This window comes from Emys orbicularis, chromosome 2, assembly GCF_028017835.1.
Source record: "Emys orbicularis isolate rEmyOrb1 chromosome 2, rEmyOrb1.hap1, whole genome shotgun sequence".
Lineage (NCBI taxonomy): Eukaryota > Metazoa > Chordata > Testudines > Emydidae > Emys > Emys orbicularis.
Genome location: NC_088684.1, coordinates 167,519,943 through 167,592,031, shown reverse-complemented (window position 1 = coordinate 167,592,031; position 72,089 = coordinate 167,519,943).

Sequence of the window (72,089 nt, the reverse complement as noted above, 5' to 3'; positions counted from 1 at the left end):
TGGCAAAGTTTGCAGATGATACTAAACTACTCAAGATAGTTAAGACCAAAGCAGATTGTGAAGAACTTCAAAAAGATCTCACAAAACTAAGTGATTGGGCAACAAAATGGCAAATGAAATTTAATGTGGATAAATGTAAAGTAATGCACATTGGAAAAAATAAACCCAACAATACATACAATATGATGGGGGCTAATTTAGCTACAACAAGTCAGGAAAAAGATCTTGGAGTCATCGTGGATAGTTCTCTGAAGATGTCCATGCAGTGTGCAGAGGCGGTCAAAAAAGCAAACAGGATGTTAGGAATCATTAAAAAGGGGATAGAGAATAAGACTGAGAATATATGATTGCCCTTATATAAATCAATGGTACGCCCACATCTTGAATACTGAGTACAGATGTGGTCTTCTCATCTCAAAAAAGATCTACTGGCACTAGAAAAGGTTCAGAAAAGGGCAACTAAAATGATTAGGGGTTTGGAATGGGTCCCATATGAGGAGAGATTAAAGAGGCTAGGACTCTTCAGCTTGGAAAAGAGGAGACTAAGGGTGGATATGATAGAGGTATATAAAATCATGAGTGATGTGGAGAAAGTAGATAAGGAAAAGTTATTTACTTATTCCCATAATACAAGAACTGGGATCACCAAATGAAATTAATAGGCAGCAGGTTTAAAACAAATACAAGGAAGTTCTTCTTCATGCAGTGCACAGTCAACTTGTGGAACTCCTTACCTGAGGAGGTTGTGAAGCCTAGGACTATAACAGCGTTTAAAAGAGAACTGGATAAATTCATGGTGGTTAAGTCCATTAATGGCTATTAGCCAGGATGGGTAAGGAATGGTGTCCCTAGCCTCTGTTTGTCAGAGGATGGAGATGGATGGCAGGAGAGAGATCACTTGATCATTGCCGGTTAGGTCCACTCCCTCTGGGGCACCTGGCATTGGCCACTGTTGGTAGACAGGATACTGGGCTAGATGAAACTTTGGTCTGACCCAATACGGCCGTTCTTATGTTCTTAACTTCATATGCATTAATTATATACATATATGGATAGAGAAATGACTTTCAGCAGATCATAGCCTTTCTCCTGATACCTTACAAAGCATGCTTTATATGTAAGATCACGATTATATGAAAATGAGGAATATGGGGGTTGCAGCACACTCCCCCAAGGTTTAGAATGTCACAGTTACCCAGGCTGTTTGTAGGAAGGTTGGCTCTTAGACATTTATATTTAATTGTGACCTTTTCATGGAGTACATTTCAGAAAAAAGAGAGTAACTTCATTCAGTCTTTAGATTTTTAATTATCTATGTTTTGGTTTCTCTCACTCTCTTCTTCTGAATTTAATATATAGTACACTTTACATCTTTAATAGGATAGCCATTTTGAGGTCCCAAAGTTTTTTCTCCCTGGAAGAGGAAATCACTATTTGTATTGAAGAATTAACCCATTAACTTTTATTTTGATTTTCTTTCAAATCACCTTAATACTGCAATGTTAATTACTGAATTGGACAAATTCTGGCAGGGTGCTTAGCATAGTTGTTCACCACAAAATCCACTGTCATCAGAGAAGTGTAAGAGCCATTACGCAGTTTTTCAATCCTTGGTCCAGAATGGTGATTAAAGATTTTTTATCAGAACCAGAAGAAAAGGATTGGAGCTATTTTGTTATGTTACCTTAAATTCCAAGTAGGCAAACCCATGCTAACTACCTGAATATCCTCCCCAGTTCAGTTGGACATGTTTCTTCACTTGTTGTCCTGAGTGTTGAGCAATTTTGCTGTATGCTATTTAACGGCTGCTATCTTCCATGCTCTAGAAGCTACATGCATTTTAGTGATGTATAATATAATCCATAAATTGTATTAGGCTCCCTTCCTGCACACAGATTCCCCAGAGTTCTATTGAAGCTAATGGGACTCTGTTGCAGGTGAAGGAATACATAATAGTACATCTGTTTGCAGGATAAGGGCCCTTGTTTGTAATCATTATTTAAAATGTTTATTATTAAAGGCTCTGATAAATTCCTTACTCATTGTTCAAGGCACTGTAACAGAGTGACTAAGGAAGAGTCCTATAATTATTTTACTGAGCAAAAGAAACCATATCACCTTCATTTGGCTCATAAGCATCCATCTTTGGGAAAATGGAAGGTTAGAATGTCAGATCATTTTGCTACTTATTACCTTTTTATGCACAATATAATCTAAAATGTTCAGTTCAGACACAATACTGAAATGACTCAAGGTGTCAAATGTGCTTATATGTAATCCATCTGGGTAATTATTTTTCAACTACATAAACCTGATTCTAGTTTCAATGTCTTTTCCCCTGGAATATGATATGGATGATAAGAGAAAGAGAATGAAAAATGCTCATATAATGGCTTAATTTCCCTTTATTGCTGTACTTCTGTCTTTGTTGCCTAGCAAATATCACTTGCTGTGGATTTTGTAGATTAAAATTCCACTATTTTTGCTGTTATTACACACATTTTTTAATATTGCCATTAAAGTCAGTAGTAAATATTTCAAGGTTAAAGTGTGACATAACTGAATTAAATAAATTGATTCTCACAAGCAGCAATCCTTTTCTTCAGTCAGTTCCTTCATCCAGTTAAAATTAAAGATCATAAACCATTTTAATAGAATCACAAAAGTTAGATAGAAAAGCTCAAGAAGATTATTTAGTTCATTCTCCCTTCCAGTACAGACTTATTCAGTTTCGTGTATTTTCTAATGCTTTGTCCAATATTTTTTGAATGTATTAAGAACTAAATTCCACAGGCTAAATTTGCAAAGAAACCTCACCACACCTAACTTTTAGGAGCCTAGAAAATCACAGGGGTTTACAAAGCCTGGGTTCAGTGGCTAAGCTGAATGAATAGGGAAAGATAGATGCCTCAGAATGGTATTCACAGAAGCCAGCACACTAGCTGCTCCTCACGTAAGATAGACAATAGGACATGTCAAGTGGAGGAGTGTGTGATAAGCCCCATTCCTTTCTGAGATATACTCATAAATCCAGGCTTCAGGGAGGCACCTCCCTCCGCTTGGGACTCTCAACCACCAGCCTTCTCTTGGGGTTAGGTGCCTGTGCCATTTTAACAAGAAGCCAGGGGAGGTTCTTCCATGTAGCTTTTCGCCCTGTGGTTAGGACACACACCTGGGATGTGGGAATTCAAGTCCCCCACTCCACTCAAGAGGAAAAATGGATTTGAAGCAGCATTGATGCCTTTGAGGTGAGTGCCCTAGCTACTAGGCTACAGGCTATATTTTGATGTGGGGTTCTTTCAGGGAATGTCTACACTAAAAGTGCTACATTGGCGCAGCTGCTTCAGCGCATCTGGTGAAGATGCTCTATGCCAATGGGAGAGCGCTCTCCTGTCAGCATAATTACTCCACCTCCATGAGAGGAGAAAGCTATGTCGACGGGAAAGTGTCTTGTGCTGGTCTGTCTTTTTTGCACCCCTGCATGACGTAAGTTAGATCAACTTAACCAGTAGTAGCCCTGAGTCTCTCCTGTTCCACTGTGGATTAAATAATGACAGAATCATTGGGCCAGAGAGAAAGCAAGTATGGAATTATTTTGAGGAAGTTCTATGGCCTGTGTTCTACAGGAGGTCAGACTAGGTTATCAAAATGGTCCCTTCTTGCCTTGGAATCTATGGATCTATGAATAAACCTGTTCTCTGTAGTTAACTCCTACTTAATCAGATGCCTCCTTTAGTCTGCTTCCCAGGTCACTTCTGCATTATGTGGGTTCCCTCACATTTCCCCCTTTTCTGTTGATTACTGACTGTAATCCTTATATACGTAAAGATTGAAGGGGAGGCAGGGGTGGGGGGGGGGAGGAAATGAAAAGATTATTACTGTAATTAAGGTAGGCTATAATGAGGGTCTGAACAGGGGATTTGGCCACGGGGATGGAGAATTAACAGATCTTGGAGATTTAGAGGAATAAGAAGAAGGATTTAAAATGGTCTGAACATGTGGGAAAATGGGGAGGCAGGACCAAAAATAACCCCCAGTTTGCAGGTCTGAATGACAGGAAGGATGTATAGTGTTGACAGTTCTAGAAAAGAAAGGAAGAGGTGAAAGTTTGGGGAAGATAAGGAGTTTAGTTTTAGCCATGTTCAGTTTAAGATTTATGACAATATATCCAAGATGATATGTCAAAGAGACAGGTTGAAATGTGGGACTGAATAGAAGAAGACAGCTTAGTGGTAGAGAGTTTTTAGAGTTATCAGCATAGAGCTGATAGCTGAAGCTGCTTGAGCTAATCATCTAGTAACAGTGTGAGAGCCAAGCCATGGATGGCCTGTGTACACTGGTCAGTTACCAAGTTGCAGACAGCAGGCAAGTAGTGGAGTCAGTGTCAAACTAGGTCAGGATACAAGAAGTCAGGTACTAGGTTGCAGACAGCAGGCAAATAGAAAATTCAAGGATGAACCAGGGTCAGAAGTCAGAGTGTAGGGTCCATAGCAAGGTGAGGTCTGGAGCAGAGGCAAGCAGGCAGTCTGCATAGTTGCTCAGATAGATCCCCATGATGGCTTTCTGGTTGCCCACACCATGGGCCAATCAGTGTGTTGCCAGAGGCTACTACTGAGGCCCTGCTTCATGGTACTTCCTACAGTGTTGAGCTCTTCCAGCAGTAACCCACTCTGATTGATTGGCAATCCCTTGATTCGAGGATGATCTCTACCACGAATTTACATATGGGTCCTGAGATGACTCAGGAGTCTGATCCGGGAACCACAAATCTGCCCACAGTAGGTACAGACATTTTGTGGCAGGCCAGAGGCCTGATGGGAGAAAGTTATTTTTTCCCCCTTCTCTCTCTCTTTTCAGCTTCGAGGGCAAGGCACTTCTCCTTGAAGCAGGTCACTGCCTGATGGAGGATATGGCACCATTGGGGTTGGTTGGTGGCTTGCTCTTCCCAGCTTGTGATGTCCACATCAGTTTTCTTAAGATACACTTTCAGTGTGTCTTTGTAGCATTTCCTCTGAGCACCATGGGATCTCTGACCAGGGGTGAGCTGAGAGTAGAGGACTTGTTTTGGAAGGTGCTAGTCTGGCATCCGCACACAATGTCCAGCACAGCAAAGTTGGCACACTCCTGCTCTAGGACCCACGTCTCTCCAAGGACCGTGGCATCCTCTTCACTAACACAGCCCTCTGGCCATGCCACACACTGTGCTCCCCCCTTCCAGGGGACCTGCAGTCCACTGTTCAGCCACTTCCCTTAGTGGCTACTGCAGCGAAATGTCTGGCCACTTCCTCGTGGCCCCTGCATCCTCTATGCCCTTGCCTCAGCGCCTCAGCCTGCAAACCCCTGCAGCCAGCCAGGAGCTGTCTCTCGCTCCTCTGGTCCCTGCTAGCAGCACTGCTCTGTCCAGGATGCTGGCAGTTCTCTTAGCCCTCCAGAGAGACAGTCCTTCCTCCCTGCAGTCCCAGCAGAGAACTGCTCTCCTCTGCCCAGCAGCTACCTTTTTATATGGGCCTGCTTGGCCCTGCTTGGCTGCTCCCTTCAGTCCTTCTCTGATTGGATGCCTCCTGTGCAGCCTCCCTAGGGCTCTATTAACACCTTAGATCCCAGTGTAGTGCAGGCCCAATCACATGATGGCATGTATTTCATACTCCTCATGACCCCAGGATTTTGACTGGTGTATGCGTGGTGTGGTTCGGTCAAGGAAGGGGTTATCAGTATAGGGCTTTAGAAGAGAAACATGAAAAACTGTGTGTATTTTGAGAGACTGGGGAAGCTGTAATTTTAAAGTAACCAGGTTGATCTGCTGGCATAGCAGGAAGGGTCCAAGGAACATGTGGTCCAATTTCTGGGAGGGCTGACTGGTTTGGAAATGCTTGGCAGCGAGCCACATCTTCTGGCCTACTGTGAATGCTGGAGCTTCTTGTTGACAACGGTCTGCATGTCTCTTGTGGGCCTTCTTCACGTCTTCTCGGCAGTTCCTAAGCTCCTCCTGAATGATATGGATCTGTTGGACCCAATCAATGGTGACTGGGTTGGGGGAGGCTGCTGATAGTGCCAGGTGAAAATGGGGGTGGAACTCATAATTAGTGAAGAAGGGGCTCTGACCTGTAGAGGCATTGTCAGTCTTGTTATATGAAAACTCTGCATCTGGCAGGAGCAGGAGCTAATTATATTGGTAATAATTTACAAAACATCTCAAGTACTGTTCCAGTACTTGTGTCACCCTTTCAATTTGTCTATATGTTTGCTGGTGGTATGTGTAGAGGTGGATATGCAGGTATCCAGCAACCTGAATGCTTTGCACCTGAAGCAAGAGGGAAACTGTGGGTCCCAGTTTGAAACTATGTAATCTGGGAGTCTGTGGAGACAAGCCACATTTTGCACCAGGAGCTGGTTGGCAGAGGACAGGTGGTTGCATGGCATGAAGTTGGCCATTTTAGTCAGACAGTTCATGACCATTAAGACTATTGTGTGACCACTGGATCCTGGGAATTCTACAATGGAGTCTAGGCTGATGGCGGACCAAGACCTAGTTGGAGTCTCCAGGGGTAATAAGGTGCTGAGGGGTCTGGTCTGTGGTGTCTTCTTACATGCACAGCACTCACAGGAGTCAACATAAGCTTTGACTTCGGTCCACAGAAAATGAGCAACCATGAGGTAGTTCTTAAAGTACACAATGTGATCTGAGCATCATGATACAGCCATAGCATCTCCAGTTAGGGATGCCCAAGGGGGACATATATGCACTCGAAGGATGTTATCTCAGCCTGCACAGAAGTGTGCATATTAGCCCCAGTAGTATAGACTGTGTTTCTTTTTAGGTCTTCTTTTGAGGCAGACCATACAAGGGAGAGCAGGTCTTGCTGAACTGTGGGAAAATTAATAGGCTTCAGGAGGCACATTCCTTGTTTTCCCAGTAGTATTCCCTCTTTTGTGGTAGAGTGTTAGCTTTTCAGTTTCACAAGTGGTAGGTAATCCTAAACTCTAACTGAGATTATAACAAGACCCATTTTAACTGCCTCTGGTTCAATGCTTGTGCCTTGTGAAGGTACTCAATGCTCTTATGGTCAGTACAAATCTGTACTGGGTGCCAAACTGACTCAGTGTAGTGATACCATTCTTCAAATGCAGTTTTGATTGTGAGCAGCTTTTTGTCCAATATTTCATAATTCATCTCTGTGAAGGTGAGTTTGAGTAGAATGCACAAGGGCATGAGAGAGCTGAAAGGGGGAGGCTGAGGATGACAGAGAATTCATGGATGATGATAGAGTGGAGATTGTGGAAAGCCCTCGTGGAGTGGTGGGGGTGAGTTAGTTATGTTGAATGATACTAGCTGGTGGCCAGAGAAAGGGAACACAGATCATAGTGGGCACATTTTTCAGTAAAAAACAAGGTCAAGCAAATGGCTGTTTTGTTAAGTGAAAGAATCCATCCAAGGAGGCAGGGGGTAGTGGGTTGGATGGGGCATTAATTTGAAAATTGAAGTTATCAGGTATGGGGGCCGGGGGACTGAGAACAAAGGAAAAGGTGAAGCCAGGTATCAAAATCAGAGATGGAAGGTATATTGGGAGGAGTTAGACTTTAAGTATTTATCAGTATGCAGTGGTTTCACCCTCTAGTGATCTAAGGGCTTAAAGTATATAAACTCTATTCTTAATGAAACAACTAAAGGAGATTCTCTTTTAGCTCACACTGCAGAAGCCTAGGTTTTTTAAACCAAAATTAATGTACTACATATTGGATGTTGCATGTACTGTATGTAGTGAACTGATGTGGTGTCTGCATCTATATGCAGCAATAGACTGTTACAAGCTACAGAACATTTTTCTGAAAGAATTAGGCCAAAATTACTGCAGTGTTCCAGTGGCCTTGAAAGGTGTACATTTACTAATGCAGCTCTCAGTTTAGCCACCGGTTCAGGTCAGTGTTACTCACTGGAATTTGCTATTGGCTAACTCTACCTTAGAATAATAATTTCTAAATAAAGTAACAAATTCCTGCTTCAAGAAGAAAGCATAGTAAAAACCAGCTTTTTAATGTGTCAAGTGCTGCTTTTACAGCTATTGCTTGAACAATGTTCAAGTGAGTTCTAGTCAAGGATTGACTGAGAAATCACCATTTATCACATCCTCTGCCATCTGGTACAGCACTTCAACGGTATAGTCATCCTCATTATTATCATTTTATGAAACAGCCTGGAAAGTTGTTCAAGTGCCTTTTAAGGAAAGAACTGTGCAGCATGCAAGGCAAATATTATTGTGAGATAATGTCTTCATAGCCTTTATATTAAGGGCAAAATTTTCAGTCATGCCGTCTAAATTTATGCCCAGAATAATATATATGTATCTGCAGTTGTATGCAAATACCACATCTGCACATGCAAGTCAGGTGGTTAGAGCCATAAATACCCAATATGTATACACATATCTATTTAAGCAAGTATTAGGTTTGCCCATCCAAATAGGTGTGCAAGTAGAATATAGAATATCATAGAATATCAGGGTTGGAAGGGACCTCAGGAGGTCATCTAGTCCAACCCCCTGCTCAAAGCAAGACCAATTCCCAACTAAATCATCCCAGCCAGGGCTTTGTCAAGCCTGACCTTAAAAACCTCTAAGGAAGGAGATTCCACCACCTCCCTAGGTAACCCATTCCAGTGCTTCACCACCCTCCTAGTGAAAAAGTTTTTCCTAATATCCAACCTAAACCTCCCCCACTGCAACTTGAGACCATTACTCCTTGTTCTGTCATTTGGTACCACTGAGAACAGTCTAGATCCATCCTCTTTGGAACCCCCTTTCAGGTAGTTGAAAGCAGCTATCAAATCCCCCCTCATTCTTCTCTTCTGCAGACTAAACAATCCCAGTTCCCTCAGCCTCTCCTCATAAGTCATGTGTTCCAGCCCCCTAATCATTTTTGTTGCCCTCCGCTGGACTCTTTCCAATTTTTCCACATCCTTCTTGTAGTGTGGGGCCCAAAACTGGACACAGTACTCCAGATGAGGCCTCACCAATGTCGAATAGAGGGGAATGATCACGTCCCTCGATCTGCTGGCAATGCCCCTACTTATACAGCCCAAAATGCCGTTAGCCTTCTTGGCAACAAGGGCACACTGTTGACTCATATCCAGCTTCTCATCCACTGTAACCCCTAGAGTAAAACTGGCATGTTCAAATACAGAAGGCTATATGAGTGTGACTGAAAATTTGGCCCTGAATATAAAGTGTACCAAAACAGCTAAAGAGCCATACTGGCTTATTTTAGACACTGAAAGTATGCAATATTTTTATAGTTCTGTTCAGTTCCTATCTAATAAAAACCTCTTGATCTTTTTTGTGGGTTTTGATAAGGATTTCTTGGTAAAATCATACAAGCAAGAATTTGGCTGGCTTGTTGTGTTAATGTTAGAATTGTAAATTCATTGAGGAACCAGTGTCTCAGATAAGAAAAAAGTCACAGCAGGAAAGTGTTAAAATATACATAAATACAGTGTATATGAAGTACAATGTATATGATCTTGCCTTACATTTTTCATGAGCAGCCTGCAGCAGCAAAAGGCAGAAAAAACAAGTTATTTTCCTGTTCTGTTTACTTAATAAAAAAAACAAAAACAAAAAACCATGCAAGAACACCACAGCTGCAAGCATGTATAATATACAGACTTTTTTAATAATGAAAGGTCATAAGTATGAGTGGTATAAGTCCTCACTCTCACTTTCTAACCAGCTAACAGAAAGACGATTGCCAGAAGCTGGAGAGGTTTGTCATTTTTTGCCTTTTCTTTGTTTTATACAATATCTGGCCCTCCATGCACTTTACACACTTCTACTGAAACTCAGAAAGTGTGTTTTGAGTGGCTGGCATGAGCTGATCCCCTTGTCTAGAAATGGCAAGCTTCTTTTCTGGCATGCTCCCATTTTCTGATAGTCCCAAGAAGAATGCATTATAAAATCTTGTTAACCTCAATTTCCTATGTGACACCATTTGTTGATGCTGTATAATTTAAATTTTTACATAAAATAAGTCAATTTCAGTTGCTGAAGGTACTGTATATTGAATGATGATTGTTTCTGGGGTGGGTTTGTGCAGAGCAGGGATGGAAAAGCACTGCTGATTAGTGGCAGGGGAAGGTATAACACTATTTTACACAGACCATATCAACAGTTCATTTGGGCCAATGTTTTCCAAACCGGGTGCCTTCAGTTAGGCTCCTAAATACATATTTAAACACCTAAATAAATGACCTTAATTAAATGACTAAAATGGAGGTTGCTGGGTGCTCATGTCATCTGAAGATTAGGACACAGGCTCCTGTGTATTTAAGCATATAACTAACTTTAGGTTCTTGGTTTGGAAAAATCTTGGCTCTGGTGTCTGGCTTTCCTAATTATTTGATTGTCATATAAAGTCACATTGTTAACGCACTTTTTATACTGAAGAGGAATCAGATGAAGTAGTCATTAAGGAAATTAAAAAAATGCTTCTCTTGCCTCTAGAAAGGGAAATCCTTCTAATATACGTCTTGTGAATAGAAGCAAATTGCTCTGCAGAGTTGCTTGTACACGGACAAATTCACCTTGCTTTCTCCTATGTTCAATGTTAAGTTTGCTTACCCTTGAGATGAGTAATGACCTTCGGGGAAAAGATGACTTGGGAAATGTTAGAAAGAAAATATCTGTTCTGACTTGACTTTATATTGAAAAATAACCAAAATTCTCAGTGTAAGAATCAAGGCTACACAAAGTTCTGAGAATGGGGCCCCTGAGTAGAATTAGACCTGCAGCATGCACTGCAGACTTTTATCAAACAGACAGACGCAGGAATAGAGAAGGAGCATGTGATTTTCCTTACTGATATGATTTATTGGAAGACAGGCTGCCTTTCGCTCTTAATTCTTGTTCCACAAATTCTTTTCATTCCAGCCTCCTATTTGTATATTTCCTAAAAACACAGATACCCTTTATAAGCTTATAGTTTGGGATTCAATGTACCTGAAATGCCCTGGATCCATATATACTCAGCCCATGACTATCCATCTTTACATGCAGATAATTTCAGATGCCCATATGCTGATTTTAGTGAATGGCCCATTTGTTTAAACATTATGGAGAAATTATTCTGGCAAAGCAGGTGGGGGAGAGGATATAGTGGATCTTTTGCTGATTCGGTCCACTCATCCTCTCATTTCAGAAGTGATTTCTTTACAATGTAATGAAGGTCAGACATACATGCATCATAAGACTTAACTAACCAACGCTGAATGGCCTTTTTCAACTTTGAACATTGTATTGCATAATCTTCTGAGAGGTTGGGTTTTTCAAACCAGCTTGGTATAGGAGATCAAAAATACTAGTAGTTTGATGCAGCTGTCCCAAAAATGTGCAAGATGCAGGATTTAGGGGTTATGTCTTGTTGTCATGCAGAATATCCTAAATGGTGACAGGATCTCTTTAAGGGAATCAATGTGAAATGAGATTGTTATTGGGAGTTGAACCCAGATCATCAACCCTTAAAGGGAAACTGTAAAGGAAAAGCAAAAAGAAGTTGGGCATTCTTAACAACATCATCCCACTGCCCATCAGGAGAAGTTAAGACACTAGGCTGGTCCTCAGGAGATCAGTGTAATTTCCAGCAGTGCTACAGATTTCTTGTGTGACCATGAGTGACTTAAGCTAAATCTTTCAGAAGTGGCCATGAATTTCATGTGCCTCAGTTTTTGCGTGTCCAACATTTTTGACATTAGACACCCAAAATGTAAGCAGGCAAAATCAGTGACAACTTTTGAAAGTATGGGTCATAAACTCTCTTTGCTCCAGTTCTCCATCTGTTAAATGAGTGTTTTGCCTAAAGTTAAGAACCTAAATAGGAACTGTGGGTGATAACCAACTCTGAAAGTAAGGCCACATTTAAGTTTGCTAACTTTAGGCACCTAACTTTTAAAATGTTGTCTTTTGCCTTAAAAATAAAGAACAGAAAATAAACAGTCAACTTAGATGCAAGAAACAGTATCATCTACAAGTAAAAGTGTATTTTTTTTATAATCATCCACTTTAGCTTTTACCTCTGTCAGTTTTATATTCACCCTTGCATTCAGATAGCAAAACAATAAAATGATCTGTGGTTTCTAGTTTATTATAGATATCCTGACTTAATGAGTAAAAATATATTAAGATTGCTTCTTGATGCCAATGTTCATAATGATTTGAACTGTTCTACAAGCAACTATGTTGGAATTAGAGCTCGGTAAAATTTAAAGGAAAACTTTTTTTTCACCAGAAATTGGAGATTTGGGTTGACCGAAATAGTTCATGAATTCATGTAGAATTAGTCCAGTTCTTTCAGAAAAACGCATAACATTTCATTTCAACCTTTTCAAATGGAATGTTCCGAATTTTTGTTTCAAAGTATAATTGTTTTTTTTAAAGTTTTTAAAAGCTCAAAACCAAAATGAAACATTTTGTTTCAAGTCAAACCAAACATTTAGTTCAACCAAAAGCAAACAATTCCCCCCCCCCCCCCCAACTTTTCAGTTCAGTGAAAAGTTTGAAAATTTTTCTTTTCTGGTCAATCTGAAATGAATTTTTTTTTTTTTTTTTTTGGTATAGCCAGTGAACTAAAACAAAATCACTAATTTTCAAAGTTCGAGTTGGAATATGTGTTGGAATGTGTTTTTCCGCACAAATGTTAGCATGGTTGTAGCATTGTTTTCCTTGTGCCCTAGGGCAGAGGTTCTCAAACTGTGGTCCGTGGACCACCAGTGGTCCACAAGCTCCATTCAGGTGGTCCACGGGCCTGGGTGGCCGCACACAAGAGAATGAAGGGCCACCCACCTAATTAGTGGAGCCATGCAGGTGTGGCTCCATTAATTAGGTGCCTGGACCCTGGAGAAGATGCACATGTAAGGTGAGGTGGTGGCCTTGGGGGGGTATAGGGGGTAGGTGGGAGGGGGAAGTGGGGTGAGAAGAGGGGGTGGGGAGAATTTGGGACGTGCAGGGCTGTGGCGGCCAGAGAAAGAGGTGACTTTCTCCAGCTCCAGGGCTGCGGCGGCCAGGAAGAGACGGACCTCCTTCCCAGCCTCAGCTCTATGGCGGGGGAGAGACCCTCCTCCTTCCCAGCCCCAGCTCAGGGACTGCTGCAGTAGGGGAGAGAGGGAGAGACACCCCCCCCCCTTCCCAGCCCCAGCTTGGGGGCTGCCGGGGCAGGGGAGAGAGGGCACATCCATTGCATTAGAAAGGTAAGACTACTGATATTAAAATATGAGTTGTGTGCTTTTATTTGTAGAACAAAAACAGTTTACTGTTAAGGGTTTTTTTTAATATAGCACTTTTATCCAAAGCGTCTTACAATACTTAGCTAACAGTACAAACAACATTTGGAAAGATCATTAAGTGGTCTGCCGAGATCCTCAGTAATTTTCAAGTGGTCTGCAAAAAAATATATTTGAGAACCACTGCCCTCGGGCCCATGGGACAATCATGCTATCTGAAACTGTGCTATGGACTACCCCTTCAAAGTAGTCTATTGCACAGCTTCTGAATATAGTTTATAACTGTTAAGGAGTGGATGCAAACCATGTCAGACCTAAAAGAGGTTGATTAGGTTAGAGTTATTAGGTTAATTGATTAAATTATTTTGCGTGGAGAGAGCCAAAAAATACATCTAAAAGGCCAAAAAGTAAACTCCCAAAGTTATGCCCTCTCTCTGTCTCTCTCTCTCTCTCATACCATTGTCCAGGAAAGGGGGGAAAGTGTGTGTGTGTGAGAGAGAAAGAAACAAATCACAAATATAAACTATGGAAGCTTTCAGGGATCTCTTTTAATTTTCATCATAATGATGGGGGCAGAGGATGAGAATGTGTTCATTTCCAACTGAGGGGTGAGTTTATAAGAGGTTGAATATTGGATGAAAATTTTATTTTAACTCTACTTAAAATAAGCCCATAGCTTCAAATAAAATATGTCTTTAAGGGGGAAGTTTTAAAGTATTTCTAATAAATTATGTTCTTAACAAAAGGACTGAGAGCATGTAACCAGAAATCAGAAAGAGCATACATGTTTTAATTAACTGTGAGACAATGTGGATGAAGTAATATCTTTTATTGGACCAACCAATTTCTGTTGGTGAAAACTTTCAAGACACAGAGATCTCTCCTTCAGGTATTTAACTATGGGCATTTTCATTCCTCTAAGATGACATAGATATGTGACTATCTCTAGACTGCTTAGTTTCACCATGTGGAATAGTTGAAAATAAAACGTTTTTAACAAGGTTTTAATTTAGTCCCTCCTTATGTAACTTAACTTGTTTAGCTGGCACTGAAAGATAATTTATTACGTTCTCCTCATCCTTCCATCCAACATTATTTCCTTAAGGCCTGGTCTACCCTAGAAAATTAGGTTGGTTTAACTATGTTGGTCAAGGGTGTAAAAAATCCACACCCCACAGTGGCATTGTTAAGCTGACCTAAAGTCTCCATATAGATAGCTCTCTTCCATTGACCTAGCTACTGCCTCTCAGGGAAATGGATTACCTACACTGATGGGAGAATCCCTTCCGTCAGTTTTGGCAGCATCTACTCTGAAGTGCTACCGTTGTGCAGCTGCAGTAGCGCAGCTGTGCCGCTTTCAAATGTAGACGAGCCCTTATTACATCTTCTCCTATATTCTTTTCCAGTCAGCAGCAGTGAAGTGTGGGTGTGACATAAATTTGTGTTTCAGAAGTTTGTGGGTATCAGAAGAGGAGCAATTAAGAGCCCAAATGCTATGTGGCTATACCTATGGAATATTGTTGATGATCCTTTTGTTTTGTTGTGTTTTTTGAGGGTACTCAACAAATGATACTCCAGTTAAGGAAATACGCCGTTAAACCTTAATAACTCCAGCTGGACTTACATCCATCATTAAGGGCAAGTCTACACTTAAAAGGCTGCATCGGCACTGCTGCAACTGCATTGCTGTAGCGCTTTAATGAAGATGCTCTAAGCCAACAGGAGAGAGCTCTCCCATCGGCATTGTTAATCCATCTTTCTGGGAGGCAGTAGCTATATCTGTGGGAGAAGCTCTCCCACTGACATAGGGCTGTCTACATGGAAGGAAGGGGGGGGGGGGGGCTGGGGTCAGTATAACTACGTTGTGGATTTTTCACACTCTGGGGCAATGTAGTTATATTGATATAGGTCTGTACTGTAGACAAGACCTGAGACAGACCAGCAGCAGCAGAGTTTCAGGCTTTGTCTATGTTCAGAGTTGTACCAGTTTAGTTAAACTGTGACTTTAAATGTATATAGTTAAATGGGTGCAGAACCCTGTTTGGATATTCTTATTTCAGTTGAATTAAATTAAACTAAAATCAATATAAATTTGTGTAAATCAAATTAAGAGTGTCCAAAGCACAATTTTGTACCTGCTTAACTACATTTTTTAAAGTTTAAATCAGTGTAATTTTTAATATAAATAGAATCTCAGTCATAATCTCTTCCTGACCCTTGAATGAAACAACTCACAGCATGAGGAGAGTGAAGGAGAGAGTAATTAGAGTGCTTAGATTTCACCCTCCATCCAAAATTGGTCAGATAGCATCATATTGCCTCAGTGCACTCCTACTCCCATAGCTCCAGAGGCTGAAAAGTGATTTGTTTTATACACATCTGTGATATGTGACCAAAAATAAATAAATAAAAATGACTTATAGACAGGCTGCTTGTAGCTACTGTGGAATGGACAGATAAGACATTGATAAGCGTCACTGATTTTGTGTCTGTGTGAGTGAGAGTGAGGAATAAACCTAAAGAAAGCACCAGGCTTTTCTTTAAAGACATTTTCAATAGAGTGTGTGTGATAGTTATGACTTTATTTTCTATAACAGATGAGCTGTAGCCAATTTGTTCAATAGAAATAAAAAATGTCAACAATTAATGATATCTGACCTTTTTCTGTCTGTTATGAGGTTGTTGGGGTTTTCCTTAGACATGATAGTAATAGCTCTCCACATGGAAGAAACTTCTCAAGAATGACCAGATTTTCATGACTTTTATAATTTGAAGTTACACTGTTAACTGTTGAAACCACAGGATGTTTGAACATGATATATAAAACCTATGGCATTTTGCAGATGGATTCGCAGCCAATACCACAAATACATGTCTTTTTTTCACCCCTGCTAGTGCAGGAAGGGGAAATTGCTAGCAAGCTGGTATGGACTGTTACACCCTAAGACCACTCTCTCCAAGGAGAGGACATTGTGATGTTTGTACCTTTACCATTCCCTGGGGATTCTGCAGGAGTCGAGCAGTTTTTACATTGAAGTTAAAAGGAGAGGCTGCATGAAAGATGTAGTGAAAGCTGGAAGGGTGAACCAGGTTGGATAAAACAAGAGTCTCTTTCACCATAAGCCTTACAACAAACCTTCAGCCCAACCTAAACTGAACTCAGGAGACAACAATCTAGTTTATAGAGCTCCAGAGTGGGAACCACACAATGTCAGTGACTCATTTTGTTGCACTGGGCAAATAATGTCAGCACTTTGTTTCTCATTTCCTGCTTAACTCCCTATAAACTGGAGATACCACCTGTAGACAGGACTGGCTCTGGCTTTTTGGCCGCCCCAAGCAAAACAAAAAAACCCCAAAAAAACAAAAAACAGGGCGACCAGAACGGCAAAGCAAAAAAAAAAAAAAAACCTGCGGCGCGGCTGGAGCACGGGTGCAAGGGGACCGGCTGGGAGGGGGAGGGAGTGGGTGGGAGAGAGAATGAAGGGGACAGCCAGGGCTACAGCAGGGGCGCTGCCACGCGGCCCCTCCTGCTGCGCCGCCTCCTGCGGCCTGCCGCGAGGGCTCCGCTCCGGTTGGCGGGGAGGGAAGGAAGAGGACTGCCCTGCAGGGCGCTCTGGTTCTCCGCGCCGCCGCCCCCTACAGGGCGGCCGGAGCAGAACAAAACAAAACAAAAAAGCGGCTGTGCCGCCCTAGGATTGGGCAGAATGCCGCCTCGAACAATCTGCCGCCCCAAGCACCAGCTTGCTCAGCTGGTGCCTGGAGCCAGCCCTGCCTGTAGATCTGTGCTAGGGTGGCCAACTTTCCAATCTCCCCTGCTCCTCCTCTTACCTCGAGGCCCCACCTCCACTCACTCCTCTCTCCCCATCTCTCCCTGCTCTCCTCCCATGTGGGCAGCCCCAAGGGACTTGCAAACCCCAGCTCCAGCAGGCCACCTGGGAGTGCAGGTCAGAAAAGTGCTGCGGCCACATGGGAGCATCCAGGCTGCCCCGCTGGTGAGCTATGACATGACCCTCCTGCATGGCAGCCCCCCACCTCTCTCTGCACAGCCTGTCCAGCAGCCCCCTTCTCCACCTACTCAAGTCCTCCTTGTGCCAGAGCTGCCTGAAAGTTCAGCTTGCATTCCTTCCCTCCTGGGGACCATTCCATGCCTGCTGGGAGTCCCTTATCCCATTCATCATGGGGCCCCTGCACTCTGTCCTCCACTGCAGCCCTGCAAACCATGCCCCCAAGCCAGTGCATGCATGCTGCCGTGGGAGTGGCCACTTCAGGACCGGGCAACAAGCTGCCACTTTCCCCCGCACCCATGGTAACCAGACTTTTAGTGTCCAGTCAGTACCTCTGACAACCCACAACTGGCAACTCTAACCTGTGCTAGGGGGGAGTTATGAGGATCCATTAATGAATGACTGTATAGCATTTTGATAATTGAAACTGCAAAATGTTACTTTCTGAGATTTGAAAAAGTTTGGTCAACTTATTTTCCATTCTCTTTCTTCCCTCCCCCCCCCAACTTCTACTTTTCCAGCTGTTAGCTGCAATGTTGAGGGCCTGTCTACACAGGGGTTTTAAATTGGATTAAGTAAAATTAATCTGGTTTGAAAAGTCTTGCATACATACAGCACAATTCATTATAGTGCACTAACTGCATTTATTGCAAACTCTAGGGTCCTCTTGCAAAATGAACTGCTTTGAATTGTATTAGTTTGGTCTATTGTTTGTGTGCACACAATACCGCTGTGCACTATTTTGTCAGCACTCCAATGGCTATGCCACACTGCTTTGTGGGTGACTGTTCTTGATGCATGTGTTCCCTTCCCTGCTCTATGGTGAAATTGACTGGATGGCCCCTCCCCCATTTAAAAGCTGGCACAGGGCCAGAATTTGCCACATTTGAATAGATCAGCATTGCTGCAATAATATTCCAACATGCCTGGAGCAGCTGCTCAGAGCTGTGCTAAGATCCTGGATCTCATGGCCAGGGGGAGAAGTGTCAGTGCAGCAAGCTTTTGGGCCAGAATAAAATCCTTTTGTGGACATAGCTAAACAGATGACTCCAGGGGGCCATGACAGGGATGGGAGCCTGTGAAGATAAAGAACAAACTCCTCAGAATGTATATTAAAAACAGGAATACCAGGAAAAGGTCTGGCAGTAGAGTGACCTGTCCATTTTTCAGTAACTGGAGAGGCTTTTTGAACAATTACACAACCTCTCAACCCAGGATGGTTCTGGAACCTGCTGCCTGCATTTCCCCCTCCTGATTCCCCTGGTGACAGATATCAAGATTTACTGGAGGATGAGTAGGAGGAGGCCTGTGAAGGGTCCTGAGGGCCAGACTCTCTTTGGGATTCAGGATCCTGGTGCCAGCAAGGCAGAGGGAGAACCCAGTTCCTAATGTGCAGCAACAACTGAGCCTGATTCCTACCCTACAACAACCAAGCCCAATTCCTAGCCAACAATCAAGGCTGGGTCTGAGGAGGCAGATCCTTTGGAGGGAACCAAAGGATTCTTGTTTATTTTGTGGTTATTGTGCTATACTGTTGTGCTAGCTTCTGTTCTGGATGTCCCATGGCTGCATCGATTGTAGGCGAAGGTGAGCTAGGAGCCTTTCTGAGTCTTTAATCCCTGTCTTCTCTTCATCCCTCTGTTCCTCGCTTCCTGGACCCATGCTGTATGCTTGCCCCCCCCCCAAATACACTTCTACCCCGATATAATGCGACCCGATATAACACAAATTCGGATATAATGCGGTAAAACAGTGCTCCGGGGGGGCGGGGTTGCGCACTCTGGTGGAGCAAAGCAAGTTCAATATAACGCGGTTTCACCTATAACGCGGTAAGATTTTTTGGCTCCCGAAGACAGCGTTATATTGAGGTAGAGGTGTATATGTTTTCAAAATGGTATCTGCTCTGGCTGAGCAATCTGCCCCCATCTCATGCTAAAGCTGTGACCATTGGCTCTTTTCAGGCCCCATGCCATGGACGGCACAAGCCCATCTACCTATTTTCCTTTCCCCTCCTCACATCTGTCCTGCCCAGTGAAAGGCCCCAACCCTGTTTGCCTGCTCAAAATTGCAGCCAACATCATGGTATAGCCACAACCTCTACCCAACCCCAGATTCTGCTAACTGGACAAAGTGTTCCAAGTAAGTCTCTACACAGTGCCCCGGTTCTAGGGATTTAATCTTCAATATAGAAAATAGAGAAGAGGAAGATCACTGACACTGGAACCTAGACTCACCTGTGTCTCCTCTGTGTGCCAGAAGCTGTAATGGATAAGGATAACAAATGCTCTAGCTATTCCAGTTATAGAGATCCTTGAGTCATATATATCAATTTAGTATTGCCACCCTGTGACGTTATTGATATAATCTGGGACCATATAGAACATGGTTGCAACCAAAGTCCTGTAGTGGCACCAAATCTTGTAAAAAGGGGGTCAAATGAGGTGTCTAAGAAGAGGTTATGGTTTACTGGTTATGATTATGCTGTCTATATGTGTGTATCAATTTTGTAGTTGAAGTTATAAATATTGGCTCTAAACTGTCTGTATTTCAAACTTATGCTATGCTTCTGGGAGACATCCCAGACAAGTTGGTGTTAGCTCTGCCTAGCCTGCTTGATGGCCCATTAAGGACCATCAGCTATACAATTGACCCATGGAGAGAAGGCAGATATGCCTTGTAACTCAGCAAAGTATGCAGGAACTTGCCCATGTGACTCCAGACTCCATTTTGCTGTAATTTTCCACAGTAAGAACAAAGAGGTGTTCTTACACCTGGAAAAGACTATAAAAGGCTGATGCCTCATCTCCATTTTGTCTTCAATCCTGCTTCTTACCTCTGGAGGGACTTTGCTACAAACTAAAGCTCTGAACAAAGGACTGAGGACCCATCCCAGCTGGGGATGTAATCCAGAGACTTGATTTGAACCTGCAGTTTATTTCATCACTGCTACAAGCCTAAACCAAGAACTTTGCCATTACTGTATGTAATTGATTCCATTTAACCAATTCTAGCTCTCATCTCTATCTTTTTCCTTTTATGAATAAACCTTTAGATTTTAGATTCTAAAGGATTGGCAACAGCGTGATTTGTGGGTAAGATCTAATTTGTATATTGACCTGGGCCTGAGGCTTGGTCCTGTGGGATCAGGAGAACCTTTTTTCTTTTACTGGGGTATTGGTTTTCATAACCATTTGTCCCCATGATGAGTGGCACTGGTGGAGATACTGGGAAGCTGGAGTGTCTAAGGAAATTGCTTGTGTGACTTGTGGTTAGCCAGTGGGGTGAGACCAAAGTCCTCTTTGTCTGGCTGGTTTGGTTTGCCTTAGTGGTGGAAAAACCCCAGCCTTGGGCTGTAACTGCCCTGTTTGAGCAATTTGTCCAAAATTGGCACTCTCAGGGCTTGTCTATACTTACCGCGCTGGTTCGGCGGCAGGCAATCGAACTTCTGGGTTCAATTTATCGCGTCTTGTCTGGACGCGATAAATCGAACCCAGAAGTGCTCGCCGTCGACTCCGGTAATCCTGCTCGGCGCGAGGAGTATGCGGAGTCGATGGGGGAGCCTGCCTGCCGCGTCTGGACCGCGGTAAGTTCGAACTAAGGTACGTCGACTTCAGCTACGTTATTCACGTAGCTGAAGTTGCGTACCTTAGTTCGAATTGGGGGGTTAGTATAGACCAGGCCTCAGTTGGGTCCCGCCAGAACCGCATCGTTACACACCCAAGACTAAACCACAAATAATGTATGATCGATTAAAGGCATGCCTCTTGCAAAAGCTTAGTTGCAGATGGCAGCTCTGAATTGGTATCTTGTACTTGAGTCAAACCTTCGTAACAAGAAAGGCCGGACGTAGGCTGGAATACAGTATTTATTCTCAACATATCAGACATTAGCCTTGTTTAAATCTGAAATCATGTCATGCCTTCATGTTTTATGGTTATCTGTCATGATTCACATTACTGTTTATATATTGCAAGCTACATGGTAAAAGTGGGGCACCTTTAGAATTTCTTGCTTGAGGCATAAAGTACTTACACTTGCTAGATTAAAGCTAGTTTGGGTATGTCTACACAAACTGCAATTATACCTCTGAATTGGAGTGTAGACAGACCCTTACAGTCTTTTTTTCTGAAATGTCTTTGTCTTCAAGAGAGCAAAAATTATTCTTTTTTATTTCTTCACTGCTCATAATATATTGCTTCACAGTCATGACTCCCCTTCCAAGACTGCAAAATGGCTTGTATTGTAAGCCCTATTTTTGCATACACACAGTTATCTTTCTAAGTTAAGACAAAACTCATTTTGGCCTGAAATTTCTCCTACCAGAAAAGACCTCTTTTGAGACGTCTGAGGAAAATAGAACAAGCCACATGAGTTACATTCACTTTCTGAACTGTGTATTTGACTTTCTTTTTTTAAATAGTTTGGGGGATGTAGGAAAAACCTTTACTCAGAAATGGTTACTTTTTAACTACAAACTTCTCATGCACCTAGTCTTCCAAGAAAACTAAATTTGGTTAGCTAATAATAAAGTTATAAAGTCTGATGGTCTTTTAAAATATATCCCATGCACAAGAGCTCAGGAAGGAGTAAATCTAGCCAAATACAATTTTTAAAAGCAAGCCAGTTTTGAGTTGTGACAGCAAAGAAATTGTTATAACACTTATGAAATTAAATGTTAGATCTGTTATATTTTGAATAACTCAAAATCACTTTCAATTTACAACAAATTCTCAACTACAATAATCTCTTCTGGCCTGAGAATAAGCAAGGAGGTTGTTTCATTTGAAATTGTTAAAGGGGTCCAAAATATGATTCTTCACTCAGATCCATAATATTGTAGGTCTGGAAGGGACCTTGAGAGGTCATCTAGTCCCCTGCGTTGAAGCACAGCCAAGTATAACCTGTTCTTAAAAACCTCCAAATGATAGGCTTCCAAGGGAGGCTGTGGAATCCCCATTCCAGAGATTAAACTATCCTTATGGTTAGAAAGGATTTCCTAATATCAAACCTAATCTACCTTGCTGCAGATGAGCTGATTACTTCTTGCCTACCTTCAGTGGACATGGAGAACAATTGACCACCAACTTCTTTATAACAACCATTAATATATTTGAAGACTGTTATCTGGTCCCTCCTTGTCTTTATTCAAGTCTTAACATGCCCCCCCCCCCTTTTTTTTTAAACTTTTGCTCCTGCTCAGGTTTTTTAGACTTTTTAATCACTTTTGTTGCTCTCCTGGACTCTCCAGTTTGCCCACATCTTTCTTGAAGTGTGGTGCCCAAAGCTGGACATACTACTCAAGCTGAGGCCTCATCACTGCTGCATAGAGTGGAATAATTACCTCCCATGTCTTACATACAAATTTCCTGTTAGTATACCTCATAATAATTATCACCTTCTTTTGGTAGCTGCATTACATTGTTAGCTCATATTCAATTTGTGATTCACTATAACCCTCAAATCCTTTCCTGCAGTACAACTGCATGGTCAGTTACTACCCATTTTGTATTCATGCATTTGATATTTCATTCCTAAATAAAGTACTTTGCACTTGTCTTTATTGAATTTCATCTTGTTGATTTCAGATAAATCCTCCAGTTTGTCAAGGTCGTTTTGAATTGTAATTCTGTCCTCTAAAGTACTTGCAACCCCTATCAGTTTGGAGTCATCTGCAAACTTTGTAAGCATACTCTTCATTCCATTATCCAAGTCATTAATGAAAATATTGAATAGCAACAGATCCACTACTGACCACTGAGGAATCCCCCATTAGCTACTCCTCCCAGTTTGACAGTGAACCATTGATGACTACTTTCTGACTATGGTCTTTCAAGCAGTTGTACACTCACTTTATAGTAGTTTCATCTAGAACACATTTCCCTAGTTTGCTTATGAAAATGTCATGTAGAACTGTATCAAAAGCCTCTATCTTGATCTACTAGGCCAGTAACCTTGTCAAAGAAGAAAACCAGGTTGTCCTGGAATGATTGATTCTTGACAAATCCATGTTCACTGTTACTCACTACCCTATGATCCTCTAGGTACTTACAAACTGATGTTTAATAATCTGTTCCAGTATCTTCTCAAGTAGCAAAGTTAGGCTGACTGGTCTATAATACCCTGGGTCCTGTTTGTTCCCCTTTTTAAAAGACTGATACTTTGTTTGCCCTTCTCCAGTCCTCAAAGACCTCACCCATCTTCCATGAGTTCTCAAAGATAATTACTAAGAGTTCTGACATTGCTTGAGCTAGTTCCTTAAGTACCTCCAGGATGAATTTCATTAAGACCTGTCAACTTCACTACATCTAACTTATCTAAATATTCTTAAACATGTGCTTACCCTATTCTGGCTTCCCCTTGTTATTATTAACTGTGTTAAGTATCTAATATTCTTATCAGACTGACTTCTCTGGGATTTGGATCAGCCCCTGTGTCACTTGAATTGAAAATAGTTAGAACTTTATTCAATTAGAGAGCTCTGAGACCTTCTAACACTCTCAGTATTATATTTCTCTGCCTGCTCTTGTTCTCCATATTGTCTCATTTATTTTTGAAATTTCTTATTCATAGATTCATAGATTCATAGATTCTAGGACTGGACGGGACCTCGAGAGGTCATCAAGTCCAGTCCCCTGCCCGCATGGCAGGACCAAATACTGTCTAGACCATCCCTGATAGACATTTATCGAACCTACTCTTAAATATCTCCAGAGATGGAGATTCCACAACCTCCCTAGGCAATTTATTCCAGTGTTTAACCACCCTGACAGTTAGGAACTTTTTCCTAATGTCCAACCTAGACCTCCCTTGCTGCAGTTTAAGCCCATTGCTTCTTGTTCTATCCTTAGAGGCTAAGGTGAACAAGTTTTCTCCCTCCTCCTTATGACACCCTTTTAGATACCTGAAAACTGCTATCATGTCCCCTCTCAGTCTTCTCTTTTCCAAACTAAACAAACCCAATTCTTTCAGTCTTCCTTCATAGGTCATGTTCTCAAGACCTTTAATCATTCTTGTTGCTCTTCTCTGGACCCTTTCCAATTTCTCCACATCTTTCTTGAAATGCGGTGCCCAAAACTGGACACAATACTCCAGCTGAGGCCTAACCAGAGCAGAGTAGAGCGGAAGAATGACTTCTCGTGTCTTGCTCACAACACACCTGTTAATACATCCCAGAATCATGTTTGCTTTTTTTGCAACAGCATCACACTGTTGACTCATATTTAGCTTGTGGTCCACTATAACCCCTAGATCCCTTTCTGCCGTACTCCTTCCTAGACAGTCTCTTCCCATTCTGTATGTGTGAAACTGATTTTTTCTTCCTAAGTGGAGCACTTTGCATTTGTCTTTGTTAAACTTCATCCTGTTTAACTCAAACCATTTCTCCAATTTGTCCAGATCATTTTGAATTATGACCCTGTCCTCCAAAGCAGTTGCAATCCCTTCCAGTTTGGTATCATCCGCAAACTTAATAAGCATACTTTCTATGCCAATATCTAAGTCGTTAATGAAGATATTGAACAGAGCCGGTCCCAAAACAGACCCTTGCGGAACCCCACTCGTTATGCCTTTCCAGCAGGATTGGGAACCATTAATAACAACTCTCTGAGTACGGTTATCCAGCCAGTTATGCACCCACCTTATAGTAGCCCCATCTAAATTGTATTTGCCTAGTTTATCGATAAGAATATCATGCGAGACCGTATCAAATGCCTTACTAAAGTCTAGGTATACCACATCCACAGCTTCTCCCTTATCCACAAAACTCGTTATCCTATCAAAGAAAGCTATCAGATTGGTTTGACATGATTTGTTCTTTACAAATCCATGCTGGCTGTTCCCTATCACCTTACCACCTTCCAAGTGTTTGCAGATGATTTCCTTAATTACTTGCTCCATTATCTTCCCTGGCACAGAAGTTAAACTAACTGGTCTGTAGTTTCCTGGGTTGTTTTTATTTCCCTTTTTATAGATGGGCACTATATTTGCCCTTTTCCAGTCTTCTGGAATCTCTCCCGTCTCCCATGATTTTCCAAAGATAATAGCTAGAGGCTCAGATACCTCCTCTATTAGCTCCTTGAGTATTCTAGGATGCATTTCATCAGGCCCTGGTGACTTGCAGGCATCTAACTTTTCTAAGTGATTTTTAACTTGTTCTTTTTTTATTTTATCTGCTAAACCTACCCCCTTCCCATTAGCATTCACTATGTTAGGCATTCCTTCAGACTTCTCGGTGAAGACCGAAACAAAGAAGTCATTAAGCATCTCTGCCATTTCCAAGTTTCCTGTTACTGTTTCTCCCTCTTCACTAAGCAGTGGGCCTACCCTGTCTTTGGTCTTCCTCTTGCTTCTAATGTATTGATAAAAAGTCTTCTTGTTTCCCTTTATTCCCGTAGCTAGTTTGGGCTCATTTTGTGCCTTTGCCTTTCTAATCTTGCCCCTGCATTCCTGTGTTGTTTGCCTAAATTCATCCTTTGTAATCTGTCCTAGTTTCCATTTTTTATATGACTCCTTTTTATTTTTTAGATCATGCAAGAGCAACTTCCTCATCAGCTCTTTACAACTATATATTGTGGCTTTGATAAAAAACATTTTATCTTTCAGATTGAGAACTGGGTTCCCATTTTTTCTGAATTATCATATTTTTAAAAGGAAATTTCCACAACACCAATGTTTACTAATAATTAAAGTTAAACACAAAAGAGTTATGAAGGGCCTGTTTTTTCAATGCCATGTATCTTGTATAGTCACTTACATCTGTGTAAAGTGGGTTTAAATGCTACAAATCAAAATTCTCCACTTCCATCAGTGGCAGTATGTTACAGCAATTTTAAACTCTCAGCACAGGTATAAAGTGCAAGAAGCAGAGAGTCAGGCCTAAAAATCTGATGTAAGATTTTATGCTATTTCTGTTTAAAGTCCATTGCATTTTTTTCACTGCCAGTCATTATTTACTTCTTTCCTGCTCTGCAATGTAACTATTGATTCTGTCAATAATAGACAAAATGCTCATTCTTTAAGGGATTTATTTAGGGCCTGATTAAATGAGTCTTCCTGTTGACTTCAATGGGTGTTGGATCATATACTTACTGTAGAACTGTGCCACAGCAGCAAATTGGAGGCAGTAACTACTATAACAAATATTTTTAATCCATTACTAGCCATTTTTCTGTCTTGAAGCTAGCCATCTGAAAAAAATTAGCATGGTCATAAAGCTCTGAGTTCTGACACAAAGGGACTTAGGTGGGCCCAACTCTTAATCCTCCTGCTGCCCAGTGGAATTCAAAGCCTTGAGTTAGGCACTTAAGTCTCCCTGTACACTGCATGGGGAACCTAAGAATGGGATTCACAGAAGCCAGGACACTGAATAGGGAGCTGCCTAAGCTAGCCAATAGAAAATGCTGAGGAGAAGGGTGGTGACTAAATCCTGCCCCTCAAAGGCAGTAAGGCACCTGACTCTGGAGGCTTCTCCCTCCATTTGGGATTCACAACTATGAAACCCCTTCTGGATGTAGATGCCTAAGCCAGATCAGCCCTTGAGACAGAGAAAGATACACCCACCCATGCCCATTATAGCCAATAGCCAGGACACAGGTGGGAGACCTGTTTTCAAATCCCCATTCTACCTAATTTGGAACAGGAACTTGAATGCAGGTCTTCTTTATCCCAGGTGAGTGCCCTAGTCACCAGGCTCAATTAATATTTAATTATTTATTGAAAGTGAAAGAGCTCCAGCAGGAGAGCTTGAGACCCACCTTCTAAGCGAGTGCCCTGCTATTGATTATAATCACAGTCTCTCTCTCTCCTCACCCCTGGCTCTTTTGGGTGAGGTGTGATCTGGGAAGCATGCTCTGGCCACACTTATGAAATTGGAGGTGGGGGAAGGTATCCCTAGCTAGTGAATTCTGCTGGGGCTTTGGCATAAATAAACTAGGACACTGAGCAACATGGCAGCTTCAGGATTTAGGCTGTCTTGTGCCTACCCACTGGTGGAAAGGTAGGCGCCTAAGGAATTTAGACTCCTACAAGATTAGGCAGTGGATGAGTGGGGTTTTGAGGATCTCAGTAGTGCCTATATGTTGGATTTAGGTGCCTAAAGTGGCAGTTAAGTGCCCAAGTTCTTTGGCATAACTAGTTTAAAGCCCCTAAAATTGCTACATATCATCAGTTTCTTAGCATCCTCTGTCTCGGGTAACCAAATCTGGAGAGTGGATAGAATAAACAAAGTTTTTTTTTAAAAATCTAATAGTGGAAATTTCTGCTTAGCACATAGAGTGCATCTGAATTTATACACCTGCATATCTTCACAATATATTTCAAGAACTGTTGGCCTTGTCTCATGGTGAAATTTTTCAAAGGAACTTCAGCCCTGAACTTGTAAGGTTAAGTGAGGGTGGTAATTGTTTGCACAGGTGCATAATTCCATTGAATTCAATGGGATTACTTGTGTTTAAAGATAAATCCATACATAAATGTTTGCAAGATAATGGCCTAATCTTGCACCTGCAATCACTTGTGAGCAATATCTGTCAATCTGGTATGGGGGCCAATTGTAGAATTTATACATCCAACTAACTTGATTACATATAAATCTATCACTTATTTCCGTAAAATCCCACATGTAAAATTAAAGGCTGGATTGAAGCACCTTTGAAAATGCCTCAAAGCCTATGTGTTGCCTCTGTTACACGCTGTTAAATGAAAGTTAAGTTGACCTTAAGTGTAAGCAGGGTCTGAAAGAGCTCTCCCCTGACAGCTAGCTGGGGAGGGGAAAAGACTTCAGGAGCAGACTGTATTTACATGAACACACCTATTCTGCCTAGATATCCAGCAGACAGAGCTGTGTTGCCCAAAATGATCAACTTTGGCTGGTGTTGGGTTACAAATCACTTTAGTACTGAATGCAGAAATAGTGAAATGTTATCTTTATTGTATGAGTATAGGGGAGCAGAACTGTGCTTAGCCTGTCTTGATTGAGAGGGTCCCCTTCAGCTGAAATGAACTTGCTAAGCCAGGGGCTTGGATGCAGACCACTGTGAAAGTAAGAAGGGGTGGGGACAGCTGGCAGGGCGACCAGTGGAACAGCATCTGGAGAAGGGGGCCGGCAAAGTGAAATGGCAGCTGTCAAGGGCCGCTGGCAGAGCAGCGAGTGGCCGGCAGGGTGACCAGCCAGAGCAAGTGCTCAAATGGTGGAGCAAGCAAGGTGCCTTCTTCCCCCTCCCCTCCTGGTGGGAGGTGACCTCACACAGATGCACCTCTGAACCCTGGGTCCTCCCTGACTAAGGATAACCCCTGTGAGTTGGGTGTGATAAAGGAACTTTTGGTTGTAGAACTCAAGAACATGAGGCAGAAGACTCTGCCCCACTCGCTCTGGGGTGGGTGTCCTGCTCACAATTTTATGTTTATGAATCCTGCTTATGGCATTTCCCTAATTAACGTGGAGTGACTTCCCTTCTTTCATTAAAAGTTTCTTTCCTACACTCAGATGCTGTGCTAGTGAGAGCGGAAGTATTGCCTCTCAGAGGCGCCCATGGGTTTGTGTGTAATTTCCCCAGGTTATTGGGTGGAGGCTCAAGCCAGTTCTGCATTGTATTGTTGAAAAGGAACCCCCAGATATTGAACCCAGCCCTGGTTGCTGCCAACTCCACCTGGCAGAAGGTTTACATAAGTATCAAAATCAAAGGAGTTCAAAATATAGTTGAAACAAACTGGAAGTAATAGAGTATTGAAAATACCAGATATAGATAGAAACACTTCAAACATGTACATTTAGTTAAATGACTTGAATCTGAGATGCATGATAAACTCATGATCATAATAAATCAACCAACCAATCTTCCCAACCATCTGGTTGGTCCTATCATCCATCCTTGTGAGAATACTTCCTACTATCATTTAATTGTGAGCCCTTTATATAGACATTGGTGTTTATTCATCCAACTGTAGTTTAAATTTCTAAAGAATGTGTTTCTTGGGGCAGCTATTAAATATTTACATCTAATCAATGTTTTACAAGGAACATTCGTAACCCTGAATTCATGAATAATTGATATGTTCATTTAGTATTTGCAGCTGTTCAGTAGAATGATGAAGAGCATCAGCGTGAGTTTCCACTGACCTGCATTACTGGAGTTCAGTGCCCTGTGTACTCTGCTACACACTGGACAAATTCTGCAGGACTAGACCCATGTTTCTGGGGCACTCAGGTGATGAATTCCATGGCAAACTGCAAATTGTATGGCAGTTTCAAGTAAAAATAGAAGGTTTTCATTGAATTGAATATGAAAATGAAGAATACAACCAGTATAGTTGGTAACATTTGTCAAAAGTGCTTAAGTGACTTAGTGCTGAAATTTTATTGAAAGTCAATGGGCTTAGGTGCCAAAGTCATTTAAGCACTTTTGAAAATGTTATCTTGGGAAATATTATCTATTTTAGATACTTATGTCCTCCAAAAAAAACAACAAGGAGTCCTGTGGCACCTTAAAGACTAACAGATTTATTTGGGCATAAGTTTTCGTGGGTAAAAAACCTCACTTCTTTATGAGTGAAAACTTATGTCCTCCATCACGATTGTGTGAAGGCCCCACAATCTTTAATGGAACTATCCTCAACCATCCTTGTGAGGGGGAAGTACTATCATCCTCCTTTTTACAGATGGGAACTTTGTCACTGAGGGACAGATTTTTAAAGGCATTTAGGTGTCTCAAGCTGCATTAAATCCCATTAATTTAAGGCACTTCTGAAAATCCCACTAGGTATCTCTCTGCAGTTTTAGGTGCCTAAATTCCTTTAAAAATCTGACCTTCTGTGCATAAGTTCCCATCTGTAAAAGTGGGACAATAATACTTCCCCTATTTTGCTATGAGGATAGATCCACTTAAGATTTAAAATTGGCCCCGAGACTCTTCCAGCATCCTACAGGAACCTTCATCTCAGGCTAGCACTCCACCCACTGAGCCATCCTTCTTCTTTACCCCACTGTGGAGTTCTGTTTCTAAAAAACAGAAATTACCATTTTTATAAACAAGCATCCCCCTGCCCCTCCTACTTACTTCTGAAACTTCACTTATTGGATGGTATTATCTTGTGAGCACCTTAACACCTATGCTACAGCACCTCTGTTCTGCAGGGACAAGCTCTAGGGTGAGAGTAATTAATCTTTAAAAAAAACCACTTTACAAACACTAATGAGTTAGACAAGACTCATTATCCCCATTTTATGGATGTAGTAATGGAAGTTGACGAGTTTAGGGTAACACGAGAAATGTATGGCAAAAACTGTAATAGAATCAACAATTCTTGTCTCCTAGTATATTGCTTTATACATACCACATCCCCCCCCCCCCCCCAGTTGTATTCTGACTGTCAGCAGAATATCTGGAACACTACCACACTAGCATCAACTTCCTGTGATTCCAAAAGGGAATAAATTTCCTGGACACCATGATCAGCTTCAACAATGGAACTCATAGACTCATAGACTTTAAGGTCAGAAGGGACCAATATGGTCATCTAGTCTGACCTCCCGCATGATGCAGGCCACAAAAGCTGACCCACCCACAACAGAATCTTCCAGCCTGCGACCCCTGCCCTATGCTGCGGAGGAAGGCGAAAAACCTCCAGGGCCTCTGCCAATCTACCCTGGAGGAAAATTCCTTCCCGACCCCAAATATGGCGATCAGCAGAACCCCGAGCATACAGGCAAGATTCTACAGCCGGACCCTCATTTTACCCGCGATGGCACGTTAATGCCTAATTGACTAAAATCACGTTATCCCATCAAACCATTCCCTCCATAAACTTATCAAGCCTAATCTTGAAGCCAGAGAGGTCCTTCGCCCCCACCGTTTCCCTCGGAAGGCTGTTCCAAAATTTCACCCCTCTGACGGTTAGAAACCTTCGTCTAATTTCAAGCCTAAACTTCCCCACGGCCAGTTTATATCCATTCGTTCTCGTGTCCACATTACTACTAAGCTGAAATAATTCCTCTCCCTCCTTGGTATTAACCCCCTTGATATATTTAAAGAGAGCAATCATATCCCCCCTCAGCCTTCTTTTGGTTAGGCTAAACAAACCGAGCTCCTCGAGTCTCCTTTCATAGGAAAGGTTTTCCATTCCTCGGATCATCCTAGTGGCCCTTCTCTGTACCCGTTCCAGTTTGAGTTCATCCTTTTTAAACATAGGAGACCAGAACTGCACACAGTACTCCAAATGAGGTCTCACCAGCGCCTTGTATAACGGAAGCAGCACCTCCCTGTCCCTACTAGAAATACCTCGCCTAACGCATCCCAAGATCGCATTAGCTTTTTTCACAGCCACGTCACATTGCCGACTCATAGTCATCCTGCGATCAACCAGGACTCCGAGGTCCTTCTCCTCCTCCGTCACTTCCAACCTATGCGTCCCTAACTTATAACTAAAATTCTTGTTAGTCATCCCTAAATGCATCACCTTACACTTCTCACTATTAAATCTCATCCTATTATTGTTACTCCAATTTACAAGGTCATCCAAGTCTCCCTGCAGAATATCCCGATCCTTCTCCGAATTGGCAATACCTCCCAACTTTGTGTCATCCGCAAACTTTATCAGCCCACTCCTACATTCGGTTCCGAGGTCAGTAACGAATAGATTAAATAAAATCGGACCCAAAACCGAACCTTGAGGAACCCCACTGGTGACCTCCCTCCAACCCGACAGTTCACCTATATACAGAAGGGTGACCTCCCTCCAACTCGACACCCAACTATATACACAAGAAACCCACAGATCACCACACCTATTTTCACAGATCCAGTAACCACCCCAAACACACAAAGAAATCTGTTATCTACAACCAGGCATTCAGATACTAAAGAATATACTGTAAGGAGAAAGTCCGGGAAATACACCTTGATACACTCAACATCATCTTCACCAAACAAGGACACTCCACCAGAGAAGTAGATGACATCATGGAACCGGCCACCCATATACCCCAAGAGAATTTGCTTCAGTACAGAAATAAAACTCCTTCTGATCACTCACCCTTAGTTGTCACTTACCACCCCACACTGGAACACGTACAGGATATCACCAAACTACAACCCATACTCAATGGGGACCCCATACTGAAAAATCTTTCCTGAACCCCCTCTTCTGGCCTTCAAACAACCACCAATCTTGCCAACCACATCATCAAAAGCAAGCCCCCACAGACCAGGACGCACCAACTCAAAATGGCACCAGACCCTGCCAGAACAACAGATGCAAAACCTGCAAACATATTTCCACTGCTATGATGATCAACACCTCCCACAACACACCTTTCAAGATCCATGTATCCTACACATGCCTATCACAACATATGGTGTACCTTATCCAGAGCCCTAAATGCCCCAACAACAACTATGTGGATGAAACCAGACAATCATTACATTCTTGAATGAACGCACACAGGAACATAAGACAAAACCATATCACCTGTGGGTGAACATTTTTCAGAAAGTGATCACTCTATATCAGATCTATCATTCTCATCCTCAAAGGAAACCTGCACAACATTTTCAAAAGATGAGCCTGGGAACTTTAAATTCCTAACTTTGTTAGACACTAAAAAGCATGGACTGAATAGAGATACTGAATGTATGGCTTATTGCAACAATCTATAACAGACTAACAACCCTCCCAGCTGCTTCCACCTCCCTCCCCCTTCCTTTCTCTTCTGTAAACACCCCTCCAGTTACAGGTCAATTAACTGTGAATGGTCCCTTGAAATATGTGATAACTATTTATGTTAAACAATCTGTGTATGTTTCCCAAACCTGAAGAAGAGCTCTGTGTAAGCTTGAAAGCGTGTCTCTCTCACCCACAGAAGTTGGTCCAATAAAAGATATTACCTCACCCACCTCATCTTTCTAATATTCTGGGACTGACACAGCTATAACAATACTGCATATAGCAGAAGATCTGTTGGTGCCAACTATGATGGTTTTCTGAGTCATATTTGCTGACTTAGAAGTAAAATATTTTAAAACGTCTTTTTGTTACTGTTAGCACTGCAGAGCCAAAACATATATGGGAGAGTGTGCTGAATCCTATTCCTTTTCTGTTAGTTTCTAACTGCAGGAACAAATTCAGCCATCACTTAATTCTAGACAAACTAATTGAAACAGTGAGATTACTCAGGTATACATGAGGCAGAATTTGGCCTATAGAACCTTTACTATAGGTAATGACGAGGCACAAGCCAAAAAATAAAATAAAAATAAAATAAAAAATATCACTTGACTTTCAAATCCCAGGGTGAATTTGTATGGCTGGCAGCTGGAAACATCTTTTTTACTGATAAATAGAGTAAAATTGATTCAGGAAGCATTGATGATCAGTCAACACAGAATCCAACAATGTCTCTTTTTTACAGAGATTTTTTTTCCATAATAGGATGTACTTAAAGGTAACAATACAAAATATATTACCTACACAAATATGATAATGCATGCCACCAGCCTTGGACAACACAATCACAGAGAGCATTTGGTGACCTCTCAGGTAACTTGGTACTTACTAGATTCTAGCCCAGTCATCTTTTTAGGGACAGATGTTGGCCCTGGGGATTTTGTGTGGGACTTGAGTGGACACTGGGTTAGAATGTGGTTATTAATTGTGAATACTCATGTAAATGCTGATGGGATAGGTGGCATTTCTGTGAGGTCACCTGCACCTTAACATGATACTAACTTACAGACAGAGTCCTATCCAAACAGTTGAGTTACCTTATAATGACAAGCATAAAGCTGATGGTTCCACTGCTTTTATGATTAATGAAGTGATTTCTGTTGATAATATTTTGGACTCAGTGTGTTCAATTACTGTAATTCTGATGTCAAGGGATGGATAAGGTTGCACTTCCTAGTAATGTCAGTTCTAAGCCTGAGGAGCTCACTAACTGCAGAATTATTAAGCTTATTGTTGCTGACAGGAAGAAGATTAAAACCTGGGTTAATGACTTTCTTTGTGCATGCTCAACTCTGACCATGGGATCAGGGCCGGCTCCAGGGTTTTGGCCGCCCCAAGTAGCCAAACAAACAAAAAAAGCCGCGATCGAGATCGCGATCTGCGGCGGCAATTCGGCAGGAGGTCCTTCGCTCTGAGCAGGAGTGAGGGACCGTCCGCCGAATTGCCACCGAACAGCTGGACGTGCCGCCCCTCTCCGAAGTGGGCGCCCCAAGCACCTGCTTGGTAAGCTGGTGCCTGGAGCCGGCCCTGCATGGGATTGGGTTATTAGTATTTGTACTCCCAAGCCATTGCGTACTGAACTTGGTAGTCTACACTCTGGTATTTGCTACAGTAATTTGTTTTAAATTGAAATGTCCCTTTTTTTTATTGGGTCAGAAAGTGTGTGTCTGTCTCTTCACTAGTGGAAGGCAAGCAGCAAGGGAAAATAGCTTATGCCATCACTACTCAGGTCCTAGGCAAGCACTTTTTGAAAAGCCAATTCATTTTACCAACCATGATTTTAATTTTGTGAGATTTATATATAAAGCTGTACATCACAAACAACTCAATCATGCAGGGAACGCCCACCCCACCCAAATGTGCATGCACACACTTGAGAGTGCTATGGGTTAATATAATGCCCCATGTGTCTAGAACACAGGCTTGTAGCACTACCAGGCAGCTGACATCCCCAGGCTGCCACCCAGCAGCAGAAGCTGTAATCAGGGATGCCAAAAGGGAGTAAACTTTTGTTAGGCTCTGCAGAAAAAAAAAAAAAGGACCTTTCTGGCTGGGCTGTAGACATAGAGGCCTCTGTGTAGTATGCACAGTCTTTAACCACATCCACTTAAGAGTGATTTAGTAACTGCATCTCTAGTTTTTTCCATGAATTCTTGGCTTTTGCCATCATAACTTGTTTCCCAGGATGTTAAGGTTTGATCAGTTTCCGGGTCCATTCCTGGGACACAAATGGTGATGGCAAAAGCTGAGCTGTCATGGAAAAAGCTACAGAGGTGGCTACTTAGAAATGACTCATTTCCAAGGGAATATGGTCAAAGATTGACTGCAAGAATCCGGGACAGTTTGAAAAACGTTTCCTGCTTTTCTATTTCAGATTTAGTGTTGTATTCCCTGATCCAGAAAACAAAAGCAGACTTTAATTTGATTTTTCAAGGTATCTAATGAGTCCTCTTTTGTTGTGTTCACTAGCACTTTTAGTTTGGTGAGGGGAAGAATTGGAATGGTTATGAACTGCCCTTCTCCCTGCGGCAATTCAGTTAAATTCAAGAGACCAGATGGATTTTAACCATTTATTGAAAACCACAGTAAAAGCGAAATGAATGCTGTACTGTAGCCTGGGATCAACTAAAGTAGGCACTCTCACTCCCTGCTGAGTGGTCCGGTGAGGTGTGCCAGTTGCAGGAAGACAAACCTTCCCATCTGTTAAGGGTCTGTCACATCTCCACATTGAGAAGCTCTTAACCCTGCCTTATATCTCAAATTACGCATGTGCCTTGTAATGGATGCATGCACAGCCTGTCCAGACAGCCCCAGCCTACTGCCAGAAAATGTGGGAACCAAACATGTATTACAACATTAAACAAAACACATGCTAAGATGGCAATGAGATAAACATTAACACAAGAAGAGCAAAGGTGCCTCAACCTGGGGATACAGGAGCATCTAAGGGTGCAAGCTGTATGAGGGCTCTCTGTTCCCCTAACAGAATGGAGAGTACTGAAAGGTCTGACTTTATAAAACAAGGTCTGAACTTTTATAGTATACTGACCTGCTGTTATCAGTGGAGATAACGTGGCAGCATCTTTGTGTGAAGCCCAGCCAAAAAAAACAAAAACAAAAAAAAAAACCCCACACACCACGAACTATGCAGATAAAAATTCCTGTCTATGTCTGCACACTGCTAGAGCATCTTTTTCACTGGATAACCAACAGAAGGACTCTACAATGCTGGTTCATGTATTTATTGCCCAGACTAACTGTCGACACGAGATGTTTATTTACCTACCTCAGAGATGTAAATTAAGTATTGTAAACTAACACAATCAATGCCCATTTACTATAGTGAAATCTACAGGAAAAAACAAGCCATGAAAGGTGATCCTGTCTGAGTGAAGACGATGAACTTTGGGAGTATTTCAAGCACACTCTTTCATCCTAGGAAGTAAACTGACAGCACGTTTGCATTCATGAAAATGGCATCTCAGCCAGCCCTTCCTTGAAAATGCTGAAAAGGACTTTTTGGGTGGGAAGAAACTTCTTTAGACAGGAGAACACCTAGAAGACATGTAATGATTCCCACCCCCCATTTATTTACTCACTGTCTCCTGAATCTCTAATCATTTGACAAACATTCTTATTTTCACTATAAATATGTCAGTGCATTAAGCACAGTGCTGGTCCTGAGTTGAACCTTACAAGCTGGTGTGTATGGTTCCTTTGGGCCTGGTATTTTTGAGTGGTCCGTGGATAAGGAGCTGAACTCTACAGGGAATGCTCAAAGAGGGCTCCAGGGTCTGTGTGCACTATTCACTAACCTTTGTGCAGGTTTGCCTAGACCACCCTAGCCAATAGTGTAGGCCTATCCTGGGGGGAACATGGAGGCAGCAGGCCACTCCATGCCCAGCCTATCCCAAAAGGTATTAGGGCTGCCTGAATGGGCTGACTGCTTCCAGGAGGAGCTCCCCACACTTGGAGCCCAAACATCACAGTTCACAACAGAGAACCAAGTTCTGCGCAGACAAGCCACAGCTCCATGAGGAAAACATGGCACTACAGGCCCAGCTGGCACAGCATGCCACAGACAACCAGACGCTACAAGAGCAGGCAGCCTGACTGCAGGATGAGAATGGTGGAGAATGTGCTGCAGCCACATACCTGGACCCAGTCCCCCCAGACTCCTTCCCAGAATGTTTAAATGGGGACTACCAAAAATTCAGGGATGTTGTTAACCTCTGCTGCCTGCTGTTTCTGCTCCACCTCCAGTCCTACCTCATTGACCAAGCAAAATTAGGATTCATTATTAGCCTCCTGATGGGAGATGTGTTGGACTGGGCCTCACCCATACTCAAATCAGCGAGCCTGATGCTATCAAACTGGGATGCCTTCCTCCAAAAGTTTGTTGCCATATTCGACAATGCCCACTGTGCCTACTTGGCAAAGGCAGCCCTGTGAAAACACCAGCATGGGCAGGGACTCTCCTCTTCCTACACCACCCACTTTTGATGTCTAGTCTCCGACACTGAGTGTAACAAAGAAGCCCAACTCTACCAGTTCTGGTGGGGGCTGTGTGGGGAGGTTAAGGGTGAACTAGCCCATGTCGAGGACCCAACCAAACTCGATGCCTTCATCGACCTAGTCATATGTATCAACAATAGGCTGTGCTAACAATGTGAGGAAAGGAAGGGGTCTGTCTTACTAGCTGGCCAGTACCCCTCAATACCTGACTCCAGCGTGGACTCTGAACTCATGCAGATGGATCGCGCCCGCTGCTGTGTGACCCCTGAGGAAAAAGCATTACCACCACCACCATGGGCTGTTTGTATTGTTGTGGATCTGGCCATGCTCTTGCCAACTGTCATCTTGAACTCCAGAATGATGCAGTTTGGGAAACAACCATGTCCAGGTCCCAGTAGAGGGGGCTTGGCCTGGGCAAACCCTGAGATAATGCCCCCTCCTCCTCACTGAGGCATGTCTCAGGCATGGTGAGCACTCCCTGTGCCTTAAGGTCCAGGTCTGCCTCTGTGTGCCAGGGGACCCCTACTGAATTTCACCATAGTGGGCTCTGCTGGATTCTGGGGCAGTGGACAACTTCATAGATGCTGATACTGCTCAAGGCCTGGGTATTCCAGTTCAACCAAAGACTGCCCCAACCTAGTGGAAAGTATAAATGGCTTGCTTCTGTCATAGTGACTCAAGAGATGCTGCCTCTGGAAGCTGCCATTTGGGACCATCAGGAGGTCCTCCAGTTTGGATGATCCTCTCACCACACTTCCCCATAATCTTTGGTATTTCATGGCTGGTGGCTTATGATCCACACATCCTTTAGCATGAGCACCAGGTTAGCTTCTGCTCCAAATTCTGCCAGCAAGTCCACCTATGTGCAATGTCTATTGAACCCCAGAACCCAGACATGCACCCCAGGCTTTAACGGTGGCTCAGGTAGGGCCACGAAGAGAGCTGACTCTATCGCTGTCCCCCAAGTACAGAAACTACAGTGATGTCCTTCGAGAAAAAGGATTGTGCTGCTATTAGGAGCCAGGGTACCATTTAACCACATCTGTGCAATGTCGGAACCCAAGCTGGCTGCACTGTGCTTCCATCTCTAGGAGAACCTGGCCAAGGGCTTTATAGGACCATCCACCTCTCCTGCCTGGGCCCCACTCCTGTTTGTTAAAAAGAAAGATGGAACCGTGTGCCTATGGATGGATTCTGGGCCCTCCTTCAGGTTACCATCAGGAATAGATACTCCTTCCCACTCATCCCAGAGCTACTGGACCGTGCATGATCAGCCCAAGTACCCACAAAGCTTGACCTGAGAGAGGCCAACAACCTTATTCAGATCCGAGCTGGGAATGAGTGGAAGACAGCTTTTCGAATCCAGTTCGGCAACTACGAATACCTGATCATGCCATTTGGCCTCAAACACCCTGAAACATTCCAGCACTTTGTGAGTGAGGTCTTCCATGACATTGGATGATATCCTCATCTTCTCCAAGGATCCTAAGCAACACACCCAGCAAGTCTGGTCAGTCCTTGAATGCCTCCCCCAGCATGGCCTGTACACAAAGCTGGAAAAAATGAAGCTTTGACCAACACCCTGGAGTCCTTGGGCTACATCCTGCCCCCAAATGGCCTCTGAATGGACCCTAAGAAGGTAGAGGTATACACACCTGGGTGCCCCCCCCAAAACATCAAGGTGCTTCAATGTTTCCTGTGGTTCACTAACTTTTATAGGCACTTCATCTCTGGATTTTCAGGCCAAATAGCCCCATTGACAGCACTTCTTTGCTTGTTGGGCCTCCAGAGACAAGGTGAAGGTGGTGCCCTTGCATTCATCTGGCTTACAACAACCTTTACCAGCATCCCAATCTTGGTCCTTCCCAATCCAGCATGACCCTTTGTATTCAAGACTGATGCCTCCAATGTGGTAATTGGGGCCATACTCTTCCAAAGACGTGGTCTCTAACAGCACTTCCACCTTTGCGTCTACTATTCACAGAAGCTCACTCCAGCCAAACAGAACTACAGAATTCTAGATAAATAGATTGTAGTCATCAAAATGGCCTTTGAATAATGGCATCACTATCTGGAGGGTGCACGATACCCAGTGCAGGTATACATGGATCATTAAAAACAAACAAACAACTTAACCCTGGTCTACACTACGAGTTTAGGTCAAATTTAGCAGTGTTAGATCGATTTAACCCTGCACCCGTCCACACGACGAAGCCATTTTTGTCGACTTAAAGGTCTCTTAAAATCAATTTCTGTACTCCTCCCCAACGAGGGGATTAGCACTGAAATCGACCCTGCTGGGTCGAATTTGGGGTAGTGTGGACGCAATTCGACGGTATCGGCCTCCGGGAGCTATCCCAGAGTACTCCATTGTGACCGCTCTGGACAGCACTCTCAACTCAGATGCACTGGCCACGTAGACAGGAAAAGCCCCGCAAACTTTTGAGCACAGGTGACCATGGAGTCCCAGAATCGCAAAAGAGCTCCAGAATGGACCAAATGGGAGGTACTGCATCTGATCGCTGTATGGGGAGACGAATCCGTGCTATCTGAACTCCGTTCCAAAAGACAAAATGCCAGAATATTTGAAAAAATCTCCAAGGGCATGAAGGACAGAGGTTATAACAGGGACCCGCAGCACTGAAGCCTACCAAAGAACCAGAGAGGCAAACGGCCGCTCCGGGTCAGAGCCCCAGATATGCTGCTTCTATGATGAGCTGCATGCCATTCTAGGGGGTTCCCCTACAACTACCCCACTCCTGTGCTTCCCTCCTCCCCCATCCCTCCCGGGCTACCTTGGCAGTTATCCCCCCATTTGTGTGACGAATTAATAAAGAATGCATGAATTTGAAACAACAATGACTTTATTGTCTCTGCAAGCAGAGATCAAAGGGGGGAGGGGAGGGCGGTTGGCTTATAGGGAAGTAGAGTGAATCAAGGGGGCGGGTTTTCATCAAGGAGAAACAAACAGAACTTTCACGCCATAGCCTGGCCAGTCATGAAACTGGTTTTCAAAGCTTCTCTGATGCACAGCGCACCCTGCTGTGCTCTTCTAACCGCCCTGGTGTCTGGCTGCATGTAATCAGCGGCCAGGCGATTTGCCTCACCCTCCCACCCTGCCATAAACGTCTCCCCCTTACTCTCACAGATATTGTGGAGCACACAGCAAACAGTAATAACGATGGGAATATTGGTTTCGCTGAGGTCTAACCGAGTCAATAAACTGTGCCAGCGAGCTTTTAAATGTCCAAAGGCACATTCTACCACCATTATGCACTTGCCCAGCCTATAGTTGAACTGCTCCTTATTACTGTCCAGGCTTCATGAGCCATGGGAGCAAGGGGTAGGCTGGGGTAGGTGTGACCACGCGGTGCTGCTGACTGGGAGAGCAGCTTGAGGCAGAAGCCTCCAGCTGGCATGATATTCCAGGCAGGACTGAATCTCCATTAGACGAAACTTAAAGAAGAGAATGAGCTGGAGTCATTCCCATTTTTGTCCAGGCGCCCCCGACTGACCTCACCGAGGCCGGCCAGGAGCACCCATGTCTGCCCAGGCGCCCTCGACCAACCTAACCAAGGTCAGCCAGGAGCACCCATGGGACAACGATGACAGCTAGCAGTCGTATTGCACCGTCTGCCGTCTGCAAGGCAAGGCAAGGCAAGGCAAGGGGATGGTGCTGTGTAGCACTGCAGTACCACATCTGCCAGCAGCACCCAGGAGACATATGGTGACAGTGAGCTGAGTGGGGTCCATGCTTGCCATGGTATGTCGTCTGCACGGGTAACCCAGGAAAAAAGGCGAGAAACGATTTTTTTGCCGTTGCTTTCACGGCGGGAGGGAGGCCTGACGACACATACCCAGAACCACCCGCGACAATGTTTTTGCCCCATCAGGCATTGGGAGCTCAACCCAGAATTCCAATGGGCGGCAGAGACTGCTGGAACTGTGGGATAGCTACCACAATGCAACACTCCAAAAGTCAACGCTAGCCTGTGGACGCACACCGCCGACTTAATGCACTTAGTGGGGACACACACAATCGACTGTATCAAATAGATTTATAAAAAAATTGACTTCTATTAAATCGACCTAATTTCATAGTGTAGACATACCCTTAGAGTACCTCCGCCTAGCCAGAGCATTGAACCAGAGGCAGCTTCACTGGGCCCTACTCTTTACTTGTTTCAATTTCACCCTCACATACCACCCAGTGGTCCTGAACAAAACAACCAATGCCTTATCCTGAAAAGGGAAATATCTTGCCAGCCACATGGAGTCCCCACTTATTCTTAAGCTCTGGAACGTCCTGGATTCCATGATTCCCCAAGACCTCATTGCACTGATCTGATTAGCTATAGGGAAGGAGCCTCTTCCCAAGGAACTTGAGACAGCAAGCCAGGGACAACACCAGGTCCATGATGGCTTGCTCTATGTCAAGGGGGTATTTTCAGCTGGAACCCCCTCACTTAGAGATACTATGGCTCTTTCATGACTCACCATTAGCAGGCCATCTGGGGTGCCTCACGACTCTCCGGTTGGCCTCCTGCTTCTTCTGGCAGCCCCGAATGCACACTCCACTCCACTTGTATGTTGATTCCTGTAAGACATGTGCCCACACTAAGATGTTGTGGTCAAAATCATTTGGCATTCTACTGCCTTCCAAGGCCCTGTCCAGGTCCTGGGCAGCCATTACCCTAGATCAGGGGTTCTCAAACTGGGGGTCAGGACCCCTCAAGGGGTCATGAGGCTATTACATGGGGGGGTCGTGAGCGGTCAGCTTCCACCCCAAACTCGCTATGCCTCCAGCATTTATAATGGTGTTAAATATATAAAAACATGTTTTTAATTTATAAGGGGGGGAGGGGTTGCACTCAAAGGCTTGCTGTGTGAAAGGGGTCACCAGTAAAAAAAGGTTGAGAACCACTGCCCTAGATAAACATAAGGAGCTTGGCTAATGGGCACACCGTAGTCCTCACTGTGATCCTCTACAGAGGAGATGGCCCCGCTGTTGGTGACTCATGTCATCTGTCACTATGGATGCTCAGAGCGAGTCACAACTGATTGGGGTCCATAGTTTGTGTCATGATTTTGGCACAAAACCCTACAGTTGCTCAGGGTCTGCACTTACATATCGCCCACCTATCACCCATGGTCAGTCTGAATGAGTAAATCAAGTGTTAGAACAATACTTGCACTGCTTCACAAACTTCCACCAGGATAACTGGTCAAGTCTCCTATCCCAAGTGGAGTTTGCTTACAACAATGCCGACCATGTCTCCACTGGGCAAAGTCCATTCTATGCAAACTCTGGCTTCCACTCCTGTCTTCATCCACCTGTCATCTCTACCAATCCTGCAGCCACTGATTGCATGCAGCAGGTCCATGAGGTCCAAGAAAAACTTAAGGCCCATCTGGCCAAGGCCAAGGAGGACTGCAAGTGGTATGCTGACTAATGGCACCAAGAAGGCCTGGCATTCACTGTTGGGCAGAAAACATGGCTCTCAGTTCAAAACCTCCATACCAACTAGCCGTATCATAAACTGGACCACTGAAACCTCAGGCCATATTCTATAGGCCAGAGAATCAACCCAGTGACCATGAAACTTCATTTACCCAGGTCCCTCAAAATACACCCAGTGTTTCATGTACCCCTGCTAAAACCCTACAACCCCTTTGCTCATCAGGATAAGCCACCACCCCCTCCAGTGCAGCTCCAAAGACACGACGAGTACAAGGTCCACAAGATACTGGACTCAAAAATCAGACATGGCTCCCTCTGATATCTCATAGACCGGGAAGGCTATAGCCCAGAAAAGCAATCCTGGGAGCCAGTGTCCCATGTCCATGCCCCTGATTTCATATCAGTCTTGCATGACACCCATCCTGACAAACCTGGGCTGGTGTAGGGTATCCTGAGTGGTTAATATAATGCCCCATGAGTCTAGAAACCAGGCTTGTAGCACTACCAGGCAGCTGACATCTCCAGGCTGCCACCCAGCAGCAGAAGTTGTAATCAACTTGTGCGCCACTTTCCATGACTCACTTTGGACACAGACGATGGGAAGATCCATCTCCAGGGTTTGATAGACAGCAGCCCCCTGGCTCCTGATTGGCTCCCTGCCCTATATAAACTCAAGGCATATTCCAGGAACTGTCCAGGCAACTGTGCAGATCTTCTGTAGCTGCTTTGACCATTCCTGCTCTACAGAGATCCCCTTGAGAGGGGAAATAGCCCTTGGTCTAGGCAGGAGGCTGAACTGAGCCTACTGAGCTATAAGGATTCCTGGCTTGATCTCTGCTTGACTTGGACTTCACCTGCTGACTCAGACGCTGACCCTTGGTATTGACCCTGGCCTGGACCTGACTATGAACACCTCTGTTATTGCAGCCTCAGGTTTTCCCCTGCTCTGAACCTTGGCCCTGAATGTCCTTGTTGAGATCTTGACACTAAATCCTAACATTTTACTCTATACATACTTAGGAAAAACTCTTATTGGAGTTAATGGGTTCCTCCTGGCATCTGGAGCAGCTGGTGTGGTGTCCAATGATCACTCGGAGCCCAGGAATCTGAAGATATGTCAACATTGCACCTGGAAGCAAGCATCAGAGCCCAGGTCCACAAAGTCAGGTTAGCATGGCTTGCACTAGCACTCTAAAAATAGCTGTGTAGACAGTGCTTCAATAATGTGGGTTGGGCTGGAGCTTGGGATCTTAAGCCCACCCACCTCTGGGCTTCATAGCCTGAGCTCCAGCCTGAGTTGCAATGTCTATACAGCTTTTTTACAGCACTAGCACAAGCTGTACTAACACAAATCTGTGGACCCAGACTGGGGGGCTCTCTGCTAAATGAAACATAGACATGCCCCGACAGTAGTAAGTGCTTATTCAGTGTCCGAGTTCTGTAACTGATCAGAATTACATAACCTGAGTCTTCAACTGGTTCTTGACACAGCCTCCTAAAGGTACAGTTCACCATAGCTAGTAGGTCTCTCACTTCCTCTTACACTTAGATGTGAATAGCTTCCAGTCATGGCTGAGAGCACCACGGAAAATCTTTTGCAACAAAGCTCCAAGCCTATATTGGTGGATTCCGTGCTTCCAGGTGGATTCAGTGGCCTCAGAAGCTCACTAAGGCCCTCAATGTGACCTCCCTTTCTCAGTGTAGTGGCAAAGGTCACAGCTTATTGAGCTACTTTCATTACAGGCCAGTATGGGAGGTGGAATACCCAAAGTCTCTGTTGCTCCTTAGAGCTCAGTAGGCTCAGTTCAGCCTCCTGCCTGGACCAAGGGCTATTTCCCCTCTCAAGGGGATCTCTATAGAGCATGGGGGAGAGGGGGAACCCGGGCCCACCCTCTACTCCAGGTGCCAGCTCAGGGACCCTAATGGTAGCAGCTGTTGGCAGCTTCCCCTTCACCACTGGGGCTGCTCTGATCCCCTTTTCCTAGCTTCACCCTTACCTCAGCATTCAACAATAATAATAATAATACCACTACCACCTTTCACCTGGGCTTCCTTGAGGGAACTAGAAGGAGAGCTTTTAAGCAGTATGAGTAGGGCCTTGATTAGTTCCAGCTGTCTCCATTAGCCTAAAAGCCTTAACTGACCCTTTGCCTGTATAAATTACCACGGATAGATCTGCATCAAAATGAAAAGGCACACATTTTGCTGGGCACAAATGACAAAAAGTAGTCTTGGGTATTGCTGAGGGATAGTCATCCAGTGATAATTGGGAATTTAATCATGCTTCCAGACTGTAAACAGGAGAAACAATTAGAAACGACTTGAGTTGGGATTTTTTTTTTAATGAATAACCACTTTGCTGAAAAGTGGACTTTTTGGGGGCAGTGAAACTATTAGCAAATTTAGGTTGAATTTGATGAGTAATTTTGGCCAAAACAAATTTTAAAAACATTGAAATGGTTCATTTAGAAAATGTCAAAATTCATAATTTCATTATTTTGTTTTAAATTCTCAGTTTCAAAATGAGATGTCAATTTTAAATTACATTTTCTAAATTTAATATTGATTGAAATGACATTTCAAAAACAAAATGCACATTTAAATCAACATTCAACATTTTTTCTTGTTTGACCTGAATGAAATGTTTTCATTTGTTTCATTGAGGGGAAAGAAAAACAAACAAACAAAAAAGAGAGAGAAATCAGTTATTCATTCAGCTCTAGTACAGACATACCTTCAGTCAGTGGAACAGATACAATTTTACCATATCATCTGGTTGCTTTTTTCAACCCACCAGCATCATATAGTGTTTACTTGGACATTGCCTCAACCAGGCTGCTCTCATCCATTCCCCAGTATCTGCCAGATGGTAGGAAAGGCACTTAATTACCGTGTCTCTAGGAGATAGAAAGATAAAGCTGGAGATCATCAGCATATTTTAGACACCTCAACCCACGTTTCCTCACAAACCTTACTAACATTCTTAACTTAAGTTCAAGAGTTTTCTAGGAAGCTGGATGACTGGGGGACATCTACCTTCATTTTTTTCAGACTTTCCATTGTTTGAATAGTTTAACCAATTATTGCAAAGGGAAAAGCCTGCTGTTATCCCTTTGCCAAGTATACATGCATCACAGGAACATTCTTGGCAAATGTATAAAACACCTAAAATATCAGCAAAGCTAGTAGTTTTGTTCACTATTGATGTGGGAGATCAGCCCCTCCAACTTTCAAATGAACGTTCAGATATTGGTTTTTCAATGAGACAAATACTTAAATCATTATTGGAAAGTGCCACCATTAGTGGAAGAGAACAATCAGCATTTTTTTTATCAGCAAGCTGCCAGGTTCATTTGTTTAAAGAGAACGAAAGGGAAAAAATAGCCTCTTAGTGATTAAAGGTTGGTTTCAATGAGAGACTTAATGCAGACTTTGATTCAGTGGAATTCTTCAACTAGATATTTTCATCTGCACTTAAACTTAACAAGATTGAATTTGCACTATTCGGTAAAGTGATCTCTTGAATTTCCTGCTTCTTGTTTGTAGCAATGAAAATCAGAGAAAATATTAGAAATGAGAGAGAAGCATACGTTTCAGGAGTTTAGAGTTTCTATACAAACATTTTATTCAGTTTCAGTCTCTGTTTCTTCTCTGAATTTTCTGTTCAAACTAACCCAAAAGAGGACCTGTTGAAATACCAGGAAAATTATTCATCAATATTGTCATTCGTCAATGAATGGTGTTCTATCATTGGGGAGAAAAATGGAACAGCTGACTCTGCTTCAGAGAGAAGCCCAGTGGGCAGGTGCTGGGAATCAGCTGACACAGTTGAACAGTACCTCATACTGGCCCACACTCTCAGCTGGACGATATAAAAGAGGGTCCCAGCTCCCTAAGAGTGTGGGAGGAGCTAGATAGTATATGGGCCTGTAATCAGGCTGTGGAAAAACCTGCTCAGTAGCTACTGGAGGTAGTGTAGTGGTTCTAACATCTCTCCTGTATGGCTGTGAGATGTGGACTCTTTATAGATGTCATATTAAACAGCTTGAGCCATTTCACATGTGCACCCTCTGCTCAATAATAAGTATTTGCTGGCAGGACAGAGTGTCCAATATTAAGATTCTTGAGAGAGCAAACACAACCAGCATTGAGTAAATGTTATTGAAAGCACAACTTAGGTGTACTGGGCATGTCATCAGAATGGAAGGCCACCATCTCTTAAAACAGATCTTGTCTATCCAATCTAACAGATTGGGGGTCTATAATGGGATGGATGCATGCCAGAATACTCTTTTCAGGCAGGACCTCAATAAGGGTTATGTTTGTGCTCCCCAAAGGGTTAACACCCAGGCCAAGCTTGAGTAGTATGTTGGGGTTTGGGGTCCCTGATGGAAAGGAAGGGGGTGGGGGGAAGTTCCCTAACTTGCTTTACCTGTGGTCAGAAAGGCCACGGGTACAAAGATTGTCCCCAAATGCAGTGTTACTATACCCAAGCCTGTGCCTCAGAAATGAAGGGAGAGCCCCTCAGCCTGCAGGAGTATGTTCTGTCAGTCACAATAGATGAAATCACAGTGTTGGACCTTGTGGATTCTGGTTCAGGGCTGACATTCATACAGGGGCAGTTGGTAGCTCCTGCGGCTCTCTGGGGTGCAGGATGGATATATGAGGGCTGAATTCATGGAAATGTCTGGCTCTACCCCACAACCAAGGTTAGATTGACTGTGGGTGCACAAGAAGCTGGCTTGATGATGTCTGTAGCCTGTCATTGGCCGTGGTGGTGGTAGGCCAAGATAGGGGCCTTGTAGCCAGTCCCCCAATGGCAGCAATTAAGGCAGGATCAGAACCCACTCTTGGCACCCAAGGAGAATATAAAGTAGAGGAAGTCCTTCCCTTTTCCAGCTCAGAGCTGTTTTGTCTGAAACCCAAGTCAGAAGGGGAATGGCGTTGAGCATGAAGAAAAGCACTTGGGGCCCAAGGGGTTCCTGGGAAGAGATCAGGGAAGAGCACTGAGGTGCAGTGCAATTTGGATTTCTCTGGGGGTCTAACTACCAGAACTGGGTGATCAGGATAAAACATGCTGGCTGTGGACTAGGGGCCTAACTTTATTCAGATTCAGAGTAGGGCTTCAGTGTTCAGCCCATTACATGGCTGACAGGTTAGGGCAAATGGGGTATTAGTTGACCCTGTCCAGTACTCCCAGTACCCCCATTTTGAACTAGAGTGGGTTCTTTTGATGAGGGTAACAAACAGCCTGAAGTCCATAGAGCCCAGCTCCTCATCCCCAGCCCAAACCAAAATCAGGTGTTAAAATTGGCCCATTGTGTACCTTGGTTCATCCACTTGGGGGTGGAAAAGATGGAGTGGAGGGTACTGGCCTGTTATTTTTGGTAGAGTATTTACAGAGATATCAAGGATTATAATATTTCCTGCCCAGAGTGCCAATTACAAAATGATGGGGTCTAAATTAGCTGTTGCCACTCAAAGATCTTGGAATCACTGTGGATGGTTCTTTGGAACCATCTGCTCATTATTCTGTGGCAGTCAAAAAAGCTGACAATGTTAGGAATCATTATGAAAAGGATGGATAATAAGACAGAACATAACTTAATGCCACTATATAAATCCATGGTACAGTCCAAGGCTCGAATACTGCATGCAGTTCTTGTCACCATCTCAAAATAGATATATTAGAATTGAGAAAGACACAGAGAAGGACAATAAAAATTATTATGGGTATGGATCAGCTTCCATATGAGGAGAAATTTAAAAGACTTGGCTTGGTCAGCTTAGAAAAGAGATGAATAAGAGGCATAGAAGGGGATATGAGAAAGGTTTATAAAATTCAAGAAAGTGAATAGGGAAGTGTTGTTTTACTCTTTTATGTAACACAGGAACCAGGGGTTGTCCAATGAAATTAATAGACAGCAGGTGTAAAACAAACAAAAGGAAGTACTTCTTCATACAATACACAGTCAATCTGTGGAACTCGTTGCCAGGGATGTTGTGAAGGCCAAAAGTATAACTGGGTTCAAAAAAGAATTAGATAAGTTCATGGCTATTAGCCCAGATGATCAGGGATTCAACTCCATGCTCTAGTTTTCACTAAACCTCAGACTGCCAGAAGCTGGGACTGAGTGACTGCCCTGTTCTTCTGTTCATTCCCTCTGGAGCACCTGGCATTGACCACTATTGGAAGATAGTATACTGGGCTAGATGGATCATTCGTCTGACCCAGATGACTATTCTTAATTAGTGGGCAGCAGACTGGCTCATACGGGATCCTTAGTCTCCATCCCACTAGTGTTTGAGTGGCTTGTGGTAGATCTCATAGGACCCTTAGAACCAAATTCAAGTGGGTGTCAATTTGCAGACTATGCCATACAGCTTCTGGAGGTTGTGGCTAATGAGCTACTGGATGTGTTCTCCAGGGTAGGGATTCCAAGAGTTATCCTAATAGATCAGGCCACAGCCTACATGTTGCAGCTTATGCAGGAGGCATGGTCTCTTCTGAGGGTGCACTCAGAAGAACCTCTGTCTGCCACTGGCGAATGGACGAATGGGTAGAAAGGGTTAAAAGCACATTACAAGAGATGCTATGAAAATTCATAATGAATGAGTCCCAGAATTGAGCCAATATGTTACTCTACCTGCCTGCAGTCAGGAAAATCCCACAATCTTCTACAGGTTTCTCACCTTTGTGAATTACTATATGGGAGGCAGCCCTTGGGGATGCTAGACGTCCTACAGCAGTAGTTCTCAACCAGGGGTCTGGAGAGCAGGTTTCAGGGAGGCCTCCAAGCAGGGCCAGCGTTAGACTTGCTGGGGCCCAGGGCAGAAAGCCAAAGTCCCATTGCATGGGGCTGAAGCCCAAGTCTCTGAGCCCTGTCACCCGAGGTTGAAGCTGAAGCCTGAGCAATGTAGCTTCATGGGGGCCCCTGTGGAATGGGGCCCCAGGCAATTGCCCTGCTTGCTACCCCCTAAAGCCGCCCTGGCTTTTATATGCAGAAAAACAGTTGGGCTGTGGAGTTTTTATAGCATGTCGGGAGGGGGGGGGGAGAGGAGGTGGCTCAGAAAGAAAAAGATTGAGAACCCCTGTCCTACAGGAATCATGGTAAGAACAGGATACCACAAGCCTTAATGTGATTCAATATGTCTGTAAATTAAGGGAACTCCTAGATCTGGTAGCAAGCTTTGCCAAGGAGACCTTTCAGGTACCACAGTGCTCCCAAGAATAATGCTATAATAGAAATGCCTGCCAGTGGGTTTAACAGCCAGTATCCTAAGTGCTTTTGGTGCTTCGCCCCCTGAAAGAAAGCTGCTGGCAAAATGCCAGGGCCCTCTTGAAGTCCTGAGGCATATTGGGAAAGAAAACTATGAAATATGTTTGGTAGGGAGTGACAGGACTCCCAATATACCATGTTACCAAGCCTAAGAGGTTTGTTTTATTTAGTTCCCTGATATAAGAACTGGACTTAAAACCTCAGGAGGCCATCCCAGAGGCACATGGTGAGATATCCCTTGCGGAAAATCTATCCCAGGCACAACAGGAGGAAGCCAGAGAGCTGGTTAGTGACTTTGTTGATGTTTTCACTGCCAGATGCAGGACAATCCATTTGATAGAACACCACATTAATCTTAAACCTGGCAGTTCTGTCCAGAAGGGGCACTTCCAGATATGTGAGTGTTTAAGGGACACTGTAAAAAAATAAAAAAATAAAAAAAAATAAAAAAAGATCCACAAAGCATGCTCTAACTGGAGGTAATTGAGGAATCCCATAGTGAATCGTGCAATCATACTAGTCTCAAAACCCAACTCCATAGTATCTGGTTTTGTTGTTGCAGTCTCCCATCATAGTCAACATATGAGAGTCACTTTGTTTCAGTTGAGATAAATGGACTGCCTGCACACCGAATGGATTTGAGTGGGAGGGTTTTGTGCCCTGGCCAGTCCCACTCTCTCATCCTAGCCAGACAAATGCCCAACTAGTAGGGCAAACTGCAACAAGTAGGGCAACTGGCAGGGATGCAGGTATTTAATCCAGAGCCAGGGGCGAATTTGCCACTTTGAGAAATTGTACTGCTATATGCCAAAGGCTAGTCACCTTAATCCATAGTTAGGATTTTTTACCCATAGTATGGTACCTAGTCCTGCAACCATATGCTTTTATAATTCATCACCATGAGTCTGGAGCCACCCATGTGGATGGTGAAAAAATGACTTTTTTCATGGGAAGGGGGAGGTTGGTGGACAAAGGATGTGTCCCAGTCACCACTCCTGGAGGAAAGGCATGTAACAGGATGATCTGATTATTCCCCCCTCCACAGCTGGGATAATCTCTGCTAGATAGCTACTGGAGGCTTCACCAGATGGTTATTTGTGTTACTTTTGCACATTTTTCTCTTTGTTTCTGAAGATAATAAACAGAGTCCTGAAGAAAGTGACAGAAGCTAAACTGGACATGGCGGTTTGTCCCCAGATGGTGATTAGGACCACCAGTCTCCAAGCATATTTTAAAGAAAGCCTCTCCCCAAGTTTAACTTATTGAAACTAGGGCTGTCAAGCAATTAAAAACATTAATCACGATTAATTGCACTGTTAATAAAATTCCATGTATTTAAATATTTTTGGATATTTTCTACATTTTAAAATATATGTATTCTGTTATAACTGAAATCAAAAGTGTACAGTGCTCACTTTATATTTTTTTATTACAAATATTTGCACTGTAAAAAACAAAAGAAATAGTATTTGTCAATTCACCTAATACAAGTACAGTAGTGCAATCTCTTTACCATGAAAGTTGAATTTACAAATGTAGAATTATGTACAAAAAATAACTGCATTTAATAATAAAACAATGTAAAACTTTAGAGCCTACAAGTCCAGTCAGTCCTATTTCGTGTTTATCCAATTGCTCAGACAAAGAAGTTTGTTTACATTTGCAGGAGATAATGCTGCCCGCTTCTTGTTCACAATGTCACCTGAAAGTGAAAACAGGCATTTTCATGGCACTGTTGTAGCAGGTATCATAAGATATTTACATGCTAGATACGCTAAAGATACATATGTCCCTTCATGCTTCAACCACCATTCTAGAGGACATGCGTCTATGCAGATGATGGGTTCTTCTCAATAACAATCCAAAGCAGTGTGGACTGATGCATGTTCATTTTCATCATCTGAGTGAGATGCCACCAGCAGAAGATTAATTTTCTTTTCTGGTGGTTCGGGCTCTGTAGTTTCCGTATTGGAGTGTTGGTCTTTTAAGACTTCTGAAAGCATGCTCCACACCTCAACTGTAGCAGCGCCCGTTCCTGGCCCCTCCACAAATGCAGTCAGAGACCAACTGAAGTGCAGCACCCATGTTCTTTTATTGTTTGTGTTCTTTCCCACCACCTATTATTTACAGAGACCAACACTCTGGGAGACTACTAGCTTCCCAGCCAGCAGAGATCTAGAGCCCACACTCCTCCCTTTCCTGTCTCTTAGCCAGCTTTATAGGGCAGGCTGGCTACCCAGGCCTGCAGGTGGATCCACTCTGGTAATTAGGGCGTGGCCCTTCAGCCAGCCCAACTAATACCCTTCTTCCTCTGGAACAGGACTAACAGGGACCTGGTTTGCTTCTCTTAGCCAGCACCCTGTTACACCCCTCCCCCTTTAAGAGGCCTACCGTCCGGCCGCCCTCGGACCACCTGCCTTTCGGCCCTTTTGCTTTTTAATTTTACTTGGGGTGGGGCTTTCTGCAGGGAAGGTTTCCCCTGGAACTGGCTGAGACCCAGCCCCCTCCACCAGCGCTCGCTCTATCCCCCTCCCACAGAAGGTACACTGCAGAGGTAGTGGCGGTGCCCCTAATTCTGCCTCTGCCCCCAATCACACAGCGGCAGGGGCCCCAACCCCTGCTCCTCCAGTACTTGAGGGACAGGGTTGAAAGTTATCCCCTCACCCAGTGGGGTCTTCCCTGCCTCAGTTTCCCCCACATCTTCATGTGGGTTTGGGACCTCGTCCACAGGTGCCATTTCCTGGGGGCCCTTGGCAGGGCCCAGCCCTTCCCCTGAGGGGCCTAAGCCCATGAGTTCCCCCAGGTAGGCCTCCCGTGGACCCGCCCACTCTGGGCTCGGTTGTCTAGGAGTTTCATTTGCCTTGACGGATCTAGGTCCGTCCCCAATTCCAACAGCCCCCTGGCTCGGGCAGCATGCTCCCTTTCTTCCTTCTTGGTAGTGAGCCCCAGTCCCTGCCCACCACCACTGGATACGGTAAGTGCTCCAGGACCCCCACTTGCTTCCACCTGAAGCGGCCTTTCACTTCCAGGGGTACCTGGGCCACCTGGCAAAACTTTTTGTCACCATGTATACACCCCAGTGCCATTCTTGCCCCCCGGACCAGCCAATGCGGTTTTATCAACGCCTGCTGTACAAGTGTACAGCCGGATGCTGTATCCGGCACGCCGGCTTGGGGTTTTCTTCCCACTTTCACAGGAACAGTGGGCAGGTTCCATCCCCGTCTGCCCTTCTATCTGCGTCCATCCACAAAACTCGGCCCACCCGCACTCCATCTCTGAGCAGTCCCGTTTTGTATGTCCCAGTTTGCCATATTGCCAGCAGGTAAGCCTGGCTGATCGGTTGGGTGTCCCTCGGGACTCGCCCCTCTTTCCTGGGGCCGCCCCAGAGGACGACTCGGGTAGTCTCCTCCCCGGCTCCCTATCCCTCCAGTGCCGGTCCTCCCTCCGGGGTCCCTCAGCCTCTATATACTCTTTGGTTAACCTCACCACAGCCTCTACAGTCTCAGGCTGGTGCCGCCTCACCCAGACCTGTATTGTCTCGGGGAGGCTTTGTAACAACTGTGCCATGACCACACGGTCCATAATCTCCGCTGTGGTCCGTATCTTGGGCTGTAGCCACTGGGTCACCCAGTCCATTAGCCTCTGGGTAAAAAGCGCAGAGCTGCACGGCCGCCGTCCAGCGAGCAGCCCGCAGCTTCTGCCAGTAGCATTCGGCTGATAGGCCCACCTGGTCTAGAATAGCAGCCCATATTGTACCATAATCCCAGGCATTTTCTTCACTCAGCACCATATAGGCAGCTTGAGCCTTTCCCACCAGGTACGGCGCAAGCCGGAGGGCCCAGGTTGTCCTTTCCCACCCGACGCCCATGGCTACCCACTCAAATGTCCCCAAGAATGCATCCGGGTCATATGCCAGGCTCATCTTGCATAGTCCCCAGCCCGGAGCCTGGGTGCCCTCACTCGCTGCAGGACTCACCAGCCGCTGTAGGAGCTGTGTGTGGGTGTTGGTCTGCTCCCTGAATAAAGTCCTGCAGGCTTCGTTGTTGTTCCACCTGCCAGGTCAGGAAGGCCTGCTTCTTGGTCTGCTGGGACAACTGGACATCAACCAGGGCCTGCTGCATCTCCTCCTGCTGCTTCACAAGCCATTTTAAGGTCTTTTCCATCTCCAGGGCCACCAACCACAGTCACTGGCGTCAGGATCCCAGACAAGCCCCCACGTGTAGCAGTGCCCACTCCTGGCCCCTCCACAAACGCGGTCAGAGACCAACTGAAGTGCAGCACCCGTGTTCTTTTATTGTTTGTGTCCATTCCCACCACCTATTATTTACAGATATTTACAGAGACCAACACTCTGGGAGACTACTAGCTTCCCAGCCAGCAGGGATCTAGAGCCCACACTCCTCCCTTTCCTGTCTCCCCCCTGCTTCCTGTCTCTTAGCCAGCTTTATAGGGCAGGCTGGCTACCCAGGCCTGCAGGTGGATCCACTCTGGTAATTAGGGCATGGCCCTTCAGCCAGCCCAACTAATACCCTTCTTCCTCTGGAACAGGGCTAACAGGGGCCTGGTTTGCTTCTCCTAGCCAGCACCTGTTACATCATCCCTCTCAGATTTTGGAAGGCATTTCAGATTCTTAAACCTTGGGTTGAGTACTGTAACTATATTTAGAAATCTCACATTGATACCTTCTTTGCGTTTTGTATCAAAGGGGTAGCCGTGTTAGTCTGGATCTGCATCCGACGAAGTGGGCATTTACCCATGAAAGCTTATGCTCCAGTACATCTGTTAGTCTTAAAGGTGCCACAGGACTCTCTGTTGCTCTTTGCGTTTTGTCAGATCTGCAGCAAAAGTGTTCTTAAAATGGACAACATGTGCTGAGTCATCATCTGAGACTACTATAACATGAAATATATGGCAGAATCCAGGTAAAATGGAGCCGGAGACATACAATTCTCCCCCAAGGAATTCAGTCACAAATTTAATTGATGCATTATTTTTTTAACGAGTGTCATCAGCATGGAAGCATGTCCTCTGGAATGGTGGCTGAAGCATGAAGGGGCATACGAATGTTTAGCATATCTGGCACATAAATACCTTGCAATGCCAGCTACAAAAGTCCCATGCGAATGCCTGTTCTCACTTTCAGGTGACATTGTAAATAAGAAGTGGGCAGCTTTATCTCTCGTAAATGTTAACAAACTTGTTTGTCTGAGCGATTGGCTGGACGAGAAGTAGGCCTGAGTGGATTTGTATGCTCTAAAGTTTTACATTGTTTTGTTTTTGAGTGCAGGTATGTAACAAAAAAAATCTGCATTTTTAAGTTGCACTTTCACAATAAAGAGATTGCACTACAGTACTTGTATGAGGTGAATTGAAAAATACTGTTTCTTTTGTTTATCATTTTTACAGTGCAAATATTTGTGATTAAAAAAATAATAATATAAAGTGAGCAGTGTACACTTCGTATTCTGTATTGTAACTGAAATCAATATATTTGAAAATGTAGAAAAACATCCAAAGTATTTAATAAATTTCAATTGGTATTCTATTGTTTAATAATGTGATTAAAACTGTGATTAATTGCAATTCATTTTCTGAGTTAATCACATGAGTTAACTGCGATTAATCGACAGCCCTAATTGAAACCTAAATTCTATGAAAAGTCTAACATTGTATAAGCTATAACAATGTACTCTATGCTCTAGTTCAGGGATCGGCAACCTTTGTCATGCGGCTCGCCGGGCCGGTTTGTTTACCTGCCGCGTCTGTAGGTTCGGCCAATCGCGGCTCCCACTGGCCGCGGTTTGCCACTCCAGCCAATGGGGGTGGCAGGAAGTGGCGGCCAGCACATCCCTCGGCCTGTGTCGCTTCCCGCGGCCCCCATTGGCCTGGAGTGGTGAACTGTGGCCAGTGGGAGCCGCGATTGGCCGAACCTGCAGACACGGCAGGTAAACGAACCGGCCTGGCCCGCCAGGGTGCTTACCCTGGCGAGCCGCATGCCAAAGGTTGCCAATCCCTGCTCTAGTTCCATGTCTCTGTTCCCCAGGGGTTCTCAAACTGGGGGGGGTCTCAACCCCAGGGGCTCACGAGGTTATTATGGGAGGGGGTTACGAGCTATCAGCCTCTGCATGTGTCGGGGCTCTGGCTGTAATAGTAATTGGCCAGAGCAGCCGGTGCTAGCAGTCTCTGGCAGTGGTCCCTGGGTGGCCAGAGCAGCTGCTGCTCACTGGTCCTTGGGTGGACGGAGCAGCCGCTGCTCAGCGGCCTCCTGCAGCTGGTGCTGCTGGCCCCCGGGCACCACCCCCCCCCAGCAGTGGCCCCCCAGCTTCCTCCCCAGCAGTGGCCCTCCAGGGCGCATACCCTCAACAGTGCCCCCCGCACCCTCCCCCCCAAGATTTAGTCATGGGTTTTTATAGTATAAATCATGGACAATTCACAGGGCCATGAATTTTTGTTTATTGTCCGTGACCTATCCATGACTTTTACTAAAATTACCGGTGACTAAATTGTAGCCTTAATCATAATTGTATAGTTAATGGAGGCATAGTGACAGGGCAGAGTTAAGGTTTTTTGGGTGCCTTAATTTTGTATTTACATACCTTTATCATGATTTAATTTCTTTTGAATTTAACCTTAATTTTAATTTCCTGGATTTATAATGCATGTTTTTTGGGGAAAATTTTATAATTTTGGAATTATTTTATAATCTTAAATTATCCATGTACTTTCAAACTTAACCCCATTTTAATGTAGTTTATTGTCTGGGAATTAACACTATTAGTCATAATCACTTCTACCTACACTGAAGGGACTTGGCTTATTGTGGAAAACATGGGATTATAAGTGGGACAGACTGACAATTTCCTGCAATATCCTGAATGAATTTTATTGAATTAGTTTGAAACTTGTTGAATTAGATTCAATTCCTTTGGGTAATTGTATGTATGTAACTTCTCCGGGAGACTGACTAATGCAATTTCTGGAAGGTATTAAGATCTTCAAAATGCTTTTTGGAACACTACTTGTGAAATGGATTTCCTAGGAAGTACCTCAGAGTAAGGGGAATGCCAAGGACCCATTTCTGACTCAAGCTTTTTGAAGCTATGCCCAGGGAAGGAAAACCCACTTTCTAGTAATTACCTGCTCCTGCATCAAAGATCCCTGAACTCTATAAAGTGTGGACTAAACATGTTATGAGTCTGCTGGTTCTGAGCTGAACCTGTCCTGAACAAGAAAAAGAACCTACACACATGTTAATAAGCTTACCATAGAAGAGACTCTTTGTGGGGGTTTGGAGGACTGCTCCTTCCAGGGCCCGTGTTAGAGTTGGGGTGATATCTGGTAAGCTTATTAGCATGTGTGTAGGTTCTTTTATTTTTCTTAGTGTTTTCTTTGTAGTGTTATTACCTTAAGAATAAAATATGCTTTCATAGAAAGAACTGTGTGGTATCTATAACCATGGGCAGTCACTCTGTTAACTGTTTCTGAAGAGAAAGCAAGCAGGTGTACTTGGTAGTCTGTCTCTGCTGGTAATAACACTGTGCAGGCAGGGAATTGTGTAGACTGGAAATACCCAGGTCAGAAGGGAGAGGGACATGTATCTTCACCCAAGAAAGGTGGCTATCTGGAAGCCTGAGAGTGGGTTCCCTTGCTGGATCACTGAGGGGAAATACAGGTGCAGTTGCCTTGAACTGTGACAATCAGTTGCCACAATATATGTTCACTAGGGTCCTGATGCTGCAATTGTTCAATTGAATAACACTTATTCATAGAAGTATCCCCATTTAATTTAATGGGACTGCTGGCATAAATTCTGTTCCACATGAATAAGGAATGGAGAGTCAGCTGCTATGTTACTAAGATGACACCAAGAAAACAGGTAGGGAGTCTAGGAAACTGTGGTAGAGCAACTAACAACTTAGTTCTAATTTTTGCTCCAGAAAGTCTGCAAACAAGAAAGGATCACTGGGAGCTGAGGGGCTCAGTTGCAGTGAATGCTCCAGGTAAATAAAATGTCCCGGCCCGCTAGCAGCTTACCCCAATGGGTCGGGAGCCAAAGTTTGCCAACCCCTGAAATATATGGTCAACTTATGAAAGGGTCATACAGTTTTTGCCATTTGTACCTATCCATCTTAGGGGATCGGCTTATAAATGAACGGGCTAATGAGCGATTATATACGGTAAGTTCCTTGAGTCTGTCACTATAAGGCATGTTTTCTGAGCCTGTAATCATTCCCGTGGCTCTTCTCGGAACCCTCTCCAATTTATCAATGTCCTTCGTGAATTGTTGATATTGGAATTGGACACCAGTATCCTAGCAGTGGTCAAACTAGTGCCGAATACAGAGGTAAAATAACTTCTCTGTTACTTGAGATTCCACTGTCTACATATCCAAGGATTGCATTCGACTTTTTGGCCACAGCATCACACTGAGAGCTCATGTTCAGCTGATTATTCACCACAACCCCCAAATCTTTTTCAGAATCACTGCTTCCCGGGATAATGTTCACTATCCTGTATGTATGACCTAAATTCTTTGTTCCTAGATGTATACATTTACATCTAGCCATATTAAAATTCATATTGTTTGCTTGTGCCCAGGCCCATAGGTGCCGACTTCCCCTCTGCCCCATGGGCACTCGACCCGCCCCTGGTCCCGCCCCTACCTGCCCCTGCACCACCCTTGCCCAGCCCCAATTCCACCCCCTTCCCCCAAGTCCCCGCCCCTGCTCCACCTCTTTATTGCCTTCTCCCCTGAGTGCGCCACATCCCCACTCCTCCCCCTCCCTCCCGGAAAGTCCTAAGCACTGCCAAACAGCTGTTAGGCGGCAGGCAGGAAGCGCTGGGAGGGGGAGGAGTGGAGATGCGGTGCGCTCAGGGGAGGAGGAGGCGGCAGGGGAGCTTGGCTGCTGGTGGGTGCGGAGCACACACTAATGTTTCCCCGGGGGTGCTCCAGCCCCACAGCACCCATGGAGTCGGCACCTATGCACCCAGCTTACTAAGTGATCCATATTGCTTGGAACAGTGACATATACTCTTCATTATTTACTACTTCCCCATGTTCTGTCATCTGCAAACTTTATCTGTGATGATTTTGTGTTTTCTTCCACATCATTAATAAAAATGTTAAATAGTAGAGGGCCAAGAACCCGTCCCTGTGGAACCCCACTAGAAACACACCCATTCAAAGATGATTCCCCACTTACAATTACATTTTGAGACCTATCAGTTAGCCATCTTTTAATCCCTTTAATGTGTGCAATATTAATTGTATCTTTCTAGTTTTTAATCAAAATGTCATGTGGTGCCAAGTCAAAGGCCGTACGGAAGTCTAAGTATATTATATCCACACTATTACCTTTACCAGCCATACTTGCAATCTCATCTAAAAAGGATATCAAGTTAGTTTGACAGTATCTATTTTCCATAAACGCATGTTTATTGGCTTTAAATATGTTACCTTCTTTTAATGCTTTATTAATCGAGTCCTGTATCAGCTACTCCATTATCTTTCCTGGGATTGATGTCAGAGTGACAAGCCTATAATTACATAGCTCATCCTGTTTATCTCTTTAAAATATTGACACATTAGCTTTCTTCCAGTCTTCTGGAACTTCACTGGTGTTTCAAGACTTATTGAAAATCAGCATTAATGGTCCAGGGATCTTCTAAGCCAGCTCCTGGATGCAAGTTATTCAGATCTGCTGATTTTAAAATATTTGTCTTTAGTAGCTTGTATTTAACATCCTCCTGAGATATTTGTGGAATGGAAAGAGTGTTATCATATAATATGGCTACATCACCTGTCTTTTCCACAAATACAGAACAGAAATATTTATTGAACAATTATTCCTTTTCTGCATTATTATTGATAATTCTGCTATTTCTAGTAAAGGGCCAATACCATTGTTAGGATTCCACCCTCTGCCGCTGGCCTTCGTCATAGAATCATAGAATCATAGAATATCAGGGTTGGAAGGGACCTCAGGAGGTCATCTAGTCCAACCCCCTGCTCAAAGCAGGACCAATTCCCAACTAAATCATCCCAGCCAGGGCTTTGTCAAGCCTGACCTTAAAAACCTCTAAGGAAGGAGATTCCACCACCTCCCTAGGTAACCCATTCCAGTGCTTCACCACCCACCTAGTGAAAAAGTTTTTCCTAATATCCAACCTAAACCTCCCCCACTGCAACTTGAGACCATTACTCCTTGTTCTGTCATCAGGTATCACTGAGAACAGTCTAGATCCATCCTCTTTGGAACCCCCTTTCAGGTAGTTGAAAGCAGCTATCAAATCCCCCCTCATTCTTCTCTTCTGCAGACTAAACAATCCCAGTTCCCTCAGCCTTTCCTCATAAGTCATGTGCTCCAGCCCCCTAATCATTTTTGTTGCCCTCCGCTGGACTCTTTCCAATTTTTCCACATCCTTCTTGTAGTGTGGTGCCCATAACTGGACACAGTACTCCAGATGAGGCCTCACCAATGTTGAATAGAGGGGAACGATCACGTCCCTCGATCTGCTGGCAATGCCCCAACTTATACAGCCCAAAATGCCATTAGCCTTCTTGGCAACAAGGGCACACTGTCGACTCATATCCAGCTTCTCGTCCACTGTAACCCCTAGGTCCTTTTCTGCAGAACTGCTTCCTAGCCATTCGGTCCCTAGTCTGTAACAGTGAATGGGATTCTTCCGTCCTAAGTGCAGGACTCTGCACTTGTCCTTGTTGAACCTCATCAGGTTTCTTTTGGCCCAATCCTCTAACTTGTCTAGGTCCCTCTGTATCCTATCCCTACCCTCCAGCATATCTACCACTCCTCCCAGTTTAGTGTCATCTGCAAACTTGCTGAGAGTGCAGTCCACGCCATCCTCCAGATCGTTGATGAAGATATTGAACAAAACCGGGCCCAGGACCGACCCCTGGAGCACTCGGCTTGAAACCGGCTGCCAACTAGACATGGAGCCGTTGATCACTACCCGTTGAGCCCGACGATCTAGCCAGCTTTCTATCCACCTTATAGTCCATTCATCCAGCCCATACTTCTTTAACTTGCTGGCAAGAATAGTGTGGGAGACTGTATCAAAACACATCCACTGCTTTCCCCTCATCCACAGAGCCAGTTATCGCCTCATAGAAGGCAATTAGGTTAGTCAGGCATGACTTGCCCTTGGTGAATCCATGCTGACTGTTCCTGATCACTTTTCTCTCCTCTAAGTGCTTCAGAATTGATTCCTTGAGGACCTGCCCCATGATTTTTCCAGGGACTGAGGTGAGGCTGACTGGCCTGTAGTTCCCCGGATTCTCCTTCTTCCCTTTTTTAAAGATGGGCACTACATTAGCCTTTTTCCAGTCATCTGGGACCTCCCCCGATCGCCATGAGTTTTCAAAGATAATGGCCAATGGCTCTGCAATCACATCCGCCAACTCCTTTAGCAGTGCATCCGGCCCCATGGACTTGTGCTCGTCCAGTTTTTCTAAATAGTCCCGAACCACTTCTTTCTCCACAGAGGGCTGGTCACCTCCTCCCCATGCTGTGCTGCCGAGTGCAGCAGTCTGGGAGCTGACATTGTTTGTGAAGACAGAGGCAAAAAAAGCATTGAGTACATTAGCTTTTTCCACATCCTCTGTCACTAGGTTGCCTCCCTCATTCAGTAAGGGGCCCACACTTTCCTTGACTTTCTTCTTGTTGCTAACATACCTGAAGAAACCCTTCTTGTTACTCTTAACATCTCTTGCTAGCTGCAACTCCAAGTGTGATTTGGCCTTCCTGATTTCATCCTGCATGCCTGAGCAATAGTTTTATACTCCTCCCTGGTCATTTGTCCAATCTTGCACTTCTTGTAAGCTTCTTTTTTGCGTTTAAGATCAGCAAGGATTTCACTGTTAAGCCAAGCTGATCGCCTGCCATATTTACTATTCTTTCTACACATCGGGATGGTTTGTTCCTGCAACCTCAATAAGGATTCTTTAAAATACAGCCAGCTTTCCTGGACTTCTTTCCCCCTCATGTTATTCTCCCAGGGGATCCTGCCCATCAGTTCCCTGAGGGAGTCAAATACTGAGGGAGTCAAAGTCTGCTTTTCTGAAGTCCAGGGTCCGTATTCTGCTGCTCTCCTTTCTTCCTTGTGTCAGGATCCTGAACTCGACCATGTCATGGTCACTGCCACCCAGGTTCCCATCCACTTTTGCTTCCCCTACTAATTCTTCCCTGTTTGTGAGCAGCAGGTCTAGAAGAGCTCTGCCCCTAGTTGGTTCCTCCAGCACTTGCACCAGGAAATTGTCCCCTACACGTGCCAAAAACTTCCTGGATTGTCTGTGCACCACTGTATTGCTCTCCCAGCAGATATCAGGGTGATTAAAGTCTCCCATGAGAACCAGGGCCTGCGATCTAGTAACTTCTGCTAGTTGCCGGAAGAAAGCCTCGTCCACCTCATCCCCCTGGTCTGGTGGTCTATAGCAGACTCCCAGCATGACATCACCCTTGTTGCTCACACTTCTGAACTTAATCCAGAGACTCTCAGGTTTTTCTGCAGTTTCATACCGGAGCTCTGAGCAGTCATACTCCTCTCTTACATACAATACAACTCCCCCACCTTTTCTGCCCCACCTGTCCTTCCTCAACAGTTTATATCCATCCATGACAGTACTCCAGTCATGTGAGTTATACCACCAAGTCTCTGTTATTCCAATCACATCATAGTTCCTTGACTGTGCCAGGACTTCCAGTTCTCCCTGCTTGTTTCCCAGGCTTCTTGCATTTGTGTATAGGCACTTAAGATAACTGGCTGATTGTCCTGCTTTCTCAGTATGAGACAGGAGTCCTCCCCTCTTGCCCTCTCCTGCTCGTGCTTCCTCCCGGTATCCTATTTCCCCACTTACCTCAGGGCTTTGGTCTCCTTCCCCCGGTGAATCTAGTTTAAAGCCCTCCTCACTAGGTTAGCCAGCCCACCTGCAAAGATACTCTTCCCTCTCTTTGTTAGGTGGAGCCCGTCTCTGCCTAGCACTCCTCCTTCTTGGAACACCATCCCATGGTCGAAGAATCCAAAGCCTTCTCTCCGACACCACCTGCATAGCCATTCGTTGACTTCCACAATTCGACGGTCTCTACCAGGCCTTTTCCTTGCACAGGGAGGATGGACGAGAACACCACTTGCGCCTCAAACTCCTTTATCCTTCTTCCCAGTGCCACGTAGTCTGCAGTGATCTGCTCAAGGTCATTCTTGGCAGTATCATTGGTGCCCACGTGGAGAAGCAGGAAGGGGTAGCGATCCGAGGGCTTGATGAGTCTGGGCAGTCTCTTCGTCACATCATGAATCCTAGCTCCTGGCAAGCAGCAGACCTCTCGGTTTTCTCGGTCGGGGCGGCAGATAGATGACTCAGTCCCCCTGAGGAGGGAGTCCCCGACCACCACCACCCTCCTCCTTCTCTTGGGAGCAGTGGTCGTGGAACCCCCATCCCTAGGACAGTACATCTCATGCCTTCCAATCAGTGGTGTCTCCTTCTGCTCCCTTCCCTCAGATGTAGCTTCTATTAACATACCAGCTTGTAGGAGCAAAGAATTGAGGACGTGGTAGGTAGATGCATCTTAATATGGAAGTTCCTAACAGACTGCTGACTTTAGGTATCTGGTAACTGGGAAACATTTTCTTGTTTCACAAGTAATTAAAACAGTATGGGGATGTCTACTTTGCACATTAAACCTGGGCTCTGACTCAGGTTTGAGCCGAAGTCCCTCTCCGTCCACACACACATCAGTATGACTCAGGTCCTAGGATCCTGCTGGTGGTGTTGGTCTGAGCCTGAGTCCCATTTTGACTTGGGCCCAAGCTCTGTCATTTTTGCAATATGGACACAGGTCAAACTATAAACAAAGTCAGACAGTCTGTGTAGTGCAGTATGGATGGGTCAGCATGTCTGTGAGACCAAGATCCAGCAATTATAAATAAGGCTAAGATTTTGTCACACATATTGTTAGTAAAAATCACGGACAGGTCATGGACAATAAAGAAAAATTCACGAAAGCCCTGTGACCTATCCATGACTTTTACTAAAAAATATGCATGACAAAATGGGGAGCTCCCTAGGGGCCCAACTGGGAGCTGCGGGGCACTCCCAAGGCACTCCCTCCCCTGCATGTGGCAGCTGGAAGCTTGGGGCCCCGCAGTTCCCAGTCACCACGGGCAATGGGGGGATGCCGCAGTTCCCAGTCACCATGGACTACAGGCTCAAGTCACAGAAATCTCTGGAAGTCACGGATTCCGTGACCTCCGTGACAAAATCATAGCCCTAATTATAAACCCTGGTTGACAATGCAGGGTGAACATTCAAGCACAGGGTTGGAAACCCTGAATCCACAAGCCCAGATCCCAGCGACCCAGGCTTAGTGTGCAGTTAGACAAATTCTAAGATGTTAATTTGCAGTTTCATTTTACAACAGTTGTTAATTCCAACTATGCGGATGAAATATACTTTAAATCACCATTGTATGACTTCACTGATTTCAGAATTTAAAGCTGAAGTTACAATGATGCAAAACTGGAGTCAAACAGTGGTGATTTTAAGTCCAAGTGTCTTGTTCATTGTGTGGCACGATTTCCCTTTTTCCTCTTTATTTTCAAATATTTTACAACCTGACCAGAAAGCATAGTACTGTCAGAAGATAAACTGTGCTCATAACTTTACTCTGCTTTTAAGCTCCCCCCCCCAATCAATAAATGCAGAGAAAGAAAACTATAAAATAGGCAGGGGTAAGGTTACTGCTATTTGGCATCTTTATTGGTATTCTATATCCATTTGTTTCAAATTCTAAATATCACTGGATATGTCTACACTGCAGTTAAACACCTATGGCTAGCCCATGTCAGCTGACTCAGGCTCACAGGGCTCAGGCTGTGGGATATACAATTGCAGCATAGATGTTTGGACTCATGCTGGAGCCTAGGCTTTGGGACGTGTGATGGGGGAGGTTCCCAGAGCCTGGGCTCCAGCCCTAGTCTGAACATCTACACTGCAATTTATAGCCCTGTAGCCTAAGCTTCATCAGCCCAAGTCAGCTGACATAAGCCAGCTGCTGGTGTTTAATTGCAGTGTAGACCCTGAAACCTTCATTAGTAAATTATGTTTTGCCCTGTGACTTGCTGATCAGTGTTGTATGACCTGTGAGGCCCAAGAGATAAGGATGTGCAAAGTTAAATGAAAAATTGCATGAGATCTATTAAACCAGTTCAATCATAGCATTAACATCAAGTTCATGTGCATAGTTTAAAGATACACTGTGAAGAGGATCTAAAAATATGTTACGATCCTGCTGGGATTGCTAGGATTTTAAACACATATTTTTAAATATAATCCACTAATCTGCCCCTGATAAAAACACACAAAAATGGAAACAAGCAAACAAAAATACTATTATTCATGGTCCTATAAAAGTTGCGATATATAATTGAAAGCAAACTACTCAGGCAATTTAGAGACCACAACTAACAACTCCTATTCCAGAATGTATGGTATGTTGATTCTGAGCATAGAAATGTCAACCAGGAAATTATAATTTCTAAACCTTGTTCTGATCATGACTCATACTGGGGCCTTAGGCAACTCATTAAACTTCTCTACCTAAGTTTTCTCCTCTATAAAATGGGGGTAATAATAATTACTTACCTACCAGAGATGTGGTGGTGATAAAATAGTTTATATTCACATCAACTGCTACTGAAGCTCCAAAAGCCCTACATACATGCAAAGTATATTTTTAAGCAATAAAACGGAAGCATGTTGACTAGTGCTTTTTAAGACACAGTAGGGAAAAGCAGTGTTTATTAAGTGAAAAAAGATAAAACTGACAGGAGAAAACAATGCTTTTCATAACTGTGCTAGAGATAGCCATACCTTAATACTTTGCACTTATATGACACTTTCCTCTACATGGGTAGGAAAATCAACTGCGCAACCTAAAATCTTTTTTATCTTTAATTTCTGTGATCTAAGGAGCACAGAGTTCTTGAAGAACAGTAATTTCTCATACCCCCATTCTAAGGTAGAGAAATATTATTATTCCTGTTTTACAGAGAGGGACCTGAGGCACAGAAAGATTAAGTGACAGACCCACAGCATGCAGGAAGTCTATGGCAGAGACAGCAATATAATCTTGTACTGTTTTGCTCCTAGTCCTCTAACTGGAGATATGATCTGGTGAATAAATCAATTAAATGTGTGGGTTTTTTTCAAATTAGCAATAGGGTGACAATATGCAATGGAACTAAAGTAAATTAAGTGTATGTTACCAGTTCTCTGGGGATGAGAGACCATGAGAACTAGGTATAGAAGAGTGAATGTCTGAAGAGAAGATGGTTCATATGCTGTCAGCACCTAGTGACTGAGAGATTTGTCATTCTTTTAAGATGGTTCTTGCATCCTACCCTTGAAATCAATAGTTGGGAAGCCAGCTATGCCCGTCAATGGACACATGAGGTCTCTGGGAGGGGTAAGTAATACTGCAATAGCTTGGAGATATCAAAATGAGAAACTGGGTGCAGGAGATGACATTTATTTCCTGGCATGGTAGTCCGGGGAGAGTAAGGGTTTGTCTATATGAAGAGCTACTGTTCAGCAAGTTGGGTTGTAAATCTACAGTGCACTAGCTTGCCATGTACTAACTAGCCATATGGATCCTGTACTGCACACTAAAGGTTCCTTAGTACACTTAGATTTGCTGCAGTTTGAAATGGGAGTAGGTCAAAGTATTTCAACATATTTTCTTCACATATAGATGACACGTGAGTTTTCTAGATTTACCTATGGGAAAAGTTTCAATTAGTTAAAAAGCATTCTAAAAAAATATTACATACAAGTACAAATTCTAAATCATGGTAATGTTTTAGTGAACCGTAACTCAACTATGTTTTGATCAAATTTCTTCATCCTTAGTAGAAACATTTGTTTCTGTCTTCAGAGTAAATCTGACAAACTTCAGGTCAAACTAATTTTCCAGATCAAAACTATAAGGCATGGTGTGGAGGATAAAATAAGTCTTTAATAATGGGAAATTGATTGTAACTGTTACTGCCTTTCCATTACTTATCTAATCTATATACATACACAAAAATATTATAGTGTATATGATTAAAGTTGTTAACTTTAATTTTTAAAACAGTATATTTAAAACAATAAAATATGGTGCCCTCCCCCCCCAATATCTCACACCAAATTCAGCATTGAATCTATATCATCGTACAGAAAGTACAATATTCATGTATATCCTAGCATCATGCTGATAGGTAAATATGGCACAAAATCAACTGTAATTTTGCCCCTACGCTAAAAGTACAAAATTCACTCAGATTACTTTTTATTTCTTATATAAAGTCTTGTATGAAAGACCAGTAGTCACAGTAGGCAAAATCTAAAGTCCATGGATGTAAATGGAGACTTCCTTTGATTTCCATGGGCATTGAATTGGGGCTACATTGTAGGATTTTCATGATCATATTTATACTTCTAAAAAAGGAATAGAACAAAGTTTTTAAAATGTTTACAGTACTAATAAACTGTTCAAGGACTATGGCTGAGATTATGGTCCAGATCCTAATTTTTATGTAAAGTGCCACAGCTTCAGTAAGCTGATTTACACCTTCTTAGGTTTTGGCCCTATATTTCTGTATATAATCATCTATATACCATAGAACCAAAAACAAACAAACAAACAAACAAAAAAAAACCCCCAAACAAACCACCAACCTCTATAGACCCCAGTCCAACAAAGTATTAAGCACTTAGGTAATTTTGAGCACAACAACTGAAATGGAACTACTTGAGCTTAAAGTTACATCATGGGCACAAGTTACATCATGGGCGGCAGGTATCATAGGCCAGGGGAGGCTAAGCCTCCCCTAACCCAGGCCGTGGCCCCACCCACGCTCTGCCCGGTGACCCTGCTGTTGCTCCCCGCTCCCCCAAAGCTAGTAGTGGCTCAGCTCAGGCCAGCTCCTGGAGCTCAGGGCTCGGCGGCCAGCGGCCTGGGGCAGCTGTGGTCAGCTGGCGGCCAGGGTTGGCTTGCGCTGGTCCAGGGGTCAGGCCGGTGCTCGGGCCGGCCAGTAGCCTGGGGGTTGAGCTGGTGCTCAGGCCAGCCAGCACAGCCGGAATGAGCTGGCCAGCGGCCCAGGCCTTGGGTCGGTTTGCCGAGGGCTTCTCCGGTTGTGGTGGGGGGGAGGGGCAGAAAGGGTGGGGTAGAGGTGGGGCCTCAGGCAGAAGGGGCAGGGCCAGGGGACTAGCATCTGCAAAGGTGGGGTTCACCAGCCACCCATGATATGCATGCTAGTACTTTGTTGGATCAGGGCCATAGTGCCTATGTTATTATAGAATATCCTATATTGCTAGATATTTATATAGTATTTTCTTTCTCTCTACATTTATATTGGCAATCAGCATCAACTAAATAGAGCATGACTTATCCATCAACTGCTGTAGAAAAGTAATTTGCAGCCTAACTCATTACCTTAAATTTATAATTTAGTAAATCTGTTTCTTTTTGTTGCAACAATGAATCACCTGATACTTACATAGAGGATCACTTGTCACGAAGGTATATGACTAGGTAGTGATTCATTCTTTGATGTAAGAGAAGAATTGGCTGCATCTGGGAAGCAGTCTATCATCTTCTACTCATTCCATTTTGATTAATTAAGTCCAGGATTGCCCTTGCATCAATATTTATATTCTAACACAAGAAACTTTGCAAAAATAGTTCTGGTTGAAATCTATAGCTAAACCTCAATCAAAGATTTGTAAACTTCCATATCATAGTGATATTTTGAAACTGAGGTGTTATAAAGTCTGGAAAAGCACAGTTATGGAATCCAGTTAATCCCCCACTGCTGTGTAAGACTTGACCACTCACTATCAGCCCATACAATTTCCACCACCCATTAGAATTTCACTTTCAGATGAAATGATCGTGTCTGGACATTGTCAACAGAGTTTCATAGATCCTGAAATGCAGTAACTGCAGCACATTCAAAGGAAACAACCCTTGAGCTAAGCACAAAATGACTAATAAAAAGATGGAGGTAAACCCATCAAAAATTGTGTTTAAATAGTCCTTTTTGAGAAATCAGCATTCTGCAAGGTTTTGGTATACTGCTTTGCATGCATACAGCAGTCACCAGCAAGGTGAAACCTTCAGAATCTCCACTACTGGAGCGAAGCTCTTTTAGCTATGAGAAAGTACTAAGTTGTCATTGAGGCCAGCCACTAAAGGAAGACACAATCAGTTCAGTAAACTAGTGTAGTATGCAAAGATGTTAGCAGAGAGGAATCACCACTCTCTTTGCCACATTAAAATACACAATATCCCAGCTTGGCTTGACAGGCTTGGAACTGTTGTTGAGGAACATTATAAATGTCTCATTGAAATACACTGTACAGTTTCCCAGAAGATAACTAACTTTCTCTTGTTGCTGCTCTATCAGTTTTAAAAGTTTGAATTCACCCCCTCTCACTCCTTTAGCTGACTGGAGTTGTATAATTTATTCCTCAAAACCCGACTGAGCACAGGAATTTGAGGTGTGGATTTCAAAGCATAGCTGGGATGATTCTTGAACAAATTCTTGTTCAAATACAGCTGCATGGCCTTCTCCTTTTCAATGAGTCATCAGTGGGACCGAGCCTGGGACTGTTAGTCTTAAAAGTAGAGCCTCTACCACTGAAGCTGAAGGAGTAACTTTGCTAGCAGGTATCAATAGCAGATTATTATCTTATGTGGAACAGCCACTAGAGGGAGACAAAGGCCCACACTGTGCTAATAGGGGTTACAAGGAAATTTAACATAAATAAATTATGTAAACATTAAAGTTTACAGTTCTATAAGTTCTATATTTAAACACAAAAGAATGATTATGTTAAGGTTCTTGGTATGTTTTTCTGCACATCTACTTTCAAGTTGAATGTTTTGTTTTAGATTAAAGAAAAACTTCTTTTCTTTCTTTAAGTCTGTATAAGGGAGCACACAGTATGCACTGACTGCATCAACTCTGAAAACAGAATGTCTGCTGTCTGATCACACAGGCAGAATTTTTAGAAATGTTTTCTCTATACTGCATTTTCACAAAGGCATCACAGCTACATATACAATGCCATAAACTCATCCATATTTAACATATATCATATCTTCAGTTGCGAATTGACTATCTAATGTGTAATTAGAAATGTGCAGTATGTGGGTGAATTTATTTTACCATGAGAAGCTTATCTTTCTCCCTAGTGGGCACCTAGTGCACAGGTTTGTGATCCCTTACATCTGGGTTATTTTGGAGAAGCAAGCTCCACTTTAGAGAAGAAAAAAATTCAGATAGGTAAGTAAGCATTACATACTAATAACTGTTCCTTCTCTAAAGTGGGCAACTGCTTGTACATGACACTTTACCCCAGGTGGCCCCTAATTTACATTAAATTCTAGTTTGAGAGGACATATCTCAGGCCTTCCTTTTTTCCATTACAGAGCATTCCCGGAGAGATGGAAAAAACTTGAGATTCCCTCAAATTTGGATCTTACTTTGCTGGGAGTCTTCCTTTCCCTTTTTGTATAATAAATTAATAAGTAGATAAATGATAAAGTGTCCTGCTTGAAAAACTTCTGGTAGGAAAGTATGGTTTACCATTTTATTTTATTTTAAAGTGACACAGTCAACTTGAGGTCTAGTCTGTTGGGTTTTTTTAAACTAAATTAAAGCTAGTTTCTGGTACCATACCTCCCCCTAAGCAAATTGGGTGAAATGGTAGGAAAGAGTAGGTTGAATAGTTTTCCCTGAGTAAAGTACATCACTAAATTTGCAAGGCTAAAACATATTTATCATTCAAAAATGTTCTGCAATTAGATCTCAATTTAGGAATGCACTTAAGCATTTAAGTGCTTTACTGAATTGTGGCCGATATTTATTGTGTATTTATTTTAGATTTAAAATAATCATAAAGATGCCTATGTAAGGCTTTATGCACACTAACAGAATCAAGTCCCAGCAGCATTAAAATAATCATTAGAGCAGGAACTCAGTCACACAGCCACCTATAGAAACTCCTTTCCACCCTTCATTCTCATAGGAAGCACACCCTCAGCCCTCACAGACAATGCTATCAAGCCAATGTCTTTTGCAACATGGCCAGAAGGGCTATTCTGGGCTATTTTAGGCCAAGGATTGGAGCAAGTTCCAGAGCCCTCAGAGAGAATGCCCTGCCCACTGTCCCCTCTTTTATAATGGAGGGGGGAGGCTGTCCAGCTATCCAAGGATAACTGGTAACTAAAATATGAGTTTCCTTCAGACTCAGGCACTTCTGTAACACCCACGGATATTTGGCAATCAGACATGTGTATACTACCTTTTGGGGGGCTATTTGCACTTTGACATCACATATATGGGGTGTGGTCCTTTGTACCTCCGTTGCAGATTTTACTCTACTCTTAGTATAAAACTTCCATTCATGGAGGCTCTGCGTTGGATGTGAGTGCAGAATGTGAGATCCACAGTATGAATTCAAGAGCAGAATTTTGCCAATTGTTTTCATAAGGTAGTGTTTCTCCCATTCTGCAAGTAACATCTCTGTGTTCATTAAAGCCTAAGTCAGTTGAGTTTGATGTACTGTATTTACCCTAAATGATAGCAAGTTACCAGATCTAATGAATATAACAAGCTACATTTCTGAGGTTCTCTTCTGGGTTATAGTCTGCCAGGTTATATATCATGAAATGTCATATCACAGGATCACTTGTACTGTGATGTGACATTTAATATGGGATCATGTAACCCTAATTAACCAGAAATAGCTTAACATGTTAGAAGTCTTTATAATAAAATAAGAA